This window comes from Pan paniscus, chromosome 6 (genome assembly GCF_029289425.2).
Source record: "Pan paniscus chromosome 6, NHGRI_mPanPan1-v2.0_pri, whole genome shotgun sequence".
Taxonomy (NCBI): domain Eukaryota; kingdom Metazoa; phylum Chordata; class Mammalia; order Primates; family Hominidae; genus Pan; species Pan paniscus.
In genome coordinates, this window is record NC_073255.2 from 56,351 (window position 1) to 128,439 (window position 72,089).

Sequence of the window (72,089 nt, forward strand, 5' to 3'; positions counted from 1 at the left end):
CCTCCAGAGAAAGAGAGGTGGCAAGAAGAGCTTATTTTTACTCTGGAATGTAAGCAAATGTCTCAAGGTAAAGACCATTTAAATACGCCCTTTGCTCAAAGGCTGAACTGTGCCAAACAGGAGAAATCTGTGGAGAATTATCTCCAAACAGGGCACTTGGATGGTGCTACATGGTTGAAATATTTCATTTGTGGAAGCATTACGATCCCTTAATTCTTTTCTAATGTATCTGCACACTGGAATGGTTAAATCAACTCAGCTTCCCCTCCCCTTATAAAATGTCTCATTTCATACTCTTCTGAAGGAAGGAGTCTCATTTGTTAGAGTCTTGCAGATTCAACTACCCACCTGTTGCTTGCCCACAAAGCCTTTTCCCATCAAGGCCTCTGCTGCGTTGAGGGCAGAGAGTAAATAATAATAATAATATTAAAAGAGAAATAAAAAAAGATTTAAGAAATTGGGCCATTCAAAACCTCAGACATGATTTTTTACTTACAGAGAATTCTTCCTGCTAATCTTGTTGAGTGAAAGAGAATACACACATTGAGAGAGAGAGAGAGGTAGAGAGAGGGAGGATGTGGGGAGCTGATCGTTACTTTGGAATCTAAACAAATGTCTTACACATATCATCACACACATCATCTCTAAGTACTCAAGTCATATGAGATTAATTTGCTTTTTGCGGTTTTTAAAGGATTCACAAACCACAAAGTTCATTTCAGTTCCATTTTCCTCTGTGTGTTTTTAGATGCGCAAAAAAAGGGCCCAAATTGGGGCACATTTGTGTTTTTGCCTCTAATATATAACAATGCCTTCCTGAAACCTGTCTAAGTAAATTTTAAAAAGAATCAGTGTTGATCATCTTGAAATTAGTTTGCTACTTGAAACTCTGCACACTCACATGCTATTTTAAAATACCCTCTGAGAACCCATATACCCTGTAACCCACTTCGCATCTCATATATTATGTGAATGAGGACAAATTATTCTCAGTTTTTCCAAATTGTAAAAATTATATGGAACCTATTTTACTAAAGGTTACAATGAATGATTTAATTGAAAAAAGTCTGGTTGATATTTTAGAAAAAAGTGAAGAAGGTTCAGAGCTATTGATTAAAATTTTCATTAAATTGTGTTTTTATTATCTAAAAATGACATCATAAGGTATAAGATTTTAACAGAATACAATGCACTACTGTCCGATCAATAGGCTCACACATGCCAAAATTAAATTCTTATTTAGGAAGCATAGTTTTAAAATTCTTAAATGTCATTTTTTTCCCATCAGACTAATTTTATCTTCCATACCATTAAAGGTAATATTTAAGGAAAAGAGTTGAACTCTAATTTATTATTTTAATATACAAGTCTTTCTACAAAAAATCATCACATGCCTTTCATTCTCTTTGTAAAAGGAGACACCAAATCCCAAATTTCCCCCATTTTTATGTTTCTATGTAGCAACTTAACACTGATGTAGACCTAAAGTAGAAATAAAAAAAAGATAGATTTAAACTCTACTTAAACCTTAACTAACCCATATTTGTCTTTTGTTCTAGCTCAATGTCCCACATACCCACTCATTAGTTATTGTGAATTAGAAATTGTATCTGAAGTTCCAGGTTAGATGTTACTTTCTCAGAGAAGCCTTCCTTGACCACTCAAGCTAAGGCTATTTTCTTTTTCTTTTTACAAACTTCTTCTTGTTTATAATCACATAAGTATTTGTGCATTTAATGTTCGTCTTCTCTATGAGACTTTAAGGACAACCTCCAGGAGGGACACTGAAGGACACAAGCGCTGCAAACACAGCATCCAGCACAGTAACTAGCACATTATAAGCTCTTAATGTATTTTAAGAAAAAAAGAAACTTCCCCTTTCAACTAAAACTGTTGGTGTTACACTTGGTGCCATGCCATATCCCATCTGTTTTACATGACATACAATTATCAAAAAAAAAAAAAAGTGCCAAAGATACTGATTACGCTAATATTTCACACTACTATCTAAAATGCTGACAAATCCTGCATCCTTTTACTTTGAAACCGTGTCTTTCTCTTCCTTACATGGCCTAGTTCCTGGATTCCAATTTGATTTCTACCTACATTTATATAGTTTTGCCATGACTGTCCTCCTTTTTCCATTCCCCAACTTATGCCTGCATTTCCAAGTCCTTTCCTTCAATCTTCGGTTATTTATCAAGCATCACTTTCTATCTGGAGTAATATCAATTTCATTTGTTAGATGAATTAAAAGAAATATATATACACACATACACACACGTATGTGTGTATGCATATATATATGTGTATGTGCACAGAGACATATACACACATATGTGTGTATATGTTTTAATTTATATTATATATCATATAAATATATTTAAAATAAATATATAACATATAATTTATATTATAAAATATATAATATAAATTAAAACATATACACATATATGATATACACGTATATCATATATGTTATACATCTGTATAATAGCTATTAGTTGTGGCCAGTCTTACAACATAGTTTTTAAAATCTATCATTTTAATACTAAATGGGTCCATAGAGAACATTTAGAATCTAAAATTCTTAGTTTAGATCTGAATAAATGAGACCCACAAAATTTAAATAACTCATCCATAGGCCCATAGAAAGACCATTGGTTAAATGATGTCCAAACAGTCAAAGAGTCTAATTCTTGACTGGTTTAAAAAGTCCAAATGCTTCAAATTTTTACTTTCACTTTCTCTTTTACAAGGCTTCTTGCTTTTTTTACTGATCACATAGTCACTAATAGGTGTCAAATGACAGAGGAAGCTATACAAATAATACAAAACCAATTTAAACAGTTATTTATATTTAAACAACTATTAATTCTTACTATAAAATTGTAACATCTACCAAGTGGTTAGCACTATACTAATAATATAACATTTTCTACATGTGTCACATTTTATTTTTTTTCATGGCACCTTAATATTCATTATGTAACTGACTTTGGACCCTTACAAGAGGAACAAGTTCTGTAATAATAAATGTTTTTCCAAAATAAACTTTTTTCAATTTAGATTTTAAAATCTCATTTTAGTGAAAATAATACCTGCTTTTGAAACTGTTAGATTAAATTAAATTTGGCCTAAAGCTTCCTCCGTAGTTATTACGTAGTACTTTGAATCCCTACATAGCAAACAGCAACCTTAGTATGTAAACAACCAGCAATCTAAGCGTATACTCTTGTAACCGAGTGTCTGCCAATCACAGCAGCCAAAGTTCAGCACAAATGATTAAACCATGTTCATATAAAGCAAAGGCCTTAGCACACCATGCTCAAATAAGGCAAATGCTGAGCTCTAACCAATCAAGCTGTTTCTGTATGTCACTTACTTTTTCTGTCTACAAATACTGCCTGCCCATGTTACTGGGTGGAGCTCTCTGAACTTCTCCTGGTTCTGAGTGCTGCCCAATTCACGAATCTTTCCTTGCTCAATTAAATTATGTTAAATTTAACGTGGGTAAGGTTTTTATTTTAACAAAATTAATGCTGTTAATAACATTTTCTTCTTTAAAAGTTATAGTATTTCATTTGAAATGTAACTTTTAAGTTTTTATTGTCAAGTTCCTGTCCACTTTGTAATTGCTCTTCAAATCTGACTTCCTTGAAAATAAAAATATAATGTTAATGTTATCTTTTTTATTATTTACATGTGGAAATGCTTTGGTGTCACTTAAGCCTCTGATTCCCAAAATGGTATTTGAGGGTATGTTGAACATTAACTGTGACACGATGTGCACATTATAATGTAGTTTGGGGGTGGGGGAATTTAGTTCATCAAAATCTATAATTTAACATAAATTTCTCCTTACAATAAGGCTAATATATATAAAACAGACCTTACAAGACCAAAGAATCATAAGAACACAGGAATAGTCATAAGTGTTGCAATCTCTTTAACATAGAAACTAAACATCACTCCTTAACTGCTTGAAAAAAATAGATAATTTTAATTCTAGAAATCTAGAGTAAAATCCCTTTGGTGGTTTATACCTTCGGAAGCCCTTGCAACCCAAGTTATCCTTGAATATTTAACAGCTATTTCATTACTTATGTGATTTCTTAATGTGATGAATGTTAAGAGAATATTTTTAATGGAGTAATTTAATTTTTGAACATGTTGAGGGTCATTAATTTCTTAAGGCTTTTTGTTTTTGTATTTCTTTTTCAGTTTGTGAAGATGTGGCAGTAGTACAACCAACAAGCCCTTTGGCTTTTCTATTTAAAAAAATTCCATTTGCAAGAACTTTCTAGATCTTCAGTTCATGAGATTCTAGGCACTATGTAGACTAGCTGTGCAAATCAACTATTTTTGATTATATATTTGGTCAAAGTTTTGCTAAACATCTTTCATCATAATTTCACTAAACCAGGTGGCAGCCTTTCTCATTATACACATTTGTATAATGGGATTTTTGATGGCAGTAAGTCACACAACTAAAGAAAAAAGAAACACACTGTTGTATAGAGCCACGTATTCATATTAAGCTCAGTGATAGAGAGCATCCCTTTATATCAAACTGATGAAATTGTCCATTAATGCTTTTCCCAAACTGATCAAGCATCATATTTTTGTACATATAGAAATAAAAATTAAGTATTCAATTCTGACAAATTAGTATACTACTTTCCCTGAAAACTGGGAATTACTTATCAAAACCATTATCATTGCATTATCTGGCAGCTCAGCAGGATGGTCTTTTATCTCAGTTATGCCTGGGGTAAATATTCAAGCAATCACCTCAGCTTCATCTGTCACAAGATAAGCCTGAGTTCTATTTTTTGTTCTTGTACTCTGATGTCCAGCCACTGCCCCAGGCTCCTATTTAAGAGGATGAGTTTGTCTCAAGCAGTGCCTCAAATCAGAAATCCCTTTAAAGCATTAGGTCAGAAATTCCAGATCAAATTACATCCAGGCTTTTCCCCCTTCATGCCCAGGCATCTTACAGCAGAAGAAAATAAGCACTAGCGCCTCATGCCAGCCTCTTATGGTGTCTCCCCCTCTGGGTATATTCAGCTTGTGTCTGGTCTTCAGTGACCTGGACAGTATCCCCATAAAGTAACCATAAAACAAAATGCCAGTTACTTAATACAAAATGAAAATATAACTCTACATGTGTCTGAATATTTATGCTAGCTGTTTATCAAAATATGGTTATCAGGAAAGGAAATCTACTTGAACAAAATGAAGGATAGAAGTGTTTGCTAAGCAGATAAAGTAGAGGGAGAGAGGTCTGGAATATTCTATTGAGATAGTATCAGCAAACTAATATAGTCAGTTGTCTACCAACTAGAAAGGGATACTGTATTGACACCACAGAACTAAAAGCACAGATATAATCTTCACCATTAACAAAAGCTCTTATTAACTGTTTGACACATCATCATTTTATATAATTCAGCTACCTTCCACTGACTGCATTTAAGTTAGCATCTTTGTAATGAAATTTAAAGAGAGAATATAGGGTCCTTGATGTTATTTAGGAGATAAGCTAGAATGAATTGTCACATTTACAACTCATCTCAAGAAATTTTAAAAATATATTGTGACATTCAATAGCATGGCACTTACTTTACACATCACTTAATCTAATGTTTCCCCAATTTGTCTTTCTTACCATCAGAATCACTAACAGCTTTTGCTAAAAATACAGATTCCTAGGATTCTCCTCTGGAGCTTTTGATATTGGTGTTTGTAGGGAATCTACATTTTTGTATAAGACTTTAGGTTTTTCTGATAATTAGGAAAATTTAAGAGCTACTAATCTAATCTAAGTTCTGTGTTAAAAAGGACAAGTGGATTCCCAGGGATATCAAGTCCTCTGCCTGATAACTGAGATGTTTTATACTTTTTCACACACATGCAAATAAAAGTCCTAGGAATATAAATTACTTGACCTGATAACTGAGATAAGAATGAATTATCAGTTCCTCTTAAATCAAATTTCTATTCAACCATGCAATGTGGGGAGAATACAATATGCATACATTTATTTATTTTAGTGCTCAAAAGAAAATTTTTGCTATGTTTTCCCTAGTCTATTGAGGATTCAGTTTGTACCTTGTAGTCTCCTATAAAACCAGCTAAAGCCTACACAAAAAAATCATTTGTAATTTAGATGAGCTCTCTCTTTATTTCTACTTCCTAAGAATCTATTCTGCTTTCTCCAGTTCCTCACATTACCTAGATTATAGTTAAAAATAATGCTGCATCTCATTGTGAACTCTCAGTGTATAAGCTCATGTGGAATCTAGGACTTCTTCCATGACAACATTTCAACACTGAAACAAAATTAATTCTAGTGCAGTCTGAAAGCCACTCAATACACAATTTATTTGTACCTGCTTTTCATCCCTTGGATTCTAAGAGGTATGCTCCAGCAATGATGCAAGCTCACGTACAGAGTTCATGAGTTACTGTAATGTAATTTAACACCATCTAAGATACTATTGTGACTTCTCCTCTCTTGATGGTCTTAGTTCACTGGCCACCTACGGGAGGTGCAGAGAAGCAACCACCTGACAAGGACATCCGTATTTGCTCTTAATTTATACCCAAGGCTGGGATGTTTCATATGATAAAAAGACCAAATACAGAATTAGTCTATATTTAGTCTGGCAATTGATCTCTGCAATAATCAAACCTCAAAGACAATCAAACCTGAAATCTAAGCTACATATTAAATAGCTTGGTTTTTAGGTTGCACGTTGCACGTTGCTGTGTATGCTGGCTTCATAGAAAATGCAAGTAGCAATGGCCATTTTTTAATAGCCATTAGCCTTGAAGCTCTCCTAGTTTTGAATCACATAGAAATAGAAATCAAATCTCACTAGATTTTTTTTTTTGAAACAGGGTCTGGCTTCATTGCCCAGGCTGAAGAGCAGGGCATGATCTTGGCTCACACCTCTGCCTCTCGGACTCAAGCCATCCTCCCACCTCAGCCTTGGAGTAGCTGGGACCACAGGCATGTGCCACCATATCCAGCTAATATTTTTATTTTTGTACAAATGGGGTTTGTCATCTTTCCCAGGCAGGCCTCAAACTCCAAGACTCAAGCAATCCACCTGCCTTGATTTCCCAAAGTACTGGGTTTACAGGTGACAGCCACTACGCCCAGCAACTAAACTTCTAAAAATCAATTTTACATAAAATTATCTAAGCGTGCAAGGAAAGATAAGAAGCCTAAGGAACCAGTGAGTTGAAGAATAAATGCAGTTTAAATCATACATGTAAACAACATGATGTGATGTGGTAGGAATCCTCTAACATGCTTTAAAGCATGAGTAAAAGGTCTTTTCTTAGAAAACTGAATCTTAGTTTAGGATATCTTTAGATAAGAGTATGAAAAGTCATATCATATTGATAAGTAAAGTGCTTCCTTTGGCTAATTTTAAGGATAGGACATTTACTTTCATATAATTCATAGGAATCTTAGACTTAAAAATAAAATTTCCCTTCTCAAATCCTTACTTTCATACTTTTTTTGCATTTCTTTCACTTTTGTGTTAATGGCCTATGTCTCAACATATTCTATTAAGCCTTCTGGAAACACATACTTTGTTTCCAGCCTCTTCAGAGAACCATCACTCCACTTCCTAGGCTTCTGAAGAAGCAGACCCAAGCTTATGGTTATTACATATTTCTAAATCTAGGTGACCAAGAAAAATTGATACTTTTCCCATCATACCTTTAAGTTAATAATCAGGTGTATGCTGAGAGGTAAAGACCCAAGAGTGTTGGTTGTCTAATTGTGCAGCTGTATAAACAAATCTTAATGCTTGAAAATATTCAAAGGTTATTCTCACATTGATTGTTGGTAACTATGTGTAACAACATGAAAAGAAAAAAAATCAAAGAATTACGTCTGAGGATAATACACAATCTCTAAGGGTAAGAAGAGCAACAAAAATTCTGCTTCAATTACTACTGAAATAATATATTTATCCTGTAAAATCTATGGTGGCTGGTTGTAAAAATTAGGCATTAGCAAACTGATAAAGACTTTTTAATGAAAACATTATGAAACATAGTTTTTAAAAAGTTAAATACACCCACACCAGTTTTTCACATTCTTTGGACTGCTTTAATGCTGCCATTAAATAATTTATTTAGTTGTGACATAGATCCTATGTTCCATGGAGTCTACCATTCATAAAGATGCAATGTAAGGTAACAAAAATATAAATTGTGTGTGGGGGGGGGAGAAGTCAAGAGTATTTTTATGTGACAGAAGTTAAGTTGTTATCAGTGTAAAATAGTCTGTTACAAATACAGGACTCGGTATGTTAGTTTCACTAACCAGAAAGAAATAAATTACAGCAGATACACACACACACACACAAAAAGGGAAAAGAAACAAAGCTTAGCACCACAGAAAACCACCAAACTAGAGAGATAAAGAATAAGAAAGGAAGAAGTGAACAAGTAATCTAAAAAACAACTAATGAAATGGTAGAAGGAAGTCCTCATTTATCAATAATAAACTTGAATAGAAGTGGATTAAACTCTAATTAAAAGATATAAAATGGATAAATGGATTCAGATAGCAAAACCCACCTATATGCTGCCTACATGATACTTACCTCACTATTAAAGACAAATAGACTGAAAGTGAAGAGATGGAAAAATATATTTTATGCAAACAAATGAAAAGCAAGCAGGAGTAGCCACAGTCATGTCATATTTTAAAAAGCTTTAAATAAAAAAATTATATAAAAAAGAATGTCACTGTATAATGAAATGATAAAAGGCCCAATTCAATAAGAGGACATAACATATATATCACTTAGGTGTAACTATATATGTACCCAACACCAGAACAACCAGATATATAAAGCAAATATTAGATTTAAAGGTAGAGATAGGCTGCAATACAATATTAGTAGGAAATTTCAACACTCCACTTTAAAAATGGACAGATTATATGAAGAGAAAATCAACCAAAAAATGACAGACTCAAACTATACCATAGACCAAATGGACCTAGCAGGTAAAGAAGATCTCACCTGATATGGTTTGGCTGTATATCCCCACCCAAATCTCATCTTGATTATAGCTCCCATAATTCATACATGTTGTGGGAGGGAATCAGTGGGAGATAATTGAATCATGGGGGCAGTTTCCCCCATAGTGTTCTTGTGGTAGTGAATACGTCTAACACGATCTGATGGTTTTATAAGGGGGAACCCTTTCACTTGGTTCTCAATTCTATTTTGTTTGCTACCATGTAAGATGTGCCTTTCGCCTTCCATCATGACTGGGAGACCTCCCCAGCCACGTGGAACTATGAGTCCACTAAACCTCTTTTTCTCTGTAAATTACCCAGTCTCGGGTATGTCTTTATCAGCAGTATGAAAACAGACAAATACATCATCCAACAGCTGCAGAATACAAATTATTCTCAACTGTACACCAAACATTCTCTAGGACCAATCATACATTATGACACATAATAAGTCTTAACAAACTTAAGAAGACAGATATCATATGAAGTATCTTTTCTGATTACAGTGATATAAAGCCAGAAATCAACAACAGGAAAGCCCTTGGAAATTTTATAAAAACATGGAAATTAAATAGCATGCACCCAAGAAATCAATAGGTCTCATTAAGACATTAATAGGAAAATTTCAAAAGTCACTGAGACAAGTAAGAATGAAAATCCAACATACCCAAACCTATGGAACGTAGCAAAAGCAGTTCTAAGAGGGAAATTTATAGCAATAAAAGCCTACACCAAAAAAGAAGAAAGATTTTCAAATCACAAAGGAAAATTATACACTTCAAGTAACTAGAACATCAAAAACAAACTAAACCCAAAATTGGTAGAAGGAAGGAAATAATAAAGCTCACAGCAGATATAAATGAAACAGACACTAAAAAATATTTCAAAAGATAAATAAGACAAAGTGTAAAGGTAAAACTGACAAACTTTTAGCTAAACTAAGACAAAAAGAGAGAAAATTCAAATAAATAAAAGATGAAAATGGAGACATTACAACTGATACACCACAGAAATATAAGGGATTGTAAGACATTACTCATAACTATATGCCAACAAATTTGATAATGTAGAATAAAATGAATAAATTTCTGCACACATACAACTACCAAGATTAAATTGTGAGGAAATATAACATCTGAACACATCAATAATGATATAAAACATCTTCCATCAAAACAACAACAACAACAACCAACACCCAGGACCTGATGTCTTCACTGCTGAATTCTACCAAACAGTTAAAGAATAACTACCAATTCTCCACAAACTTTTCCACAAAAGTAACGAGGAAGGAATACTTCCATACTCATCTTATGAGGCTCGCAATATCCTGATTCTAAAACCAGACAAAGACATGCACAAAATGAAAATATCAGGCCAATATTCCTGAAGAACATAGATACAAAAATTCTCAACAAGATACAAGTGAACTGACTTCGACAGCACACTAAAAACAGTATTCACTATAATCAAGTGGGATTCATCCCAGGGATGAAAGGATGTCTTAACATGCACAAATCAGTAAATATGATACACCACCACAATAGAAAGAAAAACAAAAACCATGTGATCATTTCAACAGATGCAAAAAGAACACTTGACAAAAGTCAACATTCCTTTATGATAAAAACTGTCAAGAAAGTAGGTATAGGAGTGTACCTCAACGCAGTAAAGGCCATATGTGACAAACCCACAGCTAACATCTTATTTATGGTGAATAGTTAAATGCTTTTCCTCTATGATATGGAGGAAGACAAGGATGTCAACTTCTACCACTTCTATTTAGCATAGTACTGGAGGTCAGAGCCAGAGCAATTCGACAAAAGAAATAAATAAGAGGGATCCAAACTGGAAAGAAGGAAGTCAGATTGTTTCTGTTTGTAGAAAATGTGATCTCACATACATATGTATACATCTATATATATGATCATATAGATATATATGATCTCTCTCTCTTTAGGGTTCTTTCTATATATACTTATATAGAGTGAGAACCCTAAAGACTTGACCAAAAACTACTAGAAATAATAAATAAATTCAGTAAAGTTGTAGTATACAAAATCAACACAGAAAATTCAGTGGTGTTTCTATACACTAATAGTGAACTATCTGAAAAAGTCATCAAGAAAGGAATTCCATTTACAATAGCTACCAAGAAATCTGCAGATAAATGTAATCAAGGTCGTGAAAGATCTCTACAATGAAAACTATAACACAGTGATGGAAAAATGTATGATACACAAAAAATGGACATTATATACTCATGGAATGGAAGAACTGATACTATTGAAATGACCATACTAACAAAATGTCCTACAGATTCAATGCAATCCCTATCAAAATACCAATGAAATTCTTCAGAGAAATAGAAAAAAATACCCTAAAATTTGTATGAAACCAGAAAAGACCCCAAATAACCAAAGCAATCCTGTGCAAAAATAACAAAGCTGGAGGCACCACACTACCTGACTTCAAAATATACTACAAAGCCATAGTAAGCAAAACAGCATGGCACTGCCATAAAGCAAACACATAGACCAATGGAAGAGAATATACAGCTCAGAAATAAATTCTCATACCTAAAGTCAACTGATTTTCAAAAAGGGAGTCAAGAGCACACACAGGGGTAAAGACAGTCTCTTCATTAAATGGTACTGAGAAGATTGGATATCTAATGTGGGATAATGAAATTAGACCCCTATGTTTTACCTTATACAAAAAATCAACTCAAATGCGATTAAAGACCTAAAGGTAAGATTGAAAACTATGAAAAACTACTAGAAGATAACATGTGAGAAATTCTCTATAACTTTGGGTTGTACAAGGATTTTTAAAATGAGACGTCAAAAGCACAGGCAACAAAAGCAAAAATAGATAAATGGGGTTTCATCAAACTAAAATGCTTTTGCACAGCAAAGGAAACTTAACAGAGTGAAAAAACAACTTACAGAATGGGATACAATATTTGCAAACTATACATCTGCTAAGGAGTTAATGCCCAGATTATATAAGAAACTTAAACAACTCAACAGCAAAAATATAAATAACTTATTTAAAAATGGGCAAAACTGGGAGGCTGAGGCAGGTGGATTGCCTGAGGTCAGGAGTTTGAGACCAGCCTGACCAATATGGTGAAATCATTTCTGTACTAAAAATATAAAAATTTAGCCAAACATGATGGCGTGTGCCTGTAACCCCAGCTACTCAGCAGGCTGAGGCAGGGGAATTGCTTGAACCAGGGAGATGGAGGTTGCCGTGAGCCCCGATTGCACCACTGCACTCCAGCTTGGGCAACAGAGCAAGACTCCTTCTCAAAAAAAAAAAAAAAGGACAAAATAAACTAAAAGACATGCCACAAGAGAAAATATAGAAATGGTCAAGACGAATATATAATAAAATCATGTTCAACATCACTAACCATCAGGGAAATGCAAATCAAAACCACAATGACATACCAGTTCACCCATTAGAATGGCTATTACCAAAAAGGTAAAAGATAACAAGAGTTGGCAAGGAAGTGGAGAAAAGGGAACACTTACACACTGTTGATGGGATTGTAAACTAGTACAACCATTAAGCAAAACTTTATAGAAGTTCGCTAAAAAATAAAAAAAATAAAAAAAAAAAACAATCATTCGATCACATAACCCAGCAATCCCACTACTGGGTATATATCCATAGGAAATGAAATCATTGTGTTTGAAAAATATCTGCACTCTTATGTTTACTGTAGCACTATTTCTAATAATCAGATATGGAATCAACCTATGTGTCTAAAAACAAACAAGTGAAATATATATATATATATATATATATATATATGTATATATTATAGGGTTAGGGTTAGGGTTAGGGTTAGTGGTGATGGGTGAGGAACAGAACATCATTTACATATATAAAGAACAGCATGCTGTTTTCTTCCTTGAAGAGGAGCTGACCCTCCTCCCTGCTTGGCCATCATGCTTAGCCATGGGCCTGAGCTTGGTTGATGGTAGGGAACAAAAAGAATATGGGCCATCTGATCACATGGCTCTGGCTTTGAGCCCCAGCTGTGCTACTTAGTAGCTGTGTGATCTTGGGAAGCCACTTCACTTCTCTGAGCTTCATTTTTCTCCCATGCAAGATGGAGATAACAATTCTCTTGTAACTCAACTCTATCTTTATCACTTAGTGAATCTTACCTAAATCCACATCTTCAATTTTTTTAATTTTTAATTAAGGTAAGATTTACATGCAGTAAAATGTATACGTTTTAGAGTGTAGTTCTGTGAGTTTTGACAAATGCATACAGTTGTGTAACCACATCACAATTGAGATACAGAGCAGCTCCATCACTCCCCAAAATTCACAACCCTCCCCACACCTCCTTGCAGTCAGCTACCCCCATCTCTGCCCCAGGCAACCTCAGATCTGATTTCATCACTAAGGATTAGTTTTGCCTAGAGTGTCGTATAAATTGCATCATACATATGTACTTTTTTACATCTGACTTCTTTCACTCATCATGTTGTTACATGGACCTGTAGTTTGTTTCTGTTGAAGAACAATATTCCATTGTATAGATGGACCACCATTTGTCATCTATTCACAATCCATGCACATTGGGTTGTTTCCGTTTGAGGGTTATAATGGCTACAGCCGCAATGAACATTATTTTGCAAATTTTTCAGTAGACAAATGATTTTATTTCTGTGGGGTAAATAGGAATGCAATGGCTGAGTTGTATGGTATGTATATATTGAAATTCTGTAGAAACTACCTGTTTTCCAAAGGAGTTGTACAATTTTCCATGTCCCCCATAATATATGAGGGTTTTGGTTGTTCTGCATCCTGGGAACATTTAGCATTGTCAGTCTTTTAAAATTTTATTCATTCTAGTGTGAAATGGTATCTCATTGTGGTTTTAACTTGCATTTTTCTAATGGCTAATGATGTTGAGTACTTATGTGTTTATTGGTCATTTGGAAAATCTATTTTGTGAAGTGCCTGTTCAAGCCTTTTGTGTGTCTGCAATTTTTACTAGCGAGTTTATTTCTTCTTATTTAAACCTCACTCTGGGCTCCGGACAAATATATCAATGGAATTCTTCATACTGCTACTTGTATGTTTCAAAAGGACCTCAGCTGAACATAAAGGTAAACTTACAATTTTCTCTCTCACTCTTCCCCCCTCCACTTTCAGACCTTGGCCTCCACCGCTGACACATTCTCTCATCATCCACACAGTGGCACAGACCAGAAACCTAGGCAGCTTTCCTGATACCTCTTCTCATCTGTTTCCCTACTCCCACCCAATCCATCGTGTTTCCTCCTGCCTATTTCTTGAACCCAATCAATTCCCCCAAATTCCTCCATCTCCACCATTGCCTAAGCCACCATGGTCTCTCACTTGCATTACTGCAATAGCCTCCTTTCTGTCTTTCTTCTTTCTTTTTTTTTTTTATTTTGGAAAGGAAGTCTCTGTCACCTAGGCTGGAGTGCAGTGGCGCAGTCTAGGCTCACTGCAACCTCAGCCTCCCAGGTTCAAGCAATTCTCCTGCCTCAGCCTCCCAAGCAGCTGGGATTATAGGTGCTCACCACCACAACCCGCTAATTTTTGTATTTTTAGTAGAGACGGGGTTTCACCGTGTTGGCCAGGCTGATCTCGAACTCCTGGCCTCAAGTAATCTGCCCACCTCAGCCTCCCAAAGTGCTGGGATTACAGGCGCGAGCCACCACACCCAGCCAATAGCTTCCTTTCTAACAAGTCTTGTTCCCTTCAGGCTGTACTCCATGTACCAATCAGTGTCAGGCCTTTCGAAAACACAGATGTGATTGTAAGACTCTCTTATCCAAATCCTTAATGGCAGCCCATAACTCTTAACATAATTATTTGTTCCTTAATGTGATCTGTAAGACGAGCCATGCCCCAGCCAGACAGTTGTCTTCGAGCCGTGGTTCTAGGCTCCTTGTGTCTCATGGCCTTTGCACAGACTGACCTGTGTTTGCAACACTCCTTCTCTCATCTTCACCTCACTAACTCCTGCTCATTCTTCACATCGCAGTTCAAATTTCACTTCCTCCAAGAAGTCTGCCCTGTTCAGAGACAAGAATAGGAATGCTCTACACTTCTTTCATAGACTTATCTTATAATGATGTATTTCTGGGACTATTCAAAGTATGTTTCTCTCACTAGACTAATAAGCTCTGTGGGGAACGAATCTATTTCGTTTGTGGTGCGTCCGGGTACCTAACACCAGGAGCAGCTACGTAACATGAGGCCCAGGGCAAAATGAAAATGCAGTGCTTCTGTTCAAAGAGCAGGAAAAAGTGTCATTGAAGGTGCTCAAACATACAGTGTTTTCCTTTCTTCTGTGTTCTCTCTCACTTGACTTGTCATGGTATTTTTATTTGCTATTTAATGTCATGCTAAGTTAAAAAACAAATTTAAGGCTGGGTGCAATGGCTCACGCATGTAGTCCCAGCACTTTGAGAGGCTGAGGTGGGCGGATCATGAGGTCAGGAGTTCGAGACAAGCCTGGACAACATAGTGAAACCCCATCTCTACTAAAAATACAAAAAATTAGCTGGGCATGGTGGCGGATGCCTGTAATCCCAGCTACTCGGGAGACTGAGGCAGGAGAATGGCTTGAATGTGGGAGGCAGAGGTTGCAGTGAGACAAGATTATGCCATTGCACTCCAGCCTGGGTGACAGAGCGAGACTCCATCTAAAAAAAAAAGATAAAATAAAATAAAAAATAAATTTAAATTATCGTGACTTTTTAACATTTGTTTTTATATTGTAGGATGCAAGGTATAAATGAAAATATTAGCATTGACCTCATATGTAGAATCAACACAATTACACAGTTCACATTCCATAGCTCATCCATGTGTATGTATTTCATTCTTGCTAAAACAGTAGATACGCTGCACAAAACTAGCTCAGCTCCTTCTATCTCACTTCCTGACACCCACACACACCAGCAACACTCCCTACCTTGGGATCATGGACACTAAGGAAGGACTGAAAGGACAGGAGCTATAGGCTGCTCTCTCTTCCCCTTTCCTTGTTCCATACAAGTACTAACGAGGCCAGGCCCTGCTTAGCTTCTGAGACGAGATTGGGCACCCTCAGGGCACTGTGGCCATAGTGTCCTGCCATTTCCTTTCATGTCATCTCAACACGGGGGTCGGTTAGCACAGGGAAGTAACTCCAATAAGAGGATACAACAGAGCTCCTCAGTCATTTGTGTCTCTTCAAATGTCATTGCCTTCTTTCTGTGTACAAGCACATTCTGGTTTCAGTGGAAAGTGAGGCCTCTCCAGTTGGTTAGTGCCCCGCTCACTCAGTCACTGACTAACAACCCTGCCTCTACTCACAGCATGCTGAGTTTCCTGCACATCCCACAGCATGGCTCCCCAGAGGCATGGAGAAGATTATGTTAATGGGGCGGCAGGGAATGGCGGCCACACACATCACATGTGGCTCCTCTGCTCCTGTGCATGCCCCCTTGTCCTACAGGACTTCGCTGACAAAACGGAAGTGTAGAGATATCGTTATTAATGTGACAGCAGAGTGTTAAACCGAATGTGGGGCACTTTCAAGTGCAGGACACTATGCAACTGACTTCGCAGGACTCAGAAAGTGGCCCTGCCTAGCACATGGCCACATAGCAGATGCTAATCAATGTGTTAAGTAAAGGAATGAAGGGTTGTCACCTGATAGAAGATAAACAGTTCTTCTGGTTTTGATACAAACTAAAGGCCTCTCTCCTCCATCACCTTGGAGATCCCACATAAATATCAGAGGGGCACCACTGCCTGTGATTGCCTATCTTTCTGGAGAGGAGAGAGACAGTTGCTCTAATATGTCAGAGCAAGAGTGAGAGGGAGGGTATGAGGGGAAGCTGACAAGGCTTATCTGTGAATTAATCACCGCACTTTGCATGTACTGCAGGTCACACCTTGTATCCTATGCTCTTAAGACATGGTCCAAGTGTGAACTAAGCTCATAGCTCACTGCCTTCATCCACCTCCATCGCCGCTCCAGAAGAGAGTTTGAGTTGCTACTTCATTAGCAGAAGGCCTCTGGACCCATCCTGGAGGGGTCCAGGAGCAGAGAGAGCAGCTCAGTCAAGGTTAGAGCCACAGGTTGCTGGACCTTCTCAAATTCCTCATGTACTGCCTTGATTTTCATCACATGCAGAAAGATCTCTGAGAATCACAAAGCCCAAGAGCCAGGAGACCTGGGTTCAAAATCTGGCTTTGTGTGAGCCTGGGCAAGTGATATCTTCTCTCTGGGCCTCATTATCTGCTCCATTAAATAAGAAAAGGAACTAGTTAAGTGGCCTAAAAGCAATGTTTCCCAGGAGCTCTGATGTCTCAGGAATTGCACTGGTCGGGACAGGGGAGATTCTCCCCAGCTTCAGTCAGCAGTAATAATAATAACAGGAGGCTGGGTGCAGTGGCTCACGCCTGTAATCTCAGCACTTTGGGAAGCCAAGGGGGTTGGATCACAAGGTCAGGAGATCGAGACAATCCTGGCCAACATGGTGAAACCCTCTCTCTACTAAAAATACAAAAATTAGCTGGGCATGGTGGTGTGTGCCTGTAGTCCCAGCTACTTGGGAGGCTGAGGCAGGAGAATCACCTGAACCTGGGAGGTGGAGGTTGCATGAGCCAAGATTGCACCACTGCACTCCAGCCTGGCAACAGAGTGAGGCTCCGTCTCAAATAATAATAATAATAGGAAACATTTACAGAGTACCCACTGCCCCAGGTGCCATCATAAATGCTTCGCATTCACTCATGCAGTAGTCACAATATTCCTATGACATGGGTTTCAACTTCTATGCCCATCATCAGATGAGAAACTGAAGTGCTGAATGTCTAAGTGACTACTCAAGGTCACACAGCTAGTAAATGACAAGGCAAGGATTCGAGCCTTTGTAGTCTGGCTCTAGGGTGTGTCTGCTTAACTACACTGTTCCCATTGTTTTACCTCCCTCCCTCCCACCAACCCATCCATTCACCCACCCATTCATCCAAACATCCACCCATACATCCATCCATCTGCCCACCCACCTATGCATCCATCTCAAGTTTCATGTAAGAGTTTATTTAATAAAGGAATTCTGAAGAATTATAAAAAATAAAAACTTGAAAACTACTCAAGATTGCTATTTAAACTGCAAAAGTCCTCAGGGGTGGGGTTCTATGACTCACATTGCACTTAGAATAAAGAGAAATTCTTTTTATACAATATAAGTTCCTGCAGAATGAAGACACTTTCTACTTCTCCAGCCTCTTTTCAACTCCTCTCCTACTAGCTTCTGTATTTAAGCCACATTAGACCTTTCTTCAGTTTTTTATATAGACTTTGTTGCATCACACCTCAGAGATTCTGTGCATGTTCTTCCTCCTGCCTAGAAAGGATCGTCCGTCCACTTTCGCCAACTAATCCCTGTTCAACTTTTCATCTCAGCAGGAGGCCCATTCTCTTTGGCAATCCTCTGGTCTCCAGCCCATTTATTATATACTCACATGTCAACATGTACTTCGTACAGCATGTAACACAATTGCACTTTTATATTTTAACAAATTATATTTCCCATATTGAACTGTAAGTCTCCTGAAAGGAGGAATTTTGTTCTTGCTCATCATCAACTTTTTCAACATCCAGTGCACCATTTAGAACTTAGATGTAGTCAATACAGGCTTGTGGAATGAAAGAGGAAAAGAAAGAATTAATATTCCTTTAAATTAGGATGGCAAAGATCGTATATAGAAAATTGGCTAAGTTGTGGTCCATTCATATTTGCTCCCAATTAAGGAGCACAGCTATGAAAAGGAAGGCTTCAAATTAATAACCAAGAGATTTTTTAAAAAAGAAAACTGGCCAGGTACTGTGGCTTATGTCTGTAATATCAGCATGTTGGGAGGCCAAGGCAGGATTACTTGAGCCCAGAAATTCCAGACCAGCCTGAGAATTTGGCAAAACTCTGTCTCTACAAAAAATACAAAAATTAGCCAAGTTTGGTGGCATGTGCCTGTAGTACCAGCTACTTGGGAGGCTGAGGTGGAAGAATAGCTTGAGTCTGGGAGGTCAAGGCTGCAATGAGCTGTGATCACACCACTGCACTCAAGCCTGGGTGGTACAGTAAGACCCTGTCTCAAAAAAAAAAAAAAAAGAAAAATCACTAAGCAAAATAAGACATGTGAAGGATATGTCAAAGGTAAGAAAAATTAGGGGAACATTAAAAGCTTTCTTCCCAAGCCACTAAATCAACTTGACTAACAAAATTACCACTTGATTTAGCATTAGAAAATTACATTACATATCAAACATAAACCCATTAATCAAATACTAAAGAAATTTCTGAGTTAAATGGTATAATGTTAGCTTAGGCCAGAGCTGACCTTGAAAGATTGTTCAAATACGGCTCAGTGTGATTGAAAGTTCTGTGTGAATACGTTTTTGGAAAGATCCAACAGCAACACCTTAGTGTATGTTTTCGAAATAAAATGTATCTGAGTAGCAGCAAAGTTATCCATTTCTTCTAGGTCCTCCAATTTGTTGGCATAAAATTGTTCATAATAATCCCTTATGACCATTTTTATTTCTGAGGTATCTATTGCAATGTCTCCACTTTCATTTCTGATTTTATTTATTTGAGTCTGCTTTTTTTAGTGAATCTAGCTAGGAGTTTGTAGATTTTATTTTTTCAAAGAACCAACTTTTGATTTTATTTATATTTTCTATAGTTTTACTATACTACATTTTATTTGCTTCTGTTCTGATCTTCATTATTTCCTTCCTTTTGCTCACTTTGGGTTTAGTTTGTTCTTTCTTTAGCTCCTTGGGGCATAGTGTTAGTCTACTTATTTAGACCTTTTTCCTTTTTTAATCTAGGCATTTATTGCTATAAACTTCTCTCTTAGAACTGACTTTGCTGCATACTGTAGGTTTTGATACATTGTGTTTCCATTGTCATTAATCTCAAAATATTTTTTAATTTCCCTCTTGATTTCTTCTTTGACCCATTAGTTCATCATAAGCATGTTGTTTAATTTCCACATATTTGTAAATTTTCCAAGATTCCTCCTGTTATTGATTTTTAGCTTCACACTACTGTGGTTGGAAACAATACTAGACATGATTTCAATCTTTTTGAATTTGTTAAGGTTTATTTTGTGGCCTAACATATGGTCTATCCTGGAGAATGTTCTATGTATGCTAGAGAAGAATGTATATTCTGCTGTTGTTGGATGTATGTAGGTCTGATAGGTCCATTTGGTCTGAAGTATAGTTCAAATTTATTGTTGTCTTGTCAATTTTTTATCTGGTTGATCTCTCCATTGTTGCAAGTGGAGTACTGAAGTCCCCTATTAGTGTTATATTGCTGTATATTTCTTCCTTCATGTCCACTAATATTTGCTTTACATATTTAAGTGCTTCAATTTTGGATGCATGTATGTTTACAACTGTTATGTCCTCTTGATAAGATGACCTCTTTATCATTAAATCATGACCTTCTTTGTCTCTTGGAACAGCTTTTTACTGGAAGTCTGTTTTATCTGATATAAGTATAGGCATCCCTGCTCTCTTTTGGTAACTGTCTGTTTTCATGGAATATCTCCTTCTATCCCTTTACTTTCAATATATGCCTATTCTTAAAGTTTAAAAATGGGTCTCTTGTAGGCAGCATCTAGTTGGATCTTGTTGTTGATCCACTCAGCCATTCTATATCTTTTGATTGGACAGTTTAGCCCATGTACCAGCAAGGTTATTATTGATAGTAAAAGACTTACTCCTGCCATTTTGCTAATTGTTTTCTGGTTACTTTGTAGATAATTTGTTCTCTTCTTCCTCTATTGTTGTCTACCTTTGTGGTTTGGTGGTTTAGTTTTCTGCTTTGTGGTTACAATATTGTTTTTTAAATATTCAACATGAATACACTTTCTTGTTTGGATAACGTGTAAAACGTCTACAAGGAGGGATAGATAATAAGTTTTCCCTTCAGAATGCACTGCTTTGCCTGGGATGAGGAATAACTTATAATGGTAACTGTTGCTGGTTAAAATTTGGCTCCTACCCACATTCATGCAAACTCAGCGTTCTAGATTAAAAGAGATTTAAGAGACTTGCCAAGCAAATGCATGGCATCCTTAGATGTATCCTGATTTGAATAAAACAGCTATAAATAATAATATTTTGGGGATTATTGAAAAATTTGACTATAGATTAGTTTTCAGGTGATATTGGAGAATTAATGTTATTATTGTTAGGTATGTTAGCACGGTCATGCAGCAATGTGTCTTTCTTTTTAAGAGATGCATACAAAAATATTTGGGTGTGAAATGTTCTTGTGCTATAATTTGCTTTAAAATTCTTCAGAAAAAAAGATAAGCAAAATAGAAAAACAAGATAATGGGTACATGTTATCTATTTCGTATTCTCCCTGTTTTTTTGTGTGTTCAATTTTTAAAAGAAATTTACTCCATACATATATCCCACCCCCTCCACTAAGGACCCCCAAACTATAAAGTGCTGTGAATATAAGAAAAAGTGAAACAATTCTATGATTCTGAGAGAAAGTCAACACTGTAGGAAAAAGAGAGCCCAGGATTTGGGCTAAAAATCATTAATCTGACCCTGATCAACCCTGTGGCCTTCAGCAGTAACTCAGCCTCTCAGGCCTTTGATTTGTTCATGTGTAAAATGAGGGTCATTGTCATTTAGACAACGACCTTCAGGGTATGTTTTAATGTTAAAATTCAGAGTCCTTCCATATCAGATAAGCATCAACTATTCAATAGTTTATGCTGAAGAGTACAGGGGACCAAGAGACCACCCAAATGGGTTTATGAGCCCTTCATGCCACTTCTTTGTTGGGTCACTTTGGGCACCTCACTAAATTTTTCTGAGCTAGGTCCTCTGCACCTTGCTTGTCTATCATCAAAGGGTCACTGTGAGACTATAATAATATAAGAGGAAAGAAATCGTGATTATTAAGGCATATGCTGAACCACATACCTCCATTGGCAACATTAAACTTCACTCCAAACTCTCCCCCTGGTCCTCCAGGGCAGTGGCTGGCTGTTAGAATGATTGCACCAGCTGCCTTGATCTTCCTGATAATGCAGGAGACCGCAGGTGTCGACAAGATGCCATTCTGTCCAATAATCAGTCGTCCAATCCAAACCATCCAAAAAAAAATCAATCCAGTGGCTTGGGATTAAAGGCATTTCAACAGGAAAGTGCCCCAGGCTCTGTTAACATACAGCCAATCACTTAATAAAAGAAACAGAGTAGGCTTTAGATTAGGGGAGGCAGGGTAGGGGGAGCACTGACATTGTCTCTCCTATCTAATGTCTCTAAGACCGTTTGGTGCACCTGCATCTAGTAGTCAATTATTAACCTGTAAATAGGATATGCCTCACTGATCTTCAGTCGTTTGAAACATCTGCTTCTGATAATCGAGGTGTTAGCTTGAATCACACAAGAAGTTCTTAGTTTGCTACTGACTCAGAAACTATGCATATGAACATGCTAGAGATTACAAGAAAAAAGAAATGGAGTGCTTCTCTGCTTCTTCTGCTTCCTGTAACTTAGAACAAGCTCAGAGAGCAAGGGGACTGATTTACTACAACTTCATCATCTGTAGGCATATTTTAACTGTAATCTTCAGGAATGACTTTTCTCCTGAAAGTAGGAATTCTCTTTCTGCTGTTAAGTGACAGCATGTGCTGGAGACATTGGAGATATTACCCAGTCATGCTAAGCAGAGATCTGGAGGTCATCCATGGATGCAGCCAGATTCTTTCTAGAGCTACAAAACTGACTTTCTAAAAAGTCAGCAACACAGGGCTGAAGAACATTTATTGCTACACCTTGTTTTAAAATTGGATTCAATATCATCCAATCTAGTAGTTCTCAATATTTCTACAAAATAGAATCACTTATGAAGCTTTTCAAAATCCTAGTACTCAAACTGCATTCTAGACTGATGATATTGCAATCTCTGGGGTTGAGAGCCCAGCATTAGTAGTTTTAAAGCTCCACAGATGATCCCAATGTTCAGCCAAGCTCGGTAATAAAGCCCCCTTGTTACTCAAAGGGCTGGCAGCATGGGCATCACCTGCAAGCTTGATAGAAATGCAGAACCTCAGCTGGGCATGGTGGCTCCACCTAAAATCCCAGCACTTTGGGAGGCTGAGGTGGGCAGATCACTTGAGCTCCAGAGTTCGAGACCAGCCTGGCCAATGTGGTGAAACCCTATTTCTACTAAAAATACAAAAATTAGCTGAGCATGGTGGTGCACCCCTGTAGTCCCAGCTACTCCGGAGGCTGAGGTGGGAGAATTGCTTGAACCTGGGAGGCAGAGGGTGCAGTGAGCTAAGATGGCATCACAGCACTCCAGCCTTGGCTACAGAGTGAGACTCTGTCTGAAGGAAGGAAGGAAGGAAGGAAGGAAGGAAGGAAGGAAGGAAGGAAAGGAAGGAAGGAAGGAAAGAAAGAAAGGAAGGAAGGAAGGAAAGAAAGAAAGAAAGGGAAAGAAAGAAAGAGAAAGAAAAAGAAAGAGAAAGAAAGAAAGAGAAAGAAAAAAGAAAGAGAAAGAAAGAAATAGAAAGAAAAAGAAAGAAAGAGAAAGAAAGAAATGCAGAACCTCAAGGCCCACCCAAGGCCTACCGAATAAGAACCTGTATTTTAATAAGATCCTCTCCTCTCTTCCCAGATAATTCATTTGATAAGTACTGATATAACCAACAAGCCAAAACAAACCTTAACATACAGTTCAACAACAAAGTTGCCCTGGCACCATCATTGCTAGAGGTCAGTCACTGACCAAATATAACAATCAGCGAGATCAGGGGAAAAAAAATTACAGAAGATATCAAAACACACACACACACACACAGACACACACACACACACAGACACACACACACACACAGAGAGAGAGAGAGAGAGAGAGCTCAAAAGCAAAGTGGCCTTGGGATGATTTAGTATGGAAATCCACAAGATCCCCAGGCTACATATTTTCAAGTAGAGGAGACAGATTATAAACAAATAAGCAATAATAATAATAGTTACTAGTGAGGTACATATTAGGAAGGAATTAGACTGCTGTTATAAAGGACGTCAATTTTAATAATAATATAATAATAATAGCTAAGGGAGCTTAGATTTTATTCTAAGTACAACCAGAATCCATTGAAAGGTTTTAAACAGTGGAAGTGACCTGATTGCATTTTTAAACATCATGGGCTGAGCAGCCCAAATGGTCCTATTAAAAAGTAAGTCACATCAAGTCACTAAAACATTCCAATAGCTTTCCTTGTCCCCCACCAACCGAAAACAAAGCCAAAGTCTTCATTGTAGTCTACAAGGCCCTACATAATCTGACCTCCATCATGTACCATTCTCCATCGCCCTCCCGCCCTCCTTCTTCTGTTCCAGCCACAACGGAACAGAACAGCTATTCCTCAAACATACCAAACATGATCCTGCCTCAGGGCCCTTGCATTTTCTTTTTCCTCTGCTTACAATACTTGCCCAGATATTAACATACCTGCCTTCTACTGTTTTCTGGGTTTCTGTTTCATTGTAAGCTAATCAGGGATAGCATCCTTGACAGCCCTATATAATACTATAGCCAGAAGTCCCTAACTTTTCTATTGTTTCCTATTTCCTTCACCCTGCTATAATTTTCTGGATCACATATGTTGCCTTTAACATTTTCCATATTATTTATTTTCCCACTGTATGTAAAGCCCAAGGACCTTTCACTGCTATATCCCAAGTACCTAAAATAAATCTGGCATGTGGTAAGTGTACAATAAATATTTGTTGAATTAATGAATGGAGAATAATGAATGCATGATGAATGGCTTCTCTGGGAGAAATACCTTGAAGGGGGGCAAGAGCAGAAAGAGGAATATCAGATGGGAGACTCTTCAAGTCGAGTGTTGATAGAGTCTTGGACTAGGCTAGAGCCAACAGAAATGAAAATTAGTCGTTTGGTTTGAGATACATTTTTGGAAGGAGGATGAACAGAATATGCAGGTGGAGTGGAATATGGAAGAGAGGGGCTGTGGTAAATAGCCTCCAAAATGGCCCCAATAGTCCTTGCCTTTTGGCATTTTTGCCTTTTTGTGGTCCCCTCCCACACTGAACGATGCAGATCTGGGTAATCAGTATATATTGCAGAAGTGATTGTGTGTGACTTCCATGGTGAGGCCGTAAATGGCATGGACACTTCTGCCTTGCTCTCTTGGACAGCTTATTTTGGGAGAGGCCAGCCGCCATGTCATGAAGACACTCAAGAAGCCCTGTGAAGAGGAAGCAAGGCCTGCCAACAACTGTCAGCACCAGCTTTCCAGCCAAGGGATTGAGCCATCTCACAGTGGATCCTCCAGCCCCCACCAAGCCTTCATATGACCAAACCAATACCAACATGTAACTGTGACCTCATGTGAGTCCCCAAGCCAGAATATCCATCTCCTGTCTCAGAAATGATGAGAAATAATAAATATATGTGCTCACACATATTACCATCTAATTTTCTACATTATATGTTTATTTCCCCACTGTATATAAGATTCAAGGACTGTTTTTTTTTTCACTGCTATATTCCAAGAACCTAGAACAAATCTGGCATATGGTAAGTATACAATAAATATCTGTTGAATTAATTAATGGGAAAAAATAAATGAATGATGAATGGCTGCTCTGGAAAAAAATACCTTGAAGGGTGGCAGGAGTGGAAAGAGGAGGATCAGATGGGAGGCCAACAGCCAGCACCACCTTGCCAGCCAAGTGACTGAGCCATCTTGCAGTGGATCCTCCAGCCCCCATCAAACCCCAACTAAGCCACTAAGTTTCATGGTAATTTCTTACACTGCAATAAATAACTAATACTGGACCAGTGAGAAAAGGAGTCAAGAATAATCTCAGCTTTCTACCTTTAATAACTTAATGGATAGTGGTGCTATTAATCAAGTCAGGAAAGAGAAAGGACAATAATTACACCTATAGTATTACCCAAAGTCATGATAAATTATTTTCCATATGCTCTTGCTAAAATTTATGTAGTCATTCAACTCATTTTATTGAGTATCTACCATGAAACCGGCAATATGGAAGAACCTTCTGATATAGAACTGAATATAATTTAGTCACTGCCCTCAAGTAATAAGTCTGGAGAATCAAGAATCTGAAAAATGTTTGTAGCTTTTGTTCAAAATTTTCTCTCAGCCATTTAAAGGGAAAATTATGAAGATTGTATAGTGGTGAGAGACTGGGATAGCAGTCCACAAAAACTTAGGAAGCCCTTCCATAGCACAGAGTCAATGCTGAGGAACAGCTGCCCAGCCAGGGGCTACATTTTCAAACCCACCCTTGCATCTAGGTGTGGCCACATGGTGCATTTGGACAATGGGTGATAAACTAGTATGAGAATAAGAACAGAAGTAATGTGTGTTTCTTCTAGGCTGAGGATATCAGAAAACAGACATATCATCTCTACACTGCTTATTTCTCTTTCTACAGATTCAGTACAGGTAATCATGTGGCTCTAGGCAATGCCAGAGTCACAAGAGGGAAGGAAACTGAGTCCCCATCCCATTTGGTAGACAATAGTCTTTGCCCACCAGGGACATCCTCATTGGACTATTGTGTGAGTGAGAAATAACATTCTATTGTTTTTAAGGCAATAAAAATTGCCTACATTTCAGGTTTATTTATTACAACCACCCACATTTTCTTAAGCAGTAGCAAAAGAAACATAAACAATAGTTTAATGCCAAATCAAAAATGTCAAATGCAAAATTATTTCATGCTATTACAGTATAAAATTATGTCCACTTTGGGGCAAGGACTTAGAAAAATGCAGAAATAAACATGTAAAGTTATTAAGTAGGAACGATTATAGATACATTTTTATCTTATTACATTTCAGTTATTTTTGAAAAGGTAATATACATTCTGTTTAAGAAGGTTAAAGTGAGTAATTACACTTGAATAAAGTTTCAACCTGAAATACTTTAGTTATAATTGGAGAATTAACAGAAGATTAAATTCTAGATATCTGGAAATTTTACCTATGTGAGATCTGCTCATTAACCCATCAATACCAGAGAGAAGAGATATTGCTGGACATGGTCCTATCATCTGGGGGATAAGTACTGGAGGAGATGTGAAAGAGAGGGTGATGGGGCTTCTGAGGTAAGACATGGAAAATCGTGAAGATATTTGTGTCCCTTATGGACACTCACCAAATGGTGACCTAGGCAGAGGAGGATTTTAACAACAGGATGACCAGTTCTGTGGATGTCAATGAGTGGCTTTCCCCCAGCCATTCCTGTCATTGTCCAATGGGCTCATGAGCCAAGTGGCTGTTATGGTTTAGATGTTTGTCTCCTCCAAATCTCATATTGAAATGTAATCCTCAGTGTTAGCGGTGGGGCCCAGTAAGAGATGTTTGGATCATGGGGACGAGTCCCTCATGAATGGTTTAGCACCATGCCCTTGATGATAAATGTGTTCTCGCTCTGCGTTTACATGAGATCTGCTTGTTTAAAAGTATGTGGCAACTTCTCTTTTGTTCTCTTGCTCCCACTCTTGCTGTGTGATATGCCTGCTCCCACTTTGTCATCCTCCATGTGTAAAAGCTCCTGAGGCCTCACCAGAAGCCAAGGAGATGCGGGCACCAGGCTTGTACAGCCTTCAGAACCATGAGCTAAGGAAACTTCTTTTCTTTGTAAATTACCCAGCCTCAGGTATTTCTTTATAGCAATGCAAGAATGCTGTAATACCATGGCCGTGATGGCAGGGATGAAGGCTATGCATGGGCTCAACAACATGGACATTCCCTCACCAAGGCTGACCTGGCTATGGCCACTGCAGAGTGCCTACTCTACCAGCAGCAGGGACCAACACTGAGTCTCCTTATGGTACCATTCCCCAAATGATCAGCCAGCTACCTGGTGGTAGATTGGTTAATTTGGGCCACTTCCATCACGGAAGATGCAGCACTTTGTACTTACTAGAATAGACACAAAGAAGAGGAGATATGAAGACAGATGCAAAGATTGGAGTGATGCAGCCACACCCGGGAAGCCAAGGAATGTATTCTGCTGCCAGAAGCTGGAAGAGGCAGGGAGCAGATTCTCCCTAGAGCATCTACAGAGTGTGGCCATGCCGATACCTTGATTTTGACTTCTGGCCTCCAGAACTGTGAGAGAATAAATTTCTGTGATTTTAAACCACCAAATATGTGGTAATTTGTTATGGGAGTCCTAGGAAATGATTACAAAGTTTGTAATCTAATACGAAGTTTGTATTAGCTTCACAAGGCTGCTATAACAAATTGCCATAAACTTGGTGGCTAAAAGCAATTAAAATTTATTCCCTAACAGTTCTGGAGGCCAGAAGTTCAAAATCAAGGTGTCACTGGGGGTCTGCCTCATCGAAAGGCTCTAGGGGAGGATCCTCCCTTGCTTCTTCCAGTTTCTGTTGCCTCCACATATTTCCGAGCTTGTGTTCACATCACTCCAATCTCTGCCTCTGTTTTCACGTCACTTTCTTCTCTGCGTGTCTATGTCTTCTCTTCTGTTCACCCTCTCTCTACCAATTAGCCCAGGATAAATGCCATCAGAAAAGGTATGGCTTTCAAGATCTAGTCATTGATAAAAAGAAATATAACTTTTGGAAGCCCTTTTGTATAAAGAAAAAGCACTCAACTTGAAGTTAAAAGGCATAGGTATGAGTCTTGACTCTACCCCCTGACGTAGGATCAATCATTTAACTTCTCTGAGGCTCTGCGTCTTTATTTGAAAAGCCAAGGAAGAAGAGTGTTGTTAAAATCCACCGAAGATCAGATTCTATAAACAAAAACCCTTTGTTAAATTAACCATGACACAAATTATTCTATTGTCTTCCCCGAATCCCACAACCCCCTCCAACATTTAAAATTCATCTTTAGATAGCAGATTATCCCTTAAAGTACCATTTTACTCTCTGAAAAAGTCCTAGAAATACTACCCTCTGTCAATGCAGCAGACCGCTACCTTGCAAGGAAAAGATGATCTACTTACATAATTATCCTTAGTTATGTTTACAGCATTGAAGCAGGCAATATCTGACTTTCATTCCTGAGTGAAATCCAGACCACAGCCCAGGGAGGACCGAGCCATGTCATTCTGTTACTCCCCGCTGAACATCCCACACCATAGGGTCTGGCTTTGGCTGGAAGAAGGGCAACCTCACCCAGTCCTCCAGAAGGTGCACACACCCAAGCGGATGCTACTGCCATTAAGAGGCATTTCCTTCAACTCCCACGTGGAAAAGGGGGCAAAGTGGACCCTAGTCCACTGTCACTCACACACACGTACAGATCCCAGGGTTCACACAGATACAGATCCCAGGGTCCACATCTATCACATATATGAACATTATCACACAGACCCCTGCAGACACATCTGTGAGGCATATGCATTCCCAAACACACAGACAGACTCATGATAAATTTGTTCCTACCCAGCTGTGACTTCTAAATGCTTGGGGAAACCAAGACATAGTAGAAAGGGGTGTGCAATTATCATTTCCCATGATGCCGTTACTTAAGAACTCTTTGTGTCCGTCCTTCTAATGGCACCAATGCCTCCCATCAAGCCTTAAACCTCACCTAAATTATGTCATTGGGCTTTTTCATCCATAAATGAGCATACCAGGTGCCAAGGGAATCAATATGCCCTTTCACATGCCTTAGACCAGTGTCCAAAGAAAGATAAAATGTTATTCTATAAAAGCTTTCTCCCAGCATTTCTATTCCTTTACATTTTGTGCCATATACAACTATGGTTTTTTAATGATCTTATTTCTGACAGCTGTTTTTCTTCAGAACATCAACAGCTTCTTTCCTAAATTAGTTTTAGTATGAGTTCCATTTCTAATTAGCTCAAATTAAAGTCCTAGAGAGCAGCGAGGTAATATTTAAACCCTCAGGCTAAAATTTCGGAGTAGGTGCAGAATGTTGACTATAAATGAGTTTTTCCTGTGACATAACACGCATGAAAGCAGGATTTCTTTCATGTGTGAAATGTCTTAAATCAGACTTACCCTTTGTGATTCTCTTTTAGCTTTAAATGTCATTTAAGAAAAAAAAAGAAAAGAAAATTAAGCATGGCATTCCCCAATATCCTCTGCTCACTGTGTTATAATCCCTATCACTCCCCAAGTGAATTGGAGAGAGTGAAGACACAATGAACAGAAACTTCCCTGATGCTTCACAGAGGAAGTGTTCTCCAGGACCACACAGCCTCCACCATGTCCATCTACGAAGGGCTGTGGCAAGCCATATACACAAAGATGCCTGTTTCCTGTCTTCTCGGTTAAAAACAAAAACAAAACACTGGAAGGAACCCCAAAGCCAAGCTGCCGTGGGTTGCAGAGTGCCAGCCGTGAAGTAGTGTTGTCCATGGGTAAACAGGAGATGGATAAGGGCAATTTCAAGAAATAACAAACTCGAGGCATGAATGTGGTTATCCAAACATCAAGGGACTCCTTCATTTGCATTTGGATAATTGTGCAGTTATATGATTTGTTACATGGAGACCAGATGGAAGTAAGAGAGCTCATCCTCAACTTCCTGTACCTCTGGAAGTCTTTACACACATGCTGGAGAAATAGATGAGAGTTCATTAGCATCAAACCACCATGGATTTCATAATCAATTCCTAATATCTGAATAAGTGAAGAAAAATCACAGGCATCTAGAAGTGTGGCCCAAGTCCTGTTCTTCAATCGGCCCACCCATTTCTCAAGATTTCATTGAGAAGATCAAGAAATCTAATCTTCCTTGGATGCAAAATGGAGGTGGTGAAAATTGGAAGTACGTCCTTCCTGGTAATGAGGCAATTTCAGTACATAGGAAGTGCTCTGAAATCTTTAAGGTATACAGTCTGACTCACTAGAACAAGAAAAGGCCCCACTTGTTGCCATTTTATGAGGTGACCACCCCAGCTGGATAAGAACTACAAGTGTCCATTGGGTCTACCTGGGTGTGGGTCAAGAAAGCAGAGTTGAGTGCCCTGAGGTAAGCTGAGATTTTGGTTTTCAATGGGAAAGAATGTAAGAATTGACTTTGCCACCTACTGCCTGGGTGACTTTGCACAAGATCCCAAATCCCTATGTATCTCGATTTTGTTATCTAAAAGATCACATGATGGAGGATGTAAGCAAGTAACACAGCCAAGACCCAGTTTACAGTGTCTAGTACCTAACAGACTCTTGACACGTTTCACTTGCCCTTGAGTCAATCTTTCCATGTCACTGAATATTCTTCCACAACACGATTTTAATGGATATAGTCGTCCATTGTTTAAATGTACCATTATTGACCAATGTAAAAATGTTCTTTTACCTCAAATTTTTATATGTAAAACAAAAACATGTTTGAGGACTAAACCCACACTGTAGTATAAATTAAACTGGATGTAGGCCAGGCATGGTGAGTCACACCTATAGTCCCAGCACTTTGGGAAACCAAGACAGGAGGATGGCTTGAAGCCAGGAGCTCAAGAGCAGCCTGGGCAATACAGCAAGACCTCATCTCTACAAAAAAATAAGAAAAATTAGCTGGCCATGGTGGCGTGCACCTGTAGTCCCAGCTTCTTGGGAGGCTGAGGTGGGAGGATCCACGGAGCCCAGGAGTTTAAGGCTGCAGTGAGCTTGGATAACGACTGCACTCCAGCCTGGATGACAGAACAAGAACCTGTTTCAAAAAGAAAAGAGAAAAAAAAACCTAAAAACTAAAAACTGGATGTAGTTTGCTAATAACTAAACAGCAAATTAATTGTAACATGCTTACATATCAACGATGTCTTTCTTCTTTGATCATAAACCTGCTCACTAAGAAGCTGCTGAAGTCCATGGTAATGACAGGTACATGTCTGCATCCTTGTCTTGACCTGCATCTTCTTTGATTGTCCCCATCTGTGTCTTCGACTGGCACTGCCGAACCGGCTTGCTACCTGATCAATGTTGTACTGAACCGGACTGCTAACTGATCAATGTTGTTGAGCTCACTGCACAAAGCTGTTCTTACAAGGTAGATTTCTGCCTGGAATAGTCATACTTACACTGTTTATATTCCTTACTCCTGATCCATCCAACGCAGCACAAGTTCTATTTATTGCCATAGAAACATAGGTCATTTGGAAACACCTCCTTCATTTCTATGGAATGTTCAAACATTTCTGACATTTTGGACTCTGTTCTAGCCTCTTGTTAAATATATCCAGAAAAGAGACAAAGCTTTATGGGGGGGCTATATGCACACATATGCTATAGAATAAGCTATCTAAATGCTTAGAAATACTTTCCATCTGGCACCACACCTTAATAGGTAGACAGAAATTAAGTATGTGTATATCTATCTGTATAGATACGTATAAATATATATCCCCAAAACAAAAACTCATTCTCTTACTTATACATAGGTAGAATATAGGTGAATATACATATACATTTATAGGTAGAACAAAAAAACCCCTCAGCCTCTTTAGGGCCATGTGTTTTCTCTGAGTAATTGTCACAATTAATTAAAATACATGTGTATGCCTTTTTAGATAACTTCCATCAGACCAGTTTCTGTCTGGTTGGAAAATAATAACTGCCTATTTGCTAAGTGCCCCTGCCCCCATACTATGTTCCAGTGAACTAAAGACCTCTGGTAATCATAGATTTACAACTCAGCAAGATTAAACAATTTATTGTTATTTATGACACCCAAGCTGGATCTTCTGTATTATATTCCACATTAGCATCTATCACTTTACATTTGGGAGATCCTGTCCAAAAAATGATTATGCCTCCTAACCAAACATTCAGCAGGGCTGCAGGAACAGGCCCCCTGAACAAACATCCTGCCAAAGTACTTTAAAGCACCGTGAGCTCCCACAGCTGTGCATTTTCAGACGACTCAGCAGATTAGCGTGGAGTCTCTTAGCCTCTGCTTGGTCTGTTCCTTTCAGTGATCTCTCACATGGCCCAGTCCATTCGGTTTGAAAATCCTCATGAAATGAGCAGATTATGATCTGGCTTCAGTAGAGGGCCATGGGGTGGGCATGGAGGGGAGAGGGTTTGCTCTTAACACAGCCTGAGCCTCAGAAAGGTTTCAGATGGAAAAGCATGGCACTGACTCAGCTCATGCTTAACAGGAAATAATGCACAGACCACACCAAAAAAGCCCTTTATGTTGTGTGAAAGTCTATGCCGGAGCAGCTGCTGCCACCTCATGTACTGTGATAGAGTGTGCATGTGTGTGTTTGTGTGTGCATGAGTGTGAGTATGCACACAAATGTGTGCTGGGAGGGGGAGGAGATCACACCTTCCACAGTCGCCACCTCAGCCTTAGCTAGCAGCATGGAGAAATGCCAAAAGTCAAGAGGAAGCTGCACCAAAGCAACTGTGATCACCACATCAGCAGGCGCTTTCTGGTTAGTAAAGCTACTGGGACTGAAAAACACACATGATCTCGTCCTTCTTTTATTTTAATCAGAGCAAAATATTTTTATAATAATTGTGTTATATGAATAAATAATTCATAACGCTGTAACCCATTATCACATTCAATCCTCCCAACAACCCTAGAAGATATGTAGACAAGTATTATTACTTTCCCTATTTTTATAAATGAGGAAATAAACCCCAGGAGGCTAGGCGACTTCCCCACGGTCATAGAAGTTGCAAACAGTAGTATCATGATTCAAATCCAAAACTTCTCCTTTTGTCTTTATCATTTTAATTTTGAAGGTAATGCATATGCATGTATGATCTTTTAAATCCAGAGATTTATATGGAATAGATAGGAAAAGGGACTCTCTTTCCCCATTATACAGCCCCTCCACCCAAGCTATATACACTGTTGACTAGAGTATGTCCTTTCAATCCTATTTTCTATGCCTACATTATATACAGAAAAGCAGGATTACGTTACACACAATATTCCAGTCATTGCTGTTTTTCACCAACAAGCTATCATTCACATCTTTTTCATACTACTTATAAATTTACATCCTTTATTTTAGTGGTGTATATAGTGCAGTTGTGTCATAAATTATGTACCTGTTCTCTGTTGAACATATAGATTTTTTCTGAGTTTTTCCTTAGCAAAATGCTGCAGTGAGTACCCTTGTACACAGATGTTTGTACATTTGTTCTAGAAAAATCTACAGTAAAGATTCTTAGATTAAGAGATTCCCAGGTTATTAGAAAACTACTCTATTAATTTAGATATATACTTCCAAATTGCCTGACCAAAAAGTTATGTCAATTTAACTTCTATGAACAGTATACAAACATGACAATTTTCCATCACCTACACCAACTCTGGGTAATTTCATCTTTTTTACAAGTTGATGGGTTGTTTTAATTTATATTTCTCTGGTTATTAATAAGGTTGGCCACCTGTTCATGTGTTATTATTGATGATATTTGTATTGAATTGTTTGAATTTTCTTGATTTCAAAAAACTTTTTACATGTCATAGATATTAAATATTTGTTGTAAAACTCTCCTTCCAGTATTTTGTATGTGTTTGGTCAAGTAGAATAAACTCTCGTCCTCTGATTTCAGATTCCTTTCTCTTTCCATTAGAAATCCCTAAATGTAAAACTACATATTGATAGCTAAAAACCAGGATGTTTACTAGAGAAAAAGAATACAAAGGCAATAATTAAATATTATATTTATACAAAATACCTACTAGTACAAACTTAAAAAGAGAAAGTAAAAGTCAAATGCTTCTATGACTTCAGACTAAGAAAAAGAACTTTTGAGGTTGAATGTTCCTGAAATTTCTCTTTTCATACAACTACGGACATGACTTCAAAAGTTGATGTGACTAAAAATGTAAGATATGAAAGATATTTGAAGACTCAGAGAAGGTGGATTTTCATTTTAACAAGTCACATATATATTCTAGATATCCTCTTATTCGTAACTAAGAGAGTCAAATCAGATGAAAGAATCTAAAAATTTCCCTTTGACTGTGTTAAGTAGAAGTAGTAGAGGCATATTGGCCAAATCTTGAGTGTTTGCAAATTGACTCTTAAGGCTATAGGCTGGCACAGGTCATTGAAGCCCTAGCTTTTTATCTTTAATTTTAAAATCCCCAAACAATTTATACTAATTTTTCTTGTCCATTATTTCCAAATAATCTTGTTTAAATGTTATTACAGTGCCTGCTCATGTTACTGTTGTCTAACAGAAGGGTATCCGGGGCCTTAAAACTGAGAGGGTTAGGATTAATGATTCCAATACCTATGCTTGGACATCTCCAAAAGTGGGTTCCAACTTCTTGTCCTCAAGTCTGTATAGAAACTAGCAAACTTCCAGAGTTCACAAAAGGCTCAAAGAGAACAGATGTTATAGAAAATTCTTAGAGCAAGTTTCACGCATAATGTTGCTGTTGTGTGTCTGCCTTTTCAATAAACATCACTATGCTTTATCACAAGATTTAATAAAGCAGCTTAGTTAAAAATGCCATCTGGGTCTCTGGACACATTAAACAAAGCTTAAAATAACCACCCCAGCAACTGGGAGGACCCAGCTGTTCTCATAATCTGTCCCACTCCTTTTACTTCCCCAGAAAAAGAGTGAATGAAGACCACAGACTAAAAGCATCCAGAAGGAACTGACACAAACAGGGAGATAGATGGAGCCAAGGGCTCCTGTAAGTTTGCTATTGCTCACATAATAGATTTGCTAATTCCACAACCTGCGGATGGTGATTAAGAACGGGAAGCAGAAAGAGGGAAGAGAGAATCATAGAAGGGCTCATTCAAGTTTTCTAATGTATCACAAACCTGTCCTCCCTAATGTCTGGATCATAGCAGCCCATTCCATTCACCTATTCTGTAGTGAACTCCAATAGAAAATACAAAGCCATCACCACCCAGTTCTTTCTCCCTTCTAGAGATGAGATATTAGCCACCCAATCCCAGATTCTCAGATCCATTCCAGGAAAGAAGCCCTAGGTATTGAAGCACAGCTTTCCCTCCCTCCCTTCTTTCTTCCACCCCAAGATTTGTTCCCCAGATAGTTCTAGTAAATGCAAAACCAAGTATATTCTCATTCTTTAGAGCAACCAGCTTTTCATGGCCAACTGGAATCAAATAAAACCTGCACAAACATCTATCTGGAGGACACTCCCAAGGCTCCTACTGAGCCAGCCTTCTGCATAACACTGCATTTCAGCTTCCTAGTTCACAAGACACTGAGACATTCTTGAATTCTGCAAGGTGCACTGTGTGTTAATATCTTTGCTGCTCATCGTGTGGCCAATAAAGGGCATGACTAGTCAACAAATAAATTTTCTCTTGGCTAAAACTTGCAACAAAACTGTAAGCTGTTTACCAAGGGGCCCACTACAGGTTATATTCAATATATACAGTCAAATCATAACTATCTGAGATATATTCAGTTGACCATACACCTTCATATTTCAGTAAAAGGTCTTTACATTTCCCAGTGCTATCGATGTTACAAAGTGCTTTCATATGCAGTGCTTCATCTGATTTGCAGGATAATTAAATGATCCTGTCATACCTGATTTTTAGATGAGGAAACAAGTGGTTTCTGGGTATTTCAAGAGGTTAATGCATCTGCCCTCCAACTTGTATGTGAAAACCAAAAACAAAATTCCAAGGCCCCTCAACCATCTGAATGGACTTTGACTCTTTTGGTCAATATATGGCAGAGCTAGGAAAAGAAGATGAGTCTTCCAGCTGCTGATACAGGGTTTTTTCTGCCATACTCCATTACCTCCAAGGCTAAAGTCAAAAGAGGGTGTGGTTATCACATGAAAAAATCTGGTTTGGATTTCCCAAATGTGTATGTAGTATTTGGTGATTTAGCTTAATTTAACCTACAGTTCTTTTGGGTTGTAACAGTCTGACTCCATTTTTGAAAACAAAACAAAATCGATTTTAAATGCTGAATTATAGATCTTTGCTGTCCAGTATGGTAGCTACTAACCACTTACGGTTATTTGCATTTCTATTTTAATTAATTAAAATTCAGTAAAATGCAAAATTCAGTTCTTCAGTTGCTCTAGCCACATTTCAAGTGTTACAGTAGTCACATATGGCTAGTGGATGGGACAATGCAGATTATAGAACAGTTCCATCATCAAAGAAACTTCTATTGAACAGTGCTATTATATAATGTCATCTCCAGAGAAAGAAGACTTCAGAAAAAGTCAGAAACGGCCGGGCGCAGTGGCTCACACGTGTAATCCCAGCACTTTGGGAGGCCAAGGCAGGCAGATCCCTTGAGGTCAGGAGTTCAAGACCAGCCTGGCCGACATGGTGAAACCCCGTCTCTAGTAAAAATACAAAAAATTAGCTAGGCGTGGTGGTGCATGCCTGTAACCCCAGCTACTCAGGAGGCTGAGTTGGCAGAATCACTGGAACCCAGGAGGCAGAAGTTGTAGTGAGCCAAGATTGTGCCACTGCACTCTAGCCTGGGTGACAGAGCAAGACTCCATCTCAAAAAAAAAAAAAAAAGAAAAAGAAAAAGTCAGAAACCTCTTGAGGCAGGCATAGTGCTGTCATCTGTCCAATATTGAAGATGATTTAAGAATAAGAAAGAAGAAGAGAAGAAAGAAGAGAAAAAGAAGTTGCCTTAGGTGTACCTACCCAGAAAAGGACAAAGGCATTCTTGTAGTCATTGTGTTGTATTTTAGCTCTTAAACTTTTTAAGAGATTAGAATAATTTGACACATAGAAGATCTAAACCACTGAAGAGGCTCTGAAGCAGATAAAAGTAGAAAGAAAATAAAAAACTAATTAGTTACAAACTAAGCTTAACCACAATTCGTTTAAACGATACTATTTACTCTTCACATGATTGGTTTTTCTTTTGCTTTATAGTAAGACATAGTTTATATCTTTAAAGGGGAATTAAAATATTTCTGGGAATTTTTAAAAGTAAGTTCACACAGCCACATAAAAACTACAGAAACAGATAAAACCTATCTTCTCATTTATTCCCTAATCCATTCAAATTAAATATAAAAATCCAAGCAGCCACAGTGATATTCAAAAAAGCAAAAGTGAGACAAAACAAAATTCATTTGTCACCTGTGGAGGTAGTTAGCTCACCTAATCTTCACTCCAAACACCAGTAATTTTTAAAAGACAGAAATAAACATGTTCTGCCTTCCCGGAAGGAACTATGTTTCAGGGTAGCCAAATAACCCAGTTGTGAAGAAAATGGTCTGCTTATAGAAAAATGTCAGCTAAAACATGTAGATAGAATTAGAGAATTAGAAATTCACCATTTTGAAACCCCTAATGAAATAATCAACTCAAGCAAGGATCATTAATAAATGCTAAAACAATCAAGTAACTATTGATACAGAATATAACTGAATATACACATGGTACAAAGTTCACGTCACAGACTACTGGCTTGACCCAAGGGGGAATATAGCAGAGGAGATAGGCAGTGATCACCCTAACCTTGCGATCATCTCACCATCACTAATGATGGGATGTGAATACACATTATTGCCTATGAAATAGTCTTTAAAAAAAGAAGTTGAACCTGAATCTAACTAAACCTTGCAATGGGCTGAACGTGTATGTCTTCCCAAAATTAATATGTTGACATCCTAACCCCAAAGGTGCTGGTATTAAAAGGTGGGGCCTTTAGGGGGTCATTAGATCATAAGGACAGAGGCTTCATGATTGGAATTAGTGCCCTTATAAAAGAGGCCCCAGAGGGCTAGCTAGTCTCTCCCACTATGTGAGGGCCCAGCAGGAAGGCCAATCTATGAACCAGAAAGTTGGTCCTAACCAGATATCAAAACCACATGCTCCTTGATCTTAAACTTGCTAGCCTCTAGAACTGTGAGAAATAAATTTCTGTTCTTTATAAGTCATCCAGTTTTTGGTATTTTGTTATAGCAGGCCTAAAAGCCTTTAGAACTAACTTCCAGTTAACCAGGAAAAAACAGAGTGAAAAGTTAAATGACACCATAAAAAGCAACCAGAAAATTCCAGAAGGGGAAATATTCTACAGGACAACTGACTAGTTTTTCAACAAGTCAATTTCACTAAATAAATACATAAACAAAGAGTATGGGTATTTTCCAGGTTAAAAAAGTCTTGAGCTAAATAATCAAATGCAATGTGTGTCCCTTGATTAGAAGAAACTAATTTGAACAAACCAGCCACAAAAGATATTTCAGGGAGACCAAGCTGGAAGGATCACTTGAGGCCAGGAGTTTGAGACCAGCCTGGGCAATGTAGTAAGACCTCCATCTCTACAAAAACAATAAATTAGCTGGGCATGGTGGTGTGCACCTATAGTCCTAGCTACTCAGGAAGCTGAGGCAGGAAGATCACTTGAGCCCAGGAGTTTGAGGCTGCAATGAGCTATGATTGTTTCACTGCACTTCAGGCTGTGTGAAAGAGCAAGACTTTGTCTCAAAAAATAAAAGGACATTTCATAATAATTGAGGAAATCTGAATGTGGACTGGGTAATAAATGATATAAAAAAGCCATTTTTTATTTTGTTTGAAAAGATGATTTTGTAACTATACAGGAAAATGTTCTTATTTTTTTAGAAATCTGTACTAAAGAATTTAGGGGTAAAATATCATTTTCTTTAATATACTTTCAAACACAAGCAAAAAATAGTCATGACACAAATATAGCAAAATGTTTACAATCTATGTTCTATGCTTGCCTGTGAGTGCCATTAATCTCATCTCTCTGCTTTTCTGAAAGTTTGAAAATTTCAAAGTTTTATAATAAATTTTTTTACATCCCATAATTTTATAATAATTTTTTTAAAGTTTGAAGCAAATCAACAACTATAGCTTCAAAAATATCCTGACCCACAATAAACATTGAACAGGGTATATTTCTCCCATTTCCTAAAAAAGTTGGCCCAGGAAGGAGTATGAGAGCTGCCATAGCTCTCCCAAGGCTCATTATTCTCCATCACTCCATGGGAAATCCCAAAATAAATTTTTTAAAAAGTTGTTTAAATTTATAATGTTTTTGATTCTATAATAATTTTATAATAAAATAATTGTAAAATGTTTTTTATTTTATATTTTTAATTTATAAAAATTTTTATACATGTTTATGTTTGAAATGTCTATTTCAAACTTTATGAGATATTAAAATATAAGTAATATAGTTCATCATTTTAGAAATGCCATGCTTTTCTTCTCCAGCAATTACATAATCAAAGAGTAACTGTAGTTTTTCCTAGAACATTGCTTTGTAGGCTGGGCATGGTGGTTCATGACACTTTAGGAGGCCAAGGCAGGCAGATCTCTTGAGATCAGGAGTTTGAGACTAGACTGAGCAACACAGAGAAACCCTATGAGTAGTACAAACACAAAAATCAGCTGTGCGTAGTGGCGTGCACCTATAGCCCCAGCTACTCAGGAGGCTGAGGTGGGAAGATCACCTGAATCTGGGGAGGTCAAGGCTACAGTGAGCCAAGACTGTACCATTGCACTCCAGCCTGGGCAACAAAGTGAGACCCTGTCTCAAAAAAAAAAAGAAATTTAATTTAAAAAAAGAAAATTGCTTGTAAAATTAACTTTTTCAATCAAAACCAAGATTTTTCAGATATAGAGAATGCAGCCCACTGGTCAGATTTGTCAGTTCAAAGAGAATAAATTCTAGTTTCCTATTTTTCTAGCCTGCTTATGATTATCCAATAGGATATCAAAAAAGACCAAAGCCTTTGGGATCCATGTTCAGTATTCCTGAGTCTAACTCAGGATGCCAAATCAGGAGACAAGCACATTCTCATCAATTTTCAATCATTCGAGACCAATTTTGCTTATAATTATCCAGTTCTTTTAGATCACCTTTCTCCTGAAGCCAGCCTTATGGCTATTCACTTCACTTTAGCATAAGCCCCCAAGAAGGTGAACAAAATAAGGAAACGATTGGTTAAAGTTGGCGTTTGAAATTCTGAAACATGTCCACCATTCCCTTCACCCATGCCCGCCCCTCTTAGAAGTAGTACTTTCAGATTATTTAAGAGTCGATGCTTCTATGTGGATTTTGTCATCTGTCCTTTATAACAGCTAGTAGGTTTAATTTGACTCTATTTTAAGCATATATTGACCTATGCTAATTATCTGTTAAAATAAATTCCACTCTTAGAGTTAATAAAGTGTGTTTGTCATGGAAGACCCATTGAAGTAAGAAGCTGAGGAGCCCTTATGGTAAAGTGGGACAAGAAATAATAAGATATAATAATTTTCCCATGCAAATCAACAACCGTAGCTTCAAAAATATCTTGACCCACAACAAGTATTGGACAGGCCATGTTTCTCTCACTCCCTAAAAAATTGGCTCGGGAAGGAGTATGAGAGCTCCCATAGCTCTCCCAAGGCTCATTATTCTCCATCACTCCACAGGAACAGCCTGTCAGAGAAGAGTGAAAGACCATTTGTCAACCTCTCTTCAACTCCCTGATTCTAGCCAAACTTCATCAATCTCAAGTGAGTAGCCAGAGAGAAATCAAACCCCATATATCCAGCATCATTGTCTACTGGAGTCAAAAATCACAATTCCACTACCCACCCCAACACCACTGGCCCTATTTCTCCCAATTGCTTTTTATTGTGTTTTTTAAAAAATCCTTTCCCCATCCCTGCAACACCAAGAAGGAGGAATTATAGTAGATAAATATGAAGCATGGGGATCCTTTAAAAATGTTTTTAATAATAAATGAGAAAATGAGAAGGAGAGGGTTGGGAAGGAAGGAGGGAATTCAAATGCCAGGGAATTGTTCAGTTTCGCTTTTAAAGGTGTTAACACTCATTTATACATCTGCAAGACACTCCCCTTAAAGAAAAGTTCTATGAGTGTGGGTCTGGTTGCATGAATAAGGATAAAATTACTTTTTTAGACGATGTTTCCCACATATCATTCAGAGACCCCTGAAGTTAGGTATCCCTCTTGTAGATGTCCTTGAGATGCTGCTGGACCTGGGAAAGAGGAAACTGGGATACGGGTCTATGCCAAAAGGTGCTTCTAGTTATAGGACAGAGAGGAAAGGGGCAGAGGGAGAAAAACACGAGGTCTGAGAATCTGGATTGCAGAAGACTACCGAGGTCGTGGGAGAAGGGAGAGAAAACAAGGATGAAAAGAGAAAGGGGAAGAGGCATGAAATGTTGGCAAATGTCAAAAGGCATTTGGAGAGAAGTTGGGAATTGCATTAAGAAAATCACTGCAAATCTCATTTCAGACCATTTAGAGATATGCCCCCTGGGAACTGCGAGCTCAGGCTGTTTAGCATCAAACAAATGGATCCACTCCATCCCTACTCTAATTAAATAAATCATTCAATAATTCCACTGGGTTAAAGAACCAAAATATTAAAAACCTTCAGGGCCTACTCTTGCCAAATATGTCAGGGATCGTGTGTGTGTGTGTATGCGTGTGTTCTGAGACACCACTACTGTTAAATAGGCAGAGCTAAGACTTAGGGGACTGGCAGATTATTGCAAAAAGGGCACGGGGCAGAGGGACTATGTTGTGAGCCTGGGAAAGAAGTTTGTGTGGGGACTGTGGGCAGTGAACGCGTTGGGAACAATGTGGAAAACTGGGAGCTGCCTTGGAATCTACAGGGCCGGGTAAGAGAATGTCCGAAAGAAAAATGAGCAGGTGCGGGATGTGTGCAGAGTCGGAGAAGAGTCCAGGGCGCCCGGAGTGGCTCCAGGAACGACGGACACCCCTCAAGGCTTTTGGGGGCGGTGGGTACTAATAGAACCCAGTGTCTGGGGTGCGCCGGGGAGGCTGCGAGCACGGCGGGAGTGGGGCGCTGGAGGGTGAGGACGCGGGAGTGAGGAAGAAAAGCCGGGGCCGGGCAGGGGCCTCCCAGCTGGGCCCGGAGGCAGCAGGGGGACAAGGGCTAGGAGAGGGCATGGCGGCGGCACGGCAGGAAGCGAGGGGCATCCGGACACTCACCCCGTTGGCCGCGGCCATCTGCACCACGATCTCGATGGCTGTCCTGCTAAAGTACCTGCCATCGCTGCCCACCACCGTGGTGCAGCCCCGACAGTCGCGCAGGTCGATGGACGACAGCACGCTCTGGATGAAGTTGGGCAGGTAGTTGCGCTGGCCCTCGAAGAGGCCGGTAGGTCGCCGCAGATCCCCGCCGCCGGCCGGCCGCTGGTCCTCGTAGGGCGCGGTGGGCACTGTCAGCACCGGGATGGGGCTCCCCTCCGTGGCGCCTCCTGGCCGGTCCTGCTGCGGCTCCCGGGGCCGGAGGGAATCTGCAGCCTGCCGGGGGCCTCCGCCAGCCTGGCCGCGCGCCGGGACTCCGCCTCGGGCCCGGGCCCCTTCTCCGGCAGGTCGGCGCCCTGCGCCCTGCGCCCGCCCTCCTGGGGACCGCCCGCCCCTCCTCTCCGCGCGGCCGCTCGCTGACTCCCTCGGCGGAGATTGCTTCTGCCTTCCTGTAAAGTTTTCTCCCGCCCACCTTCTCCGCTGCCAGACCGCCCGAGGTGCCCTCAGTTTCTCCCCAAGTTGGACTCACTTTCGGGGTGTCCCAAAAGCCTGATTCCAGGGCCTGCTAGCCTGACCCCGGTGACGCCTGCACCCGCGCCTGGCCCCAGCCTTCACGCGCGATCGCCGCCCTCCGGGGCACACCCTCCGCCAGAAAACAGCCGGCGGGCGGCGAGACTTTGGGCAGAGTCCGGGTTCCTCTCCGGCGCCAGGCCCGTCCCCCTGCCTCCCTGGGAGTGCGCAGCCTAAACGCACCAGTTTCTCTTTAGAACAAGCACGGGGAGGGATTTGGGAGGGGGCTGAAACCTTTTGCCATCAGCGAACAGCCTCAGCCAAAAATAACCCTGGAAAGGCGAGCTAAGAATGGTTATCTCCTGCCAGCGCTGAAATCGGAGGCTGGGCGCTGCGTGTGGGGTGTGTGTGTGTGTGTGTGTGTGTGTGTATCCTCCCACCCCGACCATTTGTTGAAGGGAATCACCACTGTCAGACTTCAATCCAACAGGACCCACTCGAGCCATCCACACTTTCCCCAGCCTCCTCCAAAACAGCACACTTTCCAGTATGGACAATTCTTTTTTTTTTTTTTTCACTTGTTTGTTTGTTGTGGTGGTTGCAACAGCAGCAACACAGACGACACATATTTCCCTATTCTTCTCGCCCTTCTCACCCTCCCTACCCAGCTCCTGCCTTAGAAACAGGCTTGGCCTACACTGTATCTGTCCACACTGTCTGAACTCTTCCCTGAATTAATCGTTTTCAATAGGAGGGGGCTAAATCCCTTATTAATGCCCTACCAGGAGTGAATGAATAAAGCCAAGTTAAAGGGGAACTGGGTACCACATACTGTGCTAGGTTCCTTTGCATGTATCCTTTCATTCTGCTGGAGCTAAAGATGATCTGCCTCCTCTCCATAAAACGCACCCAAACTCCAAAACCAGGAAATTCTCCATAGAAAATAGGAGTGAAGAGAGAAAAGACTAACAGGATAAACCCCAAAGCAGGAAGAAAGTTTTGTCTCCCATTTCGCTCAAGGAATTTTTGGACCCACCAAAGCTACTGTCCTGAAAGATCCTGCTGCTTCTCCTTCCCCAAATATTGTCCACTTCCTGAGAATAAGGCTGACTTGCCGCAGGCTTATAAAGTGTTTGGTCACAGTAAGACAACTGTGAGTAAAAACACACATTGTATACTGTTTTGCAATTGATAAAAGGCTTTGCATCTGTTTTTTCTTTGGAGGCTGAAGAAAAGAAGAATGATATTCACGCAGTTCCCATTTTACAGATGAAAACAAGAGGACTTTTTCTGTGAAGTCAGGAAAGTGGTTACAATGGTACTTTCCGCCTGTCCGAATTATGTATTGCCCCTCCCCTTTCTATTAATAACATTGAAGTGTGATGGGACAACAACTGAAGCCGTCAGTTGAAACCTGCTGGGACTTTTTAGCCATTCTCTTCAACATAAAGAATGGGTGTTTTTGGAGGGGATGAGAGGAATGGGGAAATGTTGTCAAAGAGTACAATGTTTTAGTTGAGACAGGAAGAATACATTTTGTTGAGATCTACAGCACAGCATGGTGACTGTAGTTAACAATGAAGTATTGTGTATTTCAAAACTGCTAAGACAATAAATTTCAAATGTTCTCACCACAAAAAAGATAGGTTTTGAGGTGATGAATCTATTAATTCTCTGGATTTAATTATTCCACAATGTATACATATATCATAACATCACATTATACCTCCGTAAATACATACAATTTTAATTTGTCAATTAACATTTTTTTAAAAGAATAGTGTGGCCAGTTGGGGAGGTAGTTTTTTTTTTTTTTCCTCTAGTCTCTACTCAGTCTCCAATATCCCATTCCCCATAAAGTTCCTGTCACCCAGGTGGAGTGCAGTGGCACAATCATGGCTCACTGCCCCCTCTCCCTCTTGGGCTCAAGTGATCCTCCCGCCTACAGGTACATGCCACCACGCCCAGCTAATTTTTGTAGTTTTTGTAGACATGGGGTTTCACCATGTTGCCTAGGCTGGTCTCGAACTCCTCAGCTCAATCAATCTGCCCACTTTAGCCTCCCACAGTGCTGGGATTACAGGTGGGAGCCACCAAGCCCAACCCATAAAGTTCCTAACTTTTTATCTCCCTGGGAGTGCACAGCCTACACACACCAGTTTCTCTTTAGAACATACTTAAGAGTCTTGGCTTAGCATCCAACACACAGAACTTTAACACTTCTACGGATCTGTGCACCTGTCTATGGTGTGGGTTTTTTTTTTTTTTTTTTTTTTGAGACGGAGTCTTGCTCTTTCGCCCAGGCTGGAGTGCAGTGGCCCGATCTCAGCTCACTGCAAGCTCCGCCTCCTGGGTTCACGCCATTCTCCTGCCTCAGCCTCCCGAGTAGCTGGGACTACAGGCGCCCGCCACCACGCCCGGCTAATTTTTTCTATTTTTAGTAGAGACGGGGTTTCACCGTGTTAGCTAGGATGGTCTCGATCTCCTGACCTCGTGATCCGCCCGCCTCGGCCTCCCAAAGTATTGGGATTACAGGCGTGAGCCACCGCGCCCGGCCGGTGTGGGGTTTTTAAGATCTCTTTCTAATGACACTTTATTTTGCAAAGCAGGACAGTTTCATTCCCAGAAGAGCAGGTATGGTAAATCCTTTGTTCCAGTAACGAAGACAATGATCCAAACCCTAAGCCTCAGAGAAGCCCAGAAACCCTCCAGGCCTCCATCTCTCTGCTCCTAGCACCTGCCTCTCTCTTGACATCAACATCATTCTCCCCTCTCACAGCCCAGCTCCTTCCACAGACCCAGGGATTAGGCACCAGCACCTCAGACTAGATTTTAGAGAATTACCATTCAAGAGGCAATCCTCTTCCCTTGGTTCCAATTTCAAGGTTCTCAAAGACGGGAACAGGGCTAGTTTGAGGCAATGTGCCCCATCGCATAGCCAGAAAGAACCTTACAGTGAAAAGGAGAACAATTCTTCCAAAGTAAGGGGGTGCTGATCCCCAGAGGGAGGACAGATGGGCAACCAAACAGTAACCGGGCCACCACATGCTTCACACTCACTGATCAAGGATTTCTAAAACCACTTTTCTTTTCTCTGAATTTATATAGGACTTTGTATCACTCATAAAGGAATGTCTTATAGGCTGATAACACCTTTCTATTCATGCTTATACTTAACATTTAGGCTAGGATAATTTCCTAACCTCAGTGTCCTCACTATAAGATGGGAATTATTATAATCCCTACCTCATAAATTGTTGGGAGGATTAAAATACTTAGTAAAGTGCCTGACTAATAGAAAGGCATTCAATAAATGTTAGCTATTCATGGTGTCATCGTCATTATATTTACCATTATTACTAATCTTCTGTATTGCAAGAATTACAGTTTATATTTTTGTAGACCATCACTGTAGCTAAAGGGTCTTTGGGCCATAGGTGATATTCCATAAAGGTTGGTTAAATTGATCTGTGGTTTTTGACTATGGAAACTCAGAACTCCCTCAAAATGTACAAAACAGATTTACCTGCTAAATAAATCTCTTCAAAGCTGACCCCAGGTTTAATTGAATTAATTCCAATGAATTTGTCACAATGATGGAGAAAGGAAACTTAGAGGGCCCCACAGTGGTTTGCTGGTAAAATGAGAAGTTTGGATTAGATCAATGTTTCCCAACATATTTTCCTCAGAATGTTAGTGCCCCTCGAATCCTGCACAAAGCAACAGTTTCATGACCAAGTAGCTTTTAAAACTCCTGTACACTCTACTCCCATTCTTCACAATGCACACTTTCATATTAAAAGTTCTGAGAGGTCCTCAACAGAAGACATCACTTAACTTTTTTTTTTTTTAAGACAGATTCTCACTCTGTCACCCAGGCTGGAGTACAGTGGCCACCACTCCTGGCCTAAACATTTTTTAACCTGGTGCTTCCCAATCTAAACTCACAGGGACCAGTTTTCTTAATGAAAGAGAATCAGACTAGCTTGTAACCATAGCTGGTGACACTCCCCTGCCCCATTCCTTGTATGTCCTCAGTGGACTAGGTCAGGAATAAATAAATTTTCCTGATTCTCAAGGGCTGGTCACTCCTTTGCACTGAGCTCAAAGCTTCTCTGTAGCATGGGTCACAATGAATGGTAGCCCTGATAGCCTAGAGTAGCCTTTCAGCCTTCTCTGAGCCTCTAAAGACTGAGGATCCTTGGCATGAAATGGAGCAACTGATATACCCTTGCTTCCCCTGGGGTCTCTCTTGCTCTCAAAAAGGCATCAGCCATCATCTCCATCTAGAGAATATACTAGCTGACTCAGCTTGACCAGCCTGTCTCAAAATGAGAATCTGGGTAAAATAAGTATTGAAACACTTCATTCCTTGTAGATTCACAAAACATATTAGCATATTAAAGACTATGAAGTTCTGCAGGAAAAAAAAAACCTATTTAACTTTAATCCAACATTGCCAAGTTTTTTTTGACCATGGAAGATTTTTCCAAAACACTTACAAACAGATCAAGGACATTAATCTTTCATGAAACACTAGATCCCCAGGGTCCTCTCCAGCTACATCATTCTGTGATTTTCTTTTTTATTTATGATGCATTAAAATATTGATCTCTATCCGACTTCCATTTAGAAATTCACCAGAATGTGCAAAGGCAGCAGGTAAAATTGCTGAAGGGTATTATAAAAATACCCTCCAGTGATTTTTGAAACTTAAACTGAAATATTTATATAATTATATATCTCAGTTTGTATATTATATATATATGTATATACACACATACATATGTGTGTATATATATTGGTGTATGTATATCTATATCTATGTATATATGGCATTATATCCATTTTACAGATGCAGAAACTGAGCTTTAGAGGGGGTGAGCAATTGGTCCAAAGCCACACAGCACACAGGTAGTCATTGATAAAGGTAAAAACAAGAGTTGAAGCCTGAGGTGTAAGGACACAGAGACAAGTACACAAATGTTTACAAGTTACACATATGACACGTGCCTTTAACATGAATTTCTTGAACATTCATTTAGAGGCCTTACAATGAAGACATCAGAGTGGCAGCAAGTTCTGTTGGAATCAGGGGAGCGTGTTCTTCTATAACCCCCTGGCTAACAGGAAAGCACACTGATTTGGCCCATGGTAGTTATACACTCCCATTGAGTCAGGGACCACTTCTATGCACACAGGAGGTGCTAAAAATATGCTGTTGACTCATTGCCTCTAAGAGCAGAAGAAATGCCAAAAGTATAGGACAAGAGGCAGAAAAGCACATGGAAAAATGTCATAAGGCAGTCCTCTAAGGAAGTGTTAGATCCCTTTGAAATCTGTCCAAACACTTTCTTGTGCTGGGGAAAGTCAATTACATATTTCAAGCAACCCCACATGTCATACGAGTATCTTGTACGTGTTTGTGTACTCGTGTCTGTGAACTTACATCTCAGACTTCAACTTCTCGCTCCCCACCCTTATCAATGACTGCCTGCATGGCCTTGGGCAAGTTGCTTTCCCTCTTCAAAGCTCAGTTTCTGCATCTATAAAATGGACATAATGCTACCTACCTCATGGGGTTAGTGATCACATTTAAGGAGATAATATGTGGAAATTGCTTACACAGTACCTATCACATAATAAGGGTTTAATAAGTGTTTGATGTAATTGTTTTGATTATTACTACTATTACTAAAATAATAATTACTACAATAATAATGATTCTTATTCTCTATATTAGTATTATCTTTGAAAATGGGCATGGATTATGTCTATGTAACACTTTTGGCACAATATCTAGCATTATATCACACACAAATTAGAGAATTCATGTTATTAAGGATGAAAAAATATTTTTACTGACCCTTAAATTCTTCGTAAGTAACTGCAAAAGAAGCCATTATCCCAACACATGAAATAAAAAAAAAATTCAGTTCCTCTGGAGTTTGTTTTTGGAGGTAGCCACAGGATACCTAAATTTTTTTTCTTTTCAGAGAGACCGAGGGGCTCACTAGGTTGACCAGGCTGGTCTTGAACTCCTGGTCTCAAGCCATCCTCCCACCTCAGCCTCCCAAAGTGCTGGGATTACATGCATGAGACACCACATCCAGCCTACCTCAAATATTGAATGCTGTTAATAAATCTCCTGAGGCCAGCATAAGAAGGTGATGGGCAAAACTAATGCAGGTATGTTTTTCTGGCTTTTTCATGTATTGGGCCAAACTTTGAAAAGCACTTACTATTAATGGCTAACTTGCAAAATTTGTGATTTATTAAAAGCAGATTTTAATTGTTTTACCTAAAAATAATAGGCCTCTGATCTGCCAAAGATGAAGATTTAATTTCTAGGTGTTCCCCACAATACCTAGAAACATCAGTGGAATCGATTATTAAACACTTTAGAACTATTCTCATCAAAGTTCTTTAATATATAATACAGCAAAAGAAAAGTTTCTTTTCTAAAGGCTTCTCTATACTTTTTTTAATAGTTGAATTTCATTTCTGAAGGCTCCTAAAAAGAATAGAATTTAGATCTTTATTAAAGAGGAAATATATTTTCCATGTTTAATTTAAATGACATTCCATCAGTCATTTGCAATCTTAGCCTACACGGAATTTTTTTTTTTGGTAGTTTTTATGTTTGGGCTTTAGGAGGGGATTCCCAATAATCTCTATATAAATATTTCTAATCTCTATATAAATATTTTAACATTTCAATATAAATTAGTTTTTTAAAGCTATTTTATCCATAAAAATAATGAATTTGCATGGCTGAGGGTGAAATAATGTGTTACCAGGACCCCTCAGTTTTGGGGGTTGTGAGTAGATCCCATCTTCATGTTCCTCCAGCCCAGCCAAAGCCTGGCTCAGGTACTCCTCCCCCATTTGTCAGGAACCACCATCCCCAGGGATTCTATGTGCCCTGCCTGACCAGCGTTCTCCATCAGAGTTTACCAATCTTTTGTTCATTCCCTCAGAGCACAGCTAAGCAAGAGTACACTAATTTGAAAATTAACTCAAGCAAATAGAGGAACAATATCCCCAACACATTGCATTTTAACATAGGGTTTCCTGGACACACTGTTTCAACCCAAGAGTTGGGCTAATAGTAGGAGTTCCATCTGCTAAAATACGGCTGTCAGCTTCAGTGGGAAATTCATGAACGTCTTCGTAGTTTGTTTTTACGTTTCACTTGGCACTGTTTCTAAAATTTCCTCTGAAGCCAAAAAATAAGTTATTTCCCAGCACACTGGGCACTTTTCATTTATCATTGGATTGATTTTTGTAACTTGCAGTAGGAGCTGTAATCGACCAGGGGGTTCTTATCCAATAGACAGCAGCAAAACTCTTTGTGTATCTGCGTTCCTTTCAACAAGCGTGACTTCCTCAATGGCATCATTCGTGAGCGTAACACAGAGCTCAGCAATAACGTTTCTTCACTAACCCTACCAGGTATCCAACATAGGATGTTACTTCCTTTCACTGTTTTCCGACTCCTGGCAGATATTAATCATTGGGATATGGGAACAAGGAAATAGAATTTCTGAGAATACTTGGGAATTCCCAAATTCATATGATTTTCATAACACTTAACTTACAAGTTTTTGAAAAATAATAAGTGACTATAATAACAAGCAAATAGTCGTTTTTTTCTGTAACAGGATTACATGAAAAGTTTTAGTAGTCTTCTGTTTTAAAAAGATATGATAACAAATGATGATTTATTATTATTATGAGCCAACATATTGTAACAAGATTATAAAATCCAATAGCATTAATAGAGAAAACATTAAAAAGAAATGAATATTATCACAAAATAAATGCTAAAGAAAAGTCCTTTAAAGATTGAAAGGTAACACCACAAATACTTAATGCTTTAATCATTGTTTACATGACATTGTTAAACAAGGCATCAATCATCCCCTCCAATACCATTTAAATAACATAACATTCTGATCTCCTGGCAAGATGAATAGCACTAGAAAGAAGCAACTGTCAAAATTGCCGATTTAAGGGCATATTTTGTTTCTAAAACTTGGCATTTCTTAGAAAACCTCTCATAGGATTTGTAAAACATATACTATGCCTATGAACACATTAATATTTATTTGCAGAAATGGTTCACTGTTAGCAGTGGACAAGGCCATGAACACACACTTGTAACACAGCAGCAGATACAAGAAAGTCTGACTGAGGCTCCTTTACTGCTTCTGTCCTGTTCACCTTAACTTTCATCTCCACATGTCAGTGCTTCCTCATCTTGCTTGACTTGAAGTCAGTGCATTTCTTCAAGCCAGTAAGTTCTCTATACTGACTATTAAGCTGTAATTTTCACAGGAAAATTAGAACGTTCCTTCCCATTTTCCTAATTTCTCAACTGATTTTTCTCAGAATTCAGAATCCATAAATATTGAAATGCCAGGAGAGAATTTCCAAATGGAAATGCTGTTCCCTTCGTCCATTTTCAGAAGAAACCGTAGGATAGTGTTATCCTTCTCTTCTCCAATTTTTTTTTGCCTGCAAACTTATGGTTATCACCTCTTTAAGTGAGTAGCTCACAATTTTGCCTCCCCTGCAAATGGTCCCAAAACAGTGAAATGGGTCCTCTTTAGCTGTGTCTTTAGTACATAATCCTGCATTTCTGACCATATGCAGGGAGTGTGACCCAGGGAAGGATCCCTGACTCAATGGGATTTCTCTTGCTGTCTCTAGAATTTGAACACCGGAACCCAGACGTACAGAGGCTGGGAGCCATCGTGGTGTGCTATATTGATGACGGCAGCAGTGGGTGGTGTGGGGGCAGTTAATTGACAGCTACCTGTTGCTGACATCCCAGCAACTGCCTGAACCTCCTCTTTCCCAGTCATAAGGTATCTACGATTCTGCAGTATTCTTCATTAAATCCTAGCATGGTTTAAGCTAGCCAGAATTAGGTTCTGTTGCTTTCAATCAACAGAACCTTAGCTAATACATTGTTATTTCCTGGTCTTTGTTCCTTTAATTTTCCAGGAAAAGAAGGGAAAATGGCTTACTGGTTTTAAAAAGAGACAAGGGACAACATACCATTTATGCAAAATTTAGAAGCACTCAAAGGAAACTCTGGAAACTTCCTGAGACATATATAGGTAGGATCAGCATAAAACTTGAACAGTGTATCTAGATCATGGTTGCCATGGTTGCCTTGACACAATGAACATCTGTATCAAGATCATATTTTTTTGGTGGGACAGAGAGAAGCACAAGGCGGGACTCACATTTACAGTAATCCTTGTTTTCCAGGGACCATACAACCCAGTTTGTCCAGAGCTGTTCATCTTAAGTTTGTTATCCCACCATAATTATAAATAGAACCTCCTTTTTCTCTCAAGAATATCCCACTTTGGATGATAATTTCTGTGACTACCCATTAACAATATTTAATAACTATAGAAAACTGCTTCTCTATATTTTTTATATGTTTGAAACATTTTATAACAAAAATATCTTTAAAGTTATCACCTACACAGAATATAGCTGCCAAATGCTCCTACTCTGCTATTCTAACCATGAATCCCTCTGGGGCCCCTTCCTCCTACGGCGCTTGTGAGGATGAAATGAAATAAGCTCTATGAAGTGCCCAACAGTGACCAACACTGAATAAAATACAGCCACCATAGGTGGCCTTCCCTTATGTTCACCAAACTCCTGATAAGTTATTCGGTGATGTTTTAATCTTAATATTTTATGTAGATTATACATTCATCTGATTCAAAATGCAAAAGTTACAAAAGCGTATACAGTTAAAAGTTTCCCAACCCACTACCATTTATCTCCCTGGAGGCAACTGTTTCCAGATTTTTGAATATCCTTAAAGAATATCATATGTATGGAAAAGAAAGATTATATATTTATATGCATCTGTGTATGCATTTTCCTATGAGAGGCTCACAAAGTCTCCTTGAAGAGATATCATTATTACAAATACCCCTCAATTTACAATGGGGTTATATTCCAATAAACTTATGAAAATATTGTAAGCTGAAAATGCATTTAATACACTTAACCTACTAAACATCATAGCTTAGCTCGGCCTACCTTAAACACTCACATTAACCTACAGTTAGGCAAAATCATCTAACAGAAAGCCCATTTTATAATAAAGTGGGCTTTGAATATCTCATGTAATATAATGAATACTGTACTGGAAGTGGAAAACAGTTACAGCTTCTGCTGAATGTGTATTGCTTTCAAACTATCTTAAAGTTGAAAAATCATAAGTCAAAATATTCTAAGTCAGGGATTGTTTGTACTTCTACTTTACATGATGAAATTGAGCCTTGAAAAGATTAAGTGACTCGCCCAAGGTCACACTGGCAGTTAAATAGTGAAACTTGGATCCAAATTGTTCAGTCACTACATGTATTGTCTTGAAATTTGAAAAAGAGGAAGAGGAATTAAACTACTAAATTGAAGGACTATTTTAGGCATAGAAGAAGCAGATGCCTTCATGTCCAAGTGATTGTGAAAAGCCCACTTGCCCCAAAATATGTCTCCTGGTCATATGAAATTCCACCATTTCAGATTTTTACCTGGGGATTTAGAGTAATCTGCTGTTTTCCTAGAGCTCCCCTAAAATAGAAATAGAAAATTTTGGAAGGCTAAATATATGCTAACATTGGAAAACTCATTTTCTCCCCTTCGTAAGGCAAGGTACTGAAGGAGGGGGCCCTACGGGCTGTGCAGGGACATCCTGGAGGCATGGGGAGAAGAAACTGAAAGGCAAGTTTGTATGGAACAAAGAATACCGATCTCAGGATTCTCCCTTGAACCTGCCCTAACTTTGTTCAAATAGACTTAGCCACTGACCTGCTGTCAAAAGACCACAGCCAATCTGACTTGTTTTCAATATAATGATGAATATTGATTTGGTCCCTTCATCCAACATTCTCAGCTGGATCTTTTTTGACCAAGGATATACATTACTAGGTGAGTACAGGCAGTTAATTCTTCCACACGGGACTTCGGAGTTTCTGAGTTAACCAGAATCACCCACCTTAACATCTGCCAGTTTATACCCCAAGTCCTGACCAGTGCCCCCTACCTGCTATGCCTCATGTTTTCAATAGAGCATAAAATCAGAAATGAAAGATGAAACATCATAGCCAATATCACAGAAATACAAAGGATCCTAAGAAACTGCTAGGTATAATTACACACTAACTAATTGGATCATCTAGAAGAAATGGATAAATTCCCAGACACATAAAACCTACCAAGATTGACTCATGAAGAAATTTAAAAATCTGAACAGACTAATAGCAAGCAAGGAGGTTGAATCAGTAAGAAAATGTCTCCTATCAATGAAAAACCCAAAACCAGATGGCTTCCCAGATTAATTCTACCAAATATTTTAAGAAGAACTAATACCAGTCCTTCTCAAACTCTTCCAAAAAGCTGAAGTGGAGGGAATACTTCCAAACTCATCTTACAGGGCCAGCATTACCCTGATTCCAAAGCCAGACAAGAACATTAAAGAAAGGAAAATGACAGGCCAATATCCTTGATCTACATAGATGCAAAAATCCTCAACAAAATCCTAGCAAACCAAATTCAATAGCACATTGAAAGAATCATTCACCATGATCATGTCATGGTTCAACATAAGCAAATCAATACATATAATATACCATAGTAGAAAAATAAAGGATAGAAACTATATGGCCATCACAATAGATATAGGAAAAGCTTTTGACAAAATTCGAAACCCTTTCATGGTGAAAAAAAAACACCCAACAGATCACGTATTGAGGGACTGTATCCCAACAAAATACAGGCCATATATGACAAACCCATAGCTAACACCATAATCAATGGTGAAAAGTTGAAACTTTTCCTCTACCATCAGGAACAAGACAAGGATGCCCACAGACACCACTTCTCAGGGTAATTAGGCAAAAGAAAGAAATAAAAGGCATCCTAATAGGAAAGGAAGAAATGAAACTGTCTCTACTGACGGCATGATCTTGTTATATATAGAAAACCCTACAAACTTCACTAAAAAAAGGTTAGAACTCAACACAAAGAAGGGAACAATAGACACTGGGGGACTCCAAAGGTGGGAGAGAAGGATGGTGGGAGCAAGGGTTGAAAAACTACCTATCGATTACTATGCTCACTGCTTGGGTGGTGGGATCATTAGAAGCCCAAACCTCAGCACCATGCAATATACCTGTTTAAGAAACCTGTACATCTACCCTCCTGACTCTAAAATGAAACATACAATATTTAAAAAACAAAAACAAATAAATACAATTTGAAAACTGTTAGAACTGAACTGATAGGTGAAATCAGTAAAGTTGTAGGACACAAAATCAACATATAGAGACTTGAACACAGCAACATCCAGCTGTCTGACACGAAAGTCTCAGGGGCAAGAAAACCTCTATATGAACTCAGACACAATGAGCTAAGTTGTGTTTATGTCTGAAAGGATGTTAAGAACTTCATTCATGTTACATCAGAGCCAACAGAAAGAACCAACAGGAAACCTGTACCCAACAAACAGAAATGACAAGATGAAGGGAAAGCAGAGGTAAGGGCTTACCTTAGAAAGGGTAAGTGATTAGCTCAATATGCAATACAATGTTTGCTCCTGAGCCAAAAATTTGTACAATAATTTGCATATTACTTTCACAACCAGAAAAATCAGCCACTCATTAGGAAAATGTGTTTCTGTATAAGTCTTAGGACTCAGCTATCTATAATAACATGAAAAGACAATGTTTTCATCCAAAATGAGTATTTTTGTTTGTCTTGGCTTGTTATTCTAACGTCAACAGCCTCTAAATAAACTGTTGAAGTACATGATATAACCACCTCTTTCTCCATCTTTCCCATTGCTCCCATAGGGTTTCAGTTGTGCAATTTCACCATTAACAAAGCTTTTTGCTGAAATCTGGCTTTTCAAAGGGAGAGTATCCAGAAACAGAAGATGCTGATCTGGGAGTCTCTTCCTAATAGAACTGCTGCTTCAGTTTAACTTGAAAAAGCCCACACCCAGTTCCTAATGACAAACATCTGAACACCGGGTCTTCCCATGAGCAAGACCATGCTATGCCTCCTGCTCGCTCTGTTCTATAAGCAACCCACAGATTGCTCCCTGTGAAGAGGAGCCTGCAAGGGGAGCAGCATTCCACCAGACCCTGATTTAGCAAGATATTTCCGTATCATTCCCCCAACCAGCTGGAAGTCCTCCACTGCTCTTGTGTAAAAATCTAACTCATCTCGCTGAATTTCCTGATTTAAAAGTCTAATTCATTTCACCAAAAGTGTGACAGAAGGAAACCAAGTACACCATCTCTCTCTTACCAAACCAAAGCTATTGCATGTGCATTCTGGGGGAAAAACATGGTCCAAATATGTTATGGAGGGGGTGCCAGCCCAGTGTCATCCTCTTACTATTGCCATAGGATCTTGGCTGATGGCATCAGAGGAAAAACAAGTTTATCGATTACTTTCAACCATTAAGCTCACTCCTCCATGAAAAATAAGTCACAAGTCCAATGTCTCTTATTAAAATAAGCACTGCAAAATATAAAGGAGTCACAGTTTTAAAATGGGACACACGTTCTCTAAGCGGTGAACCACGTTAGAGGTGCACTGTTTACATTGTATAAAGTCCCCTGGAGCCAGGGTTAGGAAGCGCATCTGTTCTTTGGTGTTCTGGGATGAAGGAGAAAGGAAAATGTGCTGCCAGAAGTGAGTGGGAAGGAGCCCATGAGATAAAGGAAGTAAATCCATTTGCTGATTGCAATAATAATGGTAATACACGAAGCTATACATACATACATACATACATACATGCAAATTTTCACATTTTTTTAAAAAAAGAACTTAAGGCTTCCACTCATGTAATCAGCCCTTATGAACTCTCCTGATTAGCTGCAAGGAAAATCTTCCTTTCTCCTCTTTCTTGCACCATCCTGGGCTCCCTTTTGACTTGTTTTTTTTTTTTTAACTTATAAACGATCAGCTCATATTCTGAAGTTTGTAGTCCCCTCCCGCCCCCTCTCTCTCTATACGGCTCATTTACATTGGCAGCTGTCGTGCTGCTGGGCATCCTCAAACCCACAAGTTTCCCTTTAATGTTTGAGCAGACAAACATGATCATGCACTAGGCATCACTGTGCCACTCAAAATGCTTTTTTGTTTTTTTTATTGCATCTGAGAGAAATCTCAAGGTTGCAAACCTGGAGTCAGAATTGTCTCCATGTGTCTCAGTGGGAAGAGTATCGTGTGAAGAAACAAGTTGATTCTACTAATCAAAAGGAATTTTTTTTTGATATCAGGTCATCCTCCGAATGAATTTATATTACCGAGTGGAGGGTCACATGAAGAAAATGGTCAAACAGCACCACCTAGAGCAAGAGCTGAGAAGTGCAGCGGAGCCGGGCTGTGTCAGGAAAGAAAAGCAAGCTGGGGCCTGGCTCAGCGCTCTCCCCTCTGCTCCTGTCTGCACGGAAAGATTAGGATGACAGTGGCAGGAAGCCTGTGCACCTAGTATGCATCACTTGAAGGGAACACACAGATTCCAGTAAACAGTTGGAAGGAAATGTTAATACCAGGCTCTGCTAAACAATATGAAATGACTCCTAGATGAGACAAGCGACTTTCATCAAAATTTCCTGATACCTGAAAAGACAGCCCAGGGGATCCTGCACTACATGTGGTGTATGTAAATTAAGCGGGTTTTTTTCCCCTTTGTAATCAAGGCTCATACACAAACAAAATCACACTTTAGAAACGGCCTATTTCAACTTGTAACTAGCTTGCTTTCAGGGGCTCCAGGTCAAAAAGAAATAGAGCACAAAGACGCTTTCTCCTTAGGGATCATACACAAATTCACTCTGTCCGTTTCTTTCCCACATGGAGCAACAAAGCCGTCAGACCTCTCCATCCACCCATCGGGTCCTTCCTCATTAAAGTGAGATAAATCACAGCCCTCTCTCTCCAGATGGCAGGCGACAAGAGGGGGATGCTTGCCTCAAGAAGTCCTCCGCATCCCTCTGCATTCATGCAAGCCCGAGTGGAGAGATGCAATAAATTACGGATGCATTTTAATTCCCAAGACCCTGCAATTAAAAATGGAAATTTTCTGGCCATGCCTGTTGGCTCACGCCTGTAATCCCAGCAGTTTCAGAGGCCGAGGTCGGCGGATCACCTGGGGTCAGGAGTTCGAGACCAGCCTGGCCAACATGGTGAAACCCTGTCTCTACTAAAAATACAAAAATTAGCTAGGAATGGTGGTGGGCGCCTGTAGTCCCAGCTACTCGGGAGGATGAGGCAGGAGAATCACTTGAACCCGGGAGGCAAAGTTTGCAGTGAGCCAAGATCGCACCACTGCACTCCACTCTGGGTGACAAAGGAAGACTTCATCTCAAAAAATGTTTTTAAAAAATGGAAGTGTTGTTCTTTCATTTGTAAATGTGTTTTGGTAAAAGAGGGGCAGTTTAAGCCACCCTTTCTATTGTCTACATTGTTAAAATTCATCCGACATGGACTCTTGACTCCGTTTTGCCTGGGCAGACCCAATTCAAGCATTTACAACAGCTATAACCTCCTCAAATCAAAAAGAGGAATCAGCATTATTGCTAAGTTCAAATAAGGTCTTGTTTTATTTCATTTTTATTTTTGAATGCAGCCATTCCTCCAGGTGCTGTCATCAGGTAAGATTGTCAGTCCTGATTAGGTAAAGGTATTATTACAAAATGCAATTCTTAAACATTCAGTGTCTAACTACACTTTTAATAAGCCTTTCCCCCTCCCCTATGTATTCTCCCTTAGACACCCCTTCTCAAATTTAAAATCACAGAAACTAAAATATGATGCCTAAAGAGAGCCTAGCGACTGCCCAGTCCTCTAATTTGATGAGTGGGAGTACTGAAGCCCAGAGGAGGTCAAGTAATTTGTTCCCAATGTCTTAGATAAGAAGAAAATGACCAGCTGGGAAATCCCACTCATGTCAAGGCAGAGGCACAGGGCCACAGACTGTGGTTGAATTGTGCCACACTCCTACATCCTTCTTTAGGAATCACAGAACATTCCTGTGTTGAGTCGGAGTCACTGACTTCCTTTTCAGGCTGATTGAGTTCTGTCCTTATGGGCTGCGACAAGAAGTTTTGGTATTATGCTACACCAAGACCATTTATCTAGTTCAAGAAATGAGCACAGTCCTTAGAGCCCAGCAACTTTCCCCATGTCCAGTAAATGTAGCTTCTCCATTAGAAGCTGTCAGAATGGAGCCTTCTGGCTCATCTTGATTTTGATTTGTGCAAGAATGAATGGTTGTGCTAAGACAGCTTTCCTAGCTGATAGAGAGCGAAACTTTTTTCTCATAATCTATAAAAAAATTAAATTAGAACTTTTTTCTCATAATCTGTGAAAAAATATTAAATTAAATCTGGCTCGTCTTGATTTTGATTTGTGCAAGAATGAATGGTTGTGCTAAGACAGCTTTCCTAGCTGATAGTGAGCAAAACTTTTTTCTCATAATCTATAAAAAAATATTAAATTAGAAGCATAGAGTTTATTTCATGACTTTTATCTTCCTGCAATTTTCTTGTGGGCATAAATGATTTGTTTTTCTCCTGCCTGCCCCCCAATCCCTTTTCCAAGAGACTAAAAGAGTATCTAGTGCAAAGTAGAGACTCAAATATTTTTTAATAAACAGTGATCCCAACCACCCAGTGCATGTTGCCAAATGCCAACCCCATAAATGATCAAACACATCATCTCATTCAGCCAATCAAAATCAAGTGCTACCTATTTTTTTAAGTTTTCATAGCCCTTGGGCATCTGCTTTCTCAGCATTTCCCAAACTTGAGTCATTCTCATCCTGCCTTCCTAATTTTGCTCTGTCAATTACCTCTACTATTATTTATTTCATATATTTTTAAATAGCCCCACTTTTGAAACTTAAATACATGCCTTTTAAAAGGAAGCTTTCTTACTACTATACATCAAAAACCATTATTACTTGTTCTAAGTACTCATAACAACATGTTCACAACTATTAAAATTGACTAGTGTGCATCCACATACTCTCTAAATTCATGGAGCATCTGCACACACTTTAAGAAACAATTCTGCATTACTCACTCAATTTTCTTGACATCCTTCTGAGGCAGGACAAACCTTGGGCCCAAAGAATTGAGGTAGGAGTCCAAGCAAGTTGCCAGCCACATAAAGGCAAACCTTGGCTCGGAAGTCAGGACTACCAGCCCCTAGGTTATGGTTCATGCTCTTTCCTCTGCTCTCCAGAACCTCCTATCTCCAAGTGTAGTTAGCAGCCCAGATGCAGCAGCATCCTCTAGAGACTTGTTAAAAATGCAGAAGCTCAGGCTCCACCCCAGGCCTATGCAGACTGAATCTGCATTTTAACAAGGTCCAGGTAATTCACGTGCACATTAAGTTTGAAAAGACCTGGTCTAGATCAGCGGTTCTCTAACTTAGCAGCACATTAGAACCATCTGTAGAGACTTTAAAAATACCAGTGCCTGGGCTTCACCTCCCAGAGAATCTGACTTAAGTGTCTGGGGTTTGCCCTGAGTCTAGGTATTTTTAAAAACTCCTCAGCTTATACAAAGCTGGCAGGGCCGGGCACAGTGGCTCATGCCTATAATCCCAGCAGTTCGTGAGGCCAAAGTGGGCAGATTGCTTGAGTCCAGGAGTTTGAGACTAGCCTGGGCTAAAACCCCATCCCTACAAAAAAACAAATACAAAAAGTAGTTGGGCATGGTGGTGGCACATACCTGTAGTCCCGGCTACTCAGGAGGCTGAGTCCTCGCTTGAACCCAGGAGGCCACGGTCTGGTCAACAGAGCAAGACCCTGTATCAAAACAAACAAAAAAACAAGCAAACAAAAAATGCTAGCAGCTTACCAGCTAGGGAGGCCTGTAGAGCCAAGTTTTCCAAATGGGGCTACATTAGTTGCTCCAGAACTTTAGCTGCATCAAAACCACCTGGATGGCTTGTTCAGCTACAGAGGGTCTGGCCATGCCCCTAGAGTTTCCAGCTGAGGGTCTGGAATGAGGCCCGATGATTTGCATTTCTAACAATCTCCAGGTGATGCTGATGCTGTGGGTCCAGAGACCACATTTTGAGAATCTATGCTAAATGAATCAGAGAAGACCAAAGCTCAAACTTATTCCAAGAACTTTTAAAGGCCCACCTGCAAGCTGTAGTGGAAGTAAGCATCTAAGGGTGCAAAAAAGTTTCACTGTAGACTAAGGCCTTTTACCTGAGCTCTCAAATGTTCACATTTCTCTTATCAACCTAAATAACAAACAGAGAGAGGCTCTCCACAAGTAAAAGATATTCGTTTGGAAACAAGCCAGAGTAAACTATATGCATATTCACGGAGGTAAAGGAAGACAAAAGAAAAAATGAGGAAGATTATATGATCATTTGGAAATGATTATCCTTGGCTACAAAGATCAATAACAAAGGTGATGCCAGGCCCAGGTTGGACAGGCACTTGTTGGGCAAATATCCTTCAGAAGCATTGTTGTGTGCAAAGTTGCAATGGGCTTTGTGCAAGATTGTGTTTTTTGCAGTGTTCTGTGATAAGTTTTTGTTATCAGGCATACAAGCCCAAGAATCCTTTTTTGCATGGCCTTCCCTGGCTATATTTGTCAGGGTTTTGGTTAGGGGAGGGGTATTTTTAACACTCTCAATGTAAAAAATGCCATAAGGAAGGTACCCCAATTGCTTGTTTTGTCTTCATAAAATAACATTTCCACCCGAACAAAGTCTACATATAAATTGTAAAAATACCCTGGCATGCAGTCCCTGGAAAAGTCTGGAGTCATTCTCGGGGTTCCCAGCCAGGTGGGCAAGCATAGCCACCACAGATAAACACAAAGTAGAGGTGCCCGCTGGGGTTCGGCGGCAGGCAGTGGCGCTGGTTCTGATATTTGGCTGAAAACACAGCTCCTCTTTGTGACCCTCAGGACATTTCAGCTATTTCCTAGATAATAATCTCACTTCACCCTGCACAAAACAGGCACATGATCATGTCACTCTGACCTGGTTTGAGTCCAAGGAGACTTTTGTTTTTAAAATAATTTAGGTTAGTAGTTAAAATATGAACTTTGGGCCAGGAGTGGTGGCTCATGCCTGTAATCCAAGCACTTCGTGAGGCCAAAGTGGGCAGATTGCTTGAGTCCAGGAGTTTGAGACTAGCCTGGGCTAAAACCCCATCCCTACAAAAAAACAAATACAAAAAGTAGTTGGGCATGGTGGTGGCACATACCTGTAGTCCCGGCTACTCAGGAGGCTGAGTCCTCGCTTGAACCCAGGAGGTCACGGTCTGGTCAACAGAGCAAGACCCTGTATCAAAACAAACAAACAAACAAACAAAAAATGCTAGCAGCTTACCAGCTAGGGAGGCCTGTAGAGCCAAGTTTTCCAAATGGGGCTACATTAGTTGTTCCAGAACTTTAGCTGCATCAAAACCACCTGGATGGCTTGTTCAGCTACAGAGGGTCTGGCCATGCCCCTAGAGTTTCCAGCTGAGGGTCTGGAATGAGGCCCGATGATTTGCATTTCTAACAATCTCCAGGTGATGCTGATGCTGTGGGTCCAGGGACCATATTTTGAGAATCTATGCTAAATGAATCGGAGAAGACCAAAGCTCAAACTTATTCCAAGAACTTTTCAAGGCCCACCTGCAAGCTGTAGTGGAAGTAAGCATCTAAGGGTGCAAAAAAGTTTCACTGTAGACTAAGGCCTTTTACCTGAGCTCTCAAATGTTCACATTTCTCTTATCAACCTAAATAACAAACAGAGAGAGGCTCTCCACAATAAAAAGATATTCGTTTGGAAACAGAGCCTTGCAATAGAAACAGGCAAGCCAGAGTAAACTATATGCATATTCACGGAGGTAAAGGAAGACAAAAGAAAAAATGAGGAAGATTATAAGATCATTTGGAAATGATTATCCTTGGCTACAAAGATCAATAACAAAGGTGATGCCAGGCCCAGGTTGGACAGGCACTTGTTGGGCAAATATCCTTCAGAAGCATTGTTGTGTGCAAAGTTGCAATGGACTTTGGGCAAGATTGTGTTTTTTGCAGTCTTCTGTGTTAAGTTTTTGTTATCAGGCATACAAGCCCAAGAATCCTTTTTTGCATGGCCTTCCCTGGCTCTATTTTTCAGGGTTTTGGTTAGGGGAGGGGTATTTTTAACACTCTCAATGTAAAAAATGCCATAAGGTAGGTACCCCAATGACTTGTTTCGTCTTCATAAAATAAATTTTCATAAAATCTCTGTAAACGTGGAAATATCTACACTGCTTTCTGTATAAACGTGGAAATATCTACACCGCTATCTCTGTAAATGTGTAAACATTTACAACGCTATCTGTAAAAACATGGAACTATTTACACCGCCGTCTCTATAAACATGGAAATATCTACACCGCTATCTCTATAAACATGGAAATATCTAAAACGCTATCTGTAAAAACATGGAAATATCTACACCGCTGTCTCTATAAGCAAGGAAATATCAACACCGCTATCGGTATAAACATGGAAATATCTACACCGCTGTCTCTATAAACATGGAAATATCTACACCTCTATCTGTATAAACATGGAAATATCTACACCAGTTTCTCTATAAACAAGGAAATATCTACACGGCTATCTCTATAAACATGCAAATATCTACATCGCTGTTTCTAGAAACATGGAAATATATACACCGCTATCTCTATAAAAGTGGAAATATCTACACCGCTATCTCTATAAATATGGAAATATCTACACCGCTATCTATATAAACCTGGGAACAACTACACCGCAATCTCTACAAACCTGGAAATATCAACACCGCTATAAGTATAAATGTGGAAATATCTACACCGCTATCTGTATAAACATGGAAATATCTACACCGCTATCTCTATAAACGTGGAAATATCTACAGCACAATCTGTATAAAGGTGGAAATATCTATACCGCTATCTAAAGTTGGAAATATTTACACCGCTATCTGTATAAACGTGGAAATATCTACACCGCTATCTCTATAAGCGTGGAAATATGTACACTGCGATCCACATAAACCTGGAAATATCTACACTGCTGTCTTTTTAAACGTGGAAATATCTACACCGCTATCTGTATAAACGTGGAAATACCTACACCGCTATCTTTGTAAACGTGTAAACATTTACACTGCTATCTGTATAAACGTGGAAATATTTTCACAGCCACCTCTATAAACATGGAAATACCTACACCGCTATCTCTATAAACATGGAAATATCTACACCGCTATCTCTATAAACATGGAAATATCTACACCGCTATCTCTATAAAGATGGAAATATCTACACTGCAATCTCTATAAACATGGAAATATCTACACAGCTATCTCTATAAACATGGAAATACTTACACCGCTATCTGTATAAACATGGAAATATTTACAAAGCTATCTCTATAAACATGGAAATATCTACACCGCTATCTCTATAAACATGGAAATATCTACACCACTATCTGTAAACCATGGAAATATCTACACCGCTGTCTGTTTAAACATGGAAATATATACACGGCTATCTGTTTAAAGATGGAAATATCTACACCATTGACTGTATAAACATGGAAATATCTACACCGCTATCTGTATAAACATGGAAATATCTACACCGCTATCTCTATAAACATGGAAATATCTACACCGATATCTGTATAAACATGGAAATATCTACACCACTGTCTCTATAAACCTGGAAATATCTACACCGTTATCTGTATTAACATGGAAATATGTACACCGCTGTCTGTATAGACGTGGAAATATCTACATCGCTATGTTTACAAACGTGGAAATATCTACACCACTATCTGTATAAACATGGAAATATCTACACCGGTATGTGTATAAACGTGGAAATATCTAGACAGCTATGTGTATAAACTTGGAAATATCTACACCGCAATCTGTATAAACGTGGAAATATCTTCACCGCTATCTGTATAAACGTGGAAATATCTACACTGCAATCTCTATAAACGTGGAAATATCTACACCGCTATCTGTATAAAAGTGGGAATATCTACACCGCTATCTCAATAAACGGGTAAACATTTACACGGCTATCTGTATAAACATGGAAATATTTACACCGCTATCTCTATAAACATGGAAATATCTACACCGCTGTCTCTATAAACATGGAAATATCTACACTGTTGTCTGTATGAACATGAAAATATCTACACCGCTATTTCTATAAACATAGGAATATCTACATTGCTGTCTGTATAATCATGGAAATATCCACACCGCTATCTGTATAAACATGGAAATATCTACACCGCTGTCTCTAAAAACATGGAAATATCTACACCACTGTCTCTATAAACATGCAAACATCTGCACTGCTGTCTCCATAAACTTGGAAATATCTACATGGCTATCTCTATAAACGTGGAAATATCTACACCGCTGTCCCTATAAACATGGAAATATCTACACCGCTATCTCTATAAACGTGGAAATAACTTCAACGGTGTCTCTGAAAACATGGAAATATCTACACCGCTATCTCCTTAAATTTGGAAACATCTACACCACTATCTCTATAAATCTGGAAATATCTACACCGCTATCAGTATAAACGTGGAAATATCTACACCGCTATCTGTATAAACATGGAAATATCTACACCGCTATCAGTATAAACGTGGAAATATCTACACCGCTATCTGTATAAACATGGAAATATCTACACCGCTATCTATATAAACGTGGAAATATCTACACTGCTATCTGTATAAACGTGGAAATATCTACAACGCTATCTGTATAAACGTGGAAATATCTACACCGCTATCTCTTTAAACGTGGAAATATCTACAACACTTTCTGTATAAACGTGGAAATAACTACACCGCTATCTCTGTAAATGTGTAAACATTTAAACCGCTATCTGTATAAACATGGAAATATTTACACCGCTATCTCTATAAACATGGAAATATTTACAATGCTATCTGTATAAACATGGAAATATGTACACCGCTATCTCTATAAACATGGAAATAGCTACACTGCCATCTGTATAAAGATGGAAATATCTACACCGTGAGCTGTATAAATATGGAAATATCTACACCGCTATCTGTATAAACATGGAAATAGCCACTCCGCTATCTGTATTAACATGGAAATATCTACACCGCCATCTGTAAAAACATGGAAATATCTACACAGTCATCTGTATACACATGGAAATATCTACACCTCCATCTGTATAAACATGGAAATATCTACACTGCCATCTGTATACACTTGGAAGTACCTACACATCCATCTGTATAAACATGGAAATAACTACACCGCCTTCTGTATAAACTTGGAAATATCTACACCGCCATGTGAATAAACATGGAAATATCTACACCGCTATCTGTATAAACTTGGAAATATCTACACCGCTATCTGTATAAACATGGAAATGACTACACAGTCCTCTGCATACACATGGAGATATCCACACCATTATCTGTATAAACATGGAAATATCTACAACATCATCTGTATAAACATGGAAATATCTACACCGCTATCTGTATAAACATGGAAATATCTACAACGCTATCTGTACAAACATGGAAATATATCCATCGCTATCTGTATAAACATGGAAATATCCCCACCACTATCTGCATAAACATGGAAACATCTACACCGCTATCTGTATAAACATGGAAATATCTACACCGCTATATGTGTAAAGATGGAAATATCTACACTGCAATCTGTGCAACGATGGAAATATCTACACCGATATCTGTGTAAACATGGAAATATCTACACCGCAATCTGTGCAAAGATGGAAATATCTACACCGGTATCTGTGTATACATGGTAATAACTACACCGCTATCTGTATAAAGATGGAAATATCTACACCTCTATCTGTATAAACATGGAAATATCTACACCGCCATCTGTATAAACATGGAAATATCTACACCGCCACCTGAATAAACATGGAAATATCTACACCGCGCTCTGTATAAATATAGAAATATCTACACCGCTATATCTATAAACATGGAAATATCTACCCCGCTATCTGTATAAACATGGAAACATCTCCACCGCCATTTGTAGAAACATGGAAACATCTACACCGCTATCTGTAAAAACATGGAAATACCTACAACGCTATTTGTATAAAGATGGAAATATCTACAATGCTATCTGTGTAAACATGGAAATACTTACACAGCTATCTGTGTAAACATGGAAATATCTACAGCAATATCTGTTTAAAGATGGAAATATCTACACCGCAATCTGTGCAAAGCTGGAAATATCTACACCGCTATCTCTGTAAACATGGAAATACCTACACCGCTATCTGAATAAATATGGAAATATCTACACCGCTATCTGTATAAACATGGAAATATCTACACCGCTCTGGGTATAAAATTGGAAATATCTACACCGCTATCTTTATACACGTGGAAATATCATCACCGCTATATGTAAAAACGTGGAAACGTCCACACCGCTATCTCTATAAACGTGGAAATATACACACCGCTATCTGTATAAACGTTTGAATATCTACACCGATATCTCTATAAACGTGTAAACATTTACATGCCTCTCTGTATAAACATGGAAATATTTACACCGCTATCTCTATAAACATGGAAATATCTACAACGCTATCTCTATAAACATGAAAATATTTACACCGCTATCTGTATAAACATGGAAGTATTTACACCGCTATCTGTATAAACATGGAAATATTTACACCGCTATCTCTATAAAAATGGAAATATCTACACCGCTATTTCTATAAACATAGGAATATCTACATTGCTGTCTGTATAATCATGGAAATATCCACACCGCTATCTGTATAAACATGGAAATACCTACAATGTTATCTGTATAAACATGGAAATATCTACAACGCTGTCAGTGTAAACATGGAAATATCTACACTGCTATCTGAGTAAACTTGGAAATATCTACACAACTATCCATGTAACGATGGAAATATCTACACCACTATCTCTATAAAGATGGAAATATCTACACCACTAACTCTATAAACATGGAAATATCTACACTGCTATCTGTATAAACATGGAAATATCTCAACCACTATCTCTGCAAACATGGAAATATCTACACTGCCATCTGTAGAAAGGTGGAAATATCCACACCGCTTTCTGTGCAAACATGGAAATATCTACATCGACATCTCTATAAGTATGGAAATATCTGCACAGCCATCTCTATAAACATGGAAATATCTACACCGCCATCTGTTTAAACATGGAAATATCTACACCGCCATCTGAACAAACATGGAAATATCTACACCTCAATCTGTACGAACATGGCAATATCTACACCGCTATCTGTATAAACCTGGAAACATCTACACCACGATCTGTATAAACATTGAAAGATCTACACCGCTATCTATATAAACATGGAAATATCTACAAATCAATCTGTATAAACCTGGAAATACCTACACAGCTATCTGTATAAACATGGAAAGATATACACCGCCATCTGCATAAATATGGAAATATCTACACCGCTATCTCTATAAACATGGAAAGATATACACCGCCATCTGCATAAATATGGAAATATCTACACCGCTATCTCTATAAACATGGAAATATCTACACCGCCATCTGCATAAACATGGAAATATCTACACCGCCATCTGCATAAACATGGACATATCTACACCACCATATGTAAACACATGGAAATATCTACACCACCATCTGTAAAAACATGGAAATAACTACACAGTCATCTGTATAAACATGGAAATATCTACACCGCTATCGGTGCAAACATGGAAATATCTATACCACCATCTGTATAAACATGGAAATATCTATACCACGATCTGTTTAAACATGGAAATATCAACAACGCCATCTGTATAAACATGGAAGTAGGAACACCGCCATCTGTATAAACATGGAAATATCTACACCGCAATCTGTGTAAACATGGAAATATCTACACCACTATCTGTATAAACATAGAAAGATGTACACCTCTATCTGTATAAACATGAAAATACCTACACCGCCATCTGTATAAATATGGAAATATCTCCACCGCTATCTCTCTAAACATGGAAATATCTGCACCACCATCTGCATAAACTTGGAAATATCTACACCGCTATCTCTATGAACATGGAAATATCTACACCTCGATCTGCATAAACATGGAAATGTCTACACTGCCATCTGTAAAAACATGGAAATATCTACACCGCCATCTGTATCAACATGGAAATATCTAAACTGCCATCTGTATAAGCATGGAAATATCTATACCACGATCTGTATTAACATGGAAAGATCTACACCGCTATCTGTATAAACTTCGAAATATCTACACCGCTATCTGTATAAACATGGAAATAACTACACTACTATCTGTATAAACTTGGAAATATCTACACCGATATCTGTATAAATATGGAAATATCTACAACGCTATCTCTATAAACATGGAAATATCTACACCGCTATCTGTATAAACATGGAAATAACTACACCGCTATCCGTGTAAACATGGAAATATCCACACCGCTATCTGTGCAAAGATGGAAATATTTACACCGCTATCATTGTGAAGATGGAAATATCTACACCGCTATCTGTGTAAACATGGAAATATCTACTCAGATATCTATATAAACACAGAAATATCTACACCGCTATCTGTGTAAACATGGAATTATCTACACAGCCATCTGTGCAAACATGGAAATATCTACACCGCCATCTGTATAAACATGGAAATATGTACACCGCCATCTGTATAAACATGAAAATATCAACACAGCCATCAGTATAAACATTGAAATATATACACCGCCATCTGTATAAACATGGAAATATCAACAATGCCATCTGTATAAACATGGAAATACCAACACCGCTATCTGTATAAACATGGAAGTATCAACACCGCCATCTGTATAAACATGGAAATACCTACACATCCATCTCTATAAACATGGAAATACCTGCAACTCTATCTGTATAAACATGGAAATATCTACACCACGATCTGTATAAACATGGAATGACCTACACCGCTATCTCTATAAACATGGAAATATCTAGACCGCTATCTGTATAAACGTGGAAATACTTTCATCGCAATCTGTATAAACATGGAAATATCTACACCACCATCTGCATAAATATGGAAATATCTACAATGCTATCTCTATAAACATGGAAATATCTACACAACCTTCTGCATAAAAATGGAAATATCTACACCGCTATCTCTATAAACATGGATATAACTACACCGCCATCTGCATAAACATGGAAATAACTACACCGCCATCTGTAAAAACATGGAAATATCTACACAGTTCTCTGTATAAACATGGAAATATCAACACCGCCATCTGTGTAAACATGGAAATAACTACACCGCTATCTGTGTAAACATGGAATATGGACACCACTATCTGGGTTAACATGGGAATATCTACACCACTATCTTTGTAAAGATGAAAATATCTACACCACTATTTCTATTAACATGGAAATATCTTCACCGCCATCTGTATAAACATGGAAATATCTACACTGCCATCTCAATAAACATGGAAATATCTACACCACCATCTCTATAAACTTGGAAATATCTACACCACCATCTCCATAGACATGGAAATATCTACAACCCTATCTGTGTAAACATGGAAATATCTACACCGCTATCTGTGTAAACATGGAAATATCTACACCGCTATCTTTGTAAAGATGAAAATATCTACTCCACTATCTCTATAAACATGGAAATATGTACACTGCCATCTGTAGAAGGATGGAAATATCTACACCGCTCTGTGCAAACATGGAAATATCTACACGGCCATCTGTATAAACGTGGAAATATCTACACCGCCATGTCTATAAATATGGAAATATCTACACCACCATCTCTATAAACATGGAAATATCTACACGGCCATCTGTATAAACATGGAAATATCTACTCCGCCACCTCTATAACCATGGAAATATCTACAGAGCCGTCTTTATAAACATGGGAATATCTACACCGCCATCTGTTGAAACATGGAAATATCTACACCGCCATCTGAATAAACATGGAAATATCAACACCAATCTCTGTAAAAACATGGAAGTATCAACACCGCCATCTGTATAAACATGGAAATGTCTACACCGCCATCTCCATAAACATGGAAATGTCTAAACCGCCATCTGCAAAAACATGGAAATATCTACAGCGCCATCCTTAAAAAGATGGAAATATCTACACCGCCGTCTGTAAAAACATGGAAATATCTACACAGTCATCTGTATAAACATGGAAATATCTTTACCGCTATCGGTGGAAACATGGAAATAT

At 38.8% G+C, this 72,089-nt stretch overlaps 1 protein-coding gene across 1 annotated transcript; it reads right to left on the minus strand.

Moving 5' to 3' along the window:
* Positions 1-21,928: 21,928 nt before the first annotated feature.
* Positions 21,929-54,495, minus strand: LOC129398388 (phosphoglucomutase-like protein 5; the record flags this gene model as incomplete). Its single annotated transcript, XM_055115616.2, has 4 exons — positions 21,929-22,241; positions 43,064-43,369; positions 44,647-44,835; positions 54,459-54,495. Coding segments are annotated over 4 exons (756 nt in total), but the record flags the coding sequence as incomplete, so codon positions are not given.
* Between the last annotated feature and the right edge of the window lie 17,594 nt (positions 54,496-72,089).